At 39.1% G+C, this 72089-nt stretch overlaps 1 protein-coding gene across 1 annotated transcript; it reads right to left on the bottom strand.

Moving 5' to 3' along the window:
• Window positions 1-2351: 2351 nt before the first annotated feature.
• LOC128861562 (palmitoleoyl-protein carboxylesterase NOTUM) lies at window positions 2352-40886 on the bottom strand. The gene is made up of 4 exons (XM_054099793.1): window positions 40290-40886; window positions 6565-7171; window positions 5983-6486; window positions 2352-5912 (listed from the first exon to the last, which is right to left on the bottom strand). The coding sequence occupies exons 1-4, from the start codon at window positions 40410-40412 to the stop codon at window positions 4816-4818; spliced, it is 2331 nt and encodes a 776-aa protein (XP_053955768.1). The 5' UTR covers window positions 40413-40886; the 3' UTR covers window positions 2352-4815.
• Between the last annotated feature and the right edge of the window lie 31203 nt (window positions 40887-72089).

Raw genomic sequence — 72089 nt, forward strand, 5'->3', positions numbered from 1 at the left:
TTGTATGTTTTCGGCTCTTCCAATTTATATTTTCGTTTTCATTTATAGCGTAACAATAGATTTAAATAGTATTTAGCGTTAAGTGTTTAAGATTCTATTGAGGTATATTAGGTTTATGATCGAGCTTCAGTTGTTCTGGCAATGAAGTACTGCCAAAATTTGCGTACATTCGTACATTCGTACTTCCATGTATGGTGTGTTAATGGTATGTATGTATATTGTATTTATATTTTCATCTTATTTATCTTTGCGTATTTTTTGCAATTTTTTCTTTGTTTGTATTTTTTTTACAATAAAGTTAGCTAAACGATTTATTAATAGTAATAATTTAATTAATTAACAGTCTCATTGTTGCATTTTGTGTTGTGTTCCATACATTTGTTTCTTTCTATTTTTTAGTTTTCTTACTTCACTTATTTTTTGTTGTTGTTTTGAATAACGTAACTATGGTAGTATGTTGAGTGTTTTAAGTGGTGCTTATTTGGTGAGTTCGAGTCAGTAGTGAGTCAGTTTGTATGAGTAATTTTGACGGCATTTGACATGTGCGTGTTTGTGAGGGCAAATTTTCGGATAAGGAGCAACAATCACTTTATTTGGACAGAGATTCTAAGTTTGATTTTTTTTTTAGTAGTAGAAAATTATCTTAAAGTTTTCTTCATCTAACTAATAATCTCTACTGATTCTCACTGGTATCTACTAAATGCATTATTATAACTAAATTTTCTGAAAGTTAAAAATGCTGCAGAAAATAAATATTTTAATTTTATAGCAACAACAACTCATTTGAGAAAGAGCAAACCATAATATGGCCTCATGAGATGAAGAGTTGTTTCGACTGGGTGACAGGTGGCGGAAGGCTAATGAGCGATTCCATATGAAGTAATGCAAATATTTTGGACATTCGCGTCAATTCTACTAAAAATGTGTTTATTTATGGGATTGAGTATGAAAAGCAGTAAACTGAAAAAAATTTGTAAAAAATTAAAAATGTTGAGATTTTTTTTAATGCTGCAAATTGTAATGTAGAGTTTTTTGAAGTGAAATATCTTCGATTCTTTTCCTCAATTTTTTTTAGTATAAAATATATTCTTCAAAAAACTTTTTTTTAAAAAAGGAATTTTTTGTAATATACATTTTAAAAAACATATTTGAGAAAAAAAAAATTAATATTTTTTGTCGAAACATTTTTTTGTCATGTTTAAAATAACATAAACACGAAAAGTTATGGGAATCACATTATGAAATTTGCAAAGATTTATAAGCATAATTTGCGACACTATTAAAAAATAATAAAAAAAATGTTTTCATATATGACAAACAACATTTTGTTTTTGAAAATGTTAGAAGTGATGTTCTTCATACATGACGAAAATTTGTTGTTTTTTTTAATGGTAGAAGGGGTGTTTTTCAAATATGTCAAAAAACATTTTTTTCCCAAAATATTTCGTGAAAAATTTATTTCAATTATAAAAAAATATAAAAAATAAATTAGCTAAAACGAAATTTCTGTTGAAATGCACTTAAGCATAATTTTCGATGCTATTAAAAAAATAATGAAAAAAATGTTAGAAGGGGCGTTTTTCATACATGACCAAAAAATGTTTTTTTTTAAATGGCAGAAGGGGTGTTTTTTAATTTTTTCCCCAAAGCATTTAGAGAAAATATTATTTCAATTATAAGGAAAAAATAAAAAAAAACTTATTTAAAAAAAATTTTTTTTTTGTTGAAATGTACTTTAACATAATTTAAGACACTATTAAAAAAAATATGAAAAATGTATATGACAAACAATATTTTTTTCTTTTGAAATTGCGAGAAGGGGTGTTTTTCAAATATGTCAAAAAACATTTTTTCCCCGAAATTTTTAGAGAAAAGATTATGACAAAACAAAAAAATATTAAAAATATGATTTTTTGTTGAGATGTATTTTAGCATAACTTTCGATACAATTTAAAAAAATAATGAAAAAAATGTTAAAGGGGGCGTTTTTCATATATGCCAAATTTTTTTTTTTGAAAATGTGAGAAGGGGTATTTTTCAAATTTATTTTTTGTTTCTTCGAATATTTCTTTTATTCGAATTATAAGACAAAAATCTTTTTTTAATTTAAGAAACATCATTTGTCATATTTCGTTTCTTATTTTTTAAATAGTATCTTAAATTATGCTTAGTAAAATTTGTAATTTTCATAATGGGATTCCCAGAACTTTTCGAGTTATATTCAAATAGTTAATTTTTTCCAAAATTTTTAACAAAAAATAATATTTTTTTTTAAATAATTTAGTTTTTAAATATGTTTTATGTTAAAAAACGATTTTTATTTTGCAAAAATGTTAAAAGGAATCGGAGATTTCAAAAAACTCTATGAGTGAATTTTTCATTTTGAATAATCTTAAAATTACTAAACTTTTTCAACAAGTTTCTAGAAGCTAGAAGAATTGACCATAAGGTTCAAAATACTTGGATCTCTTGTCATGGAATTGGGCTAATGTTGGGTATAACTCTAATGTATAACAATTGAAAAAAATCTTGAAGTCACTTTTATTAAAAACCAAAATAATAAATAGTTTAACCTAGATTTGATGAGCTGTTCTTGAAAAAAGTTCAAGGTGGTTACAGAGGCTCCTACTTGAGGAGTGCCAGACCTACCACCTACCCATCTACCTACAGAGGCCCATTATGATACCCAAGAGTTATTATTCTGTCTCTATACTAATATTTCTCCAAATAATTCTGACCTTTTAGCGAATCTAAGTGGCCTCAACCATACTGTGTCTTATTATTAAAGATTATTCCTCGAAACGCGGCGAGTTCGCACGGGAAGTGCTGAGTGGAATCCACCTTTGCCTCATCTCTTTAGCTCACACAAATTTGTTATGCGTTCTCCATATCTGCTAGTCATATAGCTAAAACTTCAGTGTCACGTTAGTCTTTCTGTTGGAGAAAATGTTCTATTTTGAGACCTTCGGTAAGTTAATTCTTAACTCTTCGAATGAAAGTATTACTAGGCGTGCCCATCCTGAAAACAGAAAGCCCAGTAAATGCTTCAGCAGGGTTTACCGAATCTTGACTTGAATTATTTTTTTGCGTATTCTTCTATTTTCCCAATGCATTTTGCGAAACTCCATTATCTGCTGGTTACACAGTTGTTGTTGTTGTTTTAACAGTAATAGAAGCCCCGTCAGTGTGTAGTATATCACCGGTCGTCTTCGTCTGACTCACCTAAAGGTAGGCCCAGGAAACACGCTATTTCGACGGGTTGGGTCCAGAGGGAGAGGGGTGTTAGATGAGTAGGTTTTAGAAGGCATGTGAAACGGTGGTTAGTCTCGTGCGGGGTATCTTCACATGCCGGACATATGTTTGCTATGTCGGGGTCAATTCTGGATATGTAGGAGTTTAACCTGCTACAGTATCCAGAACGTAGTTGTGCTAGTGTTACGCGTGTCTCACGGGGAAGCTGGAGCTCTTCATCTGCAATAGGTGGTGGTTGGTCTCTGATCACGGCATTCACAGGACGGGAGCTGAAGAAGGTGGTGACGGTCTCCCGGTGAATGTCGTTTATGGACTGTCTAAATACTGTCTAGTCCAGTAGATTTCTGACAGTTTTGTCCTGGATCGCGTCGGCATAGTTTAATGGAATGACAGTATTTTGGCATGTCTGTAGCTTTATCCACTACGTGTCACTAGTTCCAGGCGACCAGACAGGCGCAGCATAGTTTAGAATCGGCCGACCAATTGCCTTAAATGTCGATAGCAACAGTGCTTTGTCTTTGCCCCAAGTGCTGCCGGCAAACGGCTTGAGGACCTTGTTGCGATTTTGGAGCTTAGTGACAATTGCGGTTGTATGCGCTGAGAAGAAGAGCAAACTGTCAAAGGTCACACCCAAAATTTTGGGATTGTTTACCGTCAGAATTTGTGTGTTATCGACTTGTACCTAAGGGACAGTTTGGATTTAGCGGGGGAAAGTTGGAGATTCCTTGCAGTGAAAAAGCGAGAAAGGTCGGTGAGATAGCTGTTGACTTTGGAGCACAGACCATTGATGTCGTTGCCCGACGCCATTATCGTGCAGTCGTCAGCGTATGAGACCAGGGAGACTCCCTCTGGTGGTTGGGGGAGCTTCGAGATGTTGAATTTGAACAGCAGGGGTGAAAGGAGACTACCCTGCGGAACACCTTGCTTAATCTTTCTCTGGTTACATAGTCACAGGCAGATACTATTGTACTTCCCATTTTTGCACTTTCTCTGGAGATTGGAATCCCGTTATGGCTTCGAATGTCTGTCGGAGAAGTTGTAAATGGAATGTAAAATAAAATTTGCTAAACTATGCTATGGAAGAATTTTTGTAAAATATTATATTAGCGCTACACATCAACTTTCTCAAACTCACAATTGTTAGGTGTTACTAATGATTTTGGCTTAAAAAGTATGTGATTAACTAGAATTAAACTAAAACCGTTATAAAAATAACCAATAAATTAGTTTTACCTAACAAATGGACTTAATAAAATATTTGTCTTCAAGTAACTTTTACAATACTTTACAACGCACTCTATGTTCCTGTTGTAGGTTCGTTCAATAACCGCTAATTTCCCTATGATTCTCAACATAGCCAATCTTTATCATTCTCTCTCTCTCGCCACACTCACACACATTCATAAATCTTACTGCATTAATTTGAACTTGTCTAGTTTCCTGCTTAAAAAACTAATATTTACAAATATTTTTTCTCATTTTTTTACATCCATTCCTACACATATACACACACACACATATACACCTTTCCTTCCAGGCAAGCAATATTATTTACACCGGCGATCAGCTCGACTGCTGCGTCAACAGATTAACCAGCTCGGCGCGGTCCATATTACTGAGTGTTTGCATGTCCATACCCAGCGCCGTTGCGACCGCTTCGATGTCAAGTCCGAAAGAGGTTAGCAGCTCAAGGAAACGCATTTCCTCGCCAGTGATTGGATTAGTGACCATCGGGCAAGAGTGATTGCACTGTGGCCAACTGCAACGTTCGAGCAATCGCAGTGCACATTTCTCGGGCACACGTGGCACGCGATTGCGTCGTGTTGCAGCGTCGTTGGCGTGCTTATTTTTTAATTCCAATTGGGTTATCGCCTCTATCGACTGTTCGCGCTGTTGTTGGAGCTCGAGTTTGCCGGTGTGCTGCACCTTCAGCTGCCGTTGCCGTTGCTCTTTCCGTTCCTTGTGCGACTTGTGTCCCGCCCGCCGCTGCTTGCGGTCGCTACCACTACCAGCATTGTGTTTGCTGGCGTGTTGCTTCTTGTTGGGATGTTGCTCATTTAACGTAGTGCCATTATCGTTGGGTGACAGATTATTATTACGCTTTTCCGCCTCATTGCGTCGCCGTTCGTGACGATTGCGGTGCTTCTTTTTATTTTGCTGATGTTGTTTTCGTAGTAGTTTTTGTTGGCGTTCATGGCGCAGACGTCGTCGTTCTTCACGCTCGGCTTTGCTCAAGTGTTGTTGCACGCCATTTTTCGGTTCATGGTTATTATGCTTTCTGTTCTTATATTGTGTTGGTCTTCGGTGCTTCTGCGGCGTTTGATGTTCGAGTTTATGATGCTTGTGCTCACGTAGCTCAACTTCATGGTGTTGTTTATTGTTGTGGCGTTTACGGCGTGGGCGTGTGGAGTGTTCCCAGCAACGTAGCGCAGATGGCAAAGAAATATCATCGATTTTGATGCTAACCCAATCCCGTCTAGAGAGCACAGCGTGTCCAATGCAGGAAGGTGCAAAAACGCCGGTCACATTGTCCAAGGAGGAACGTAAGGCACCGCCCATTTCGTGTATGTAATTCCATTGCTGTGGCGTGACTGGTGCACCTACATTGTCGGCACGCATTTGAGCTTCATCGAAGAGCCATTGGAAAACGAAGAGCGGTGCTGTGGATTGTAGAGAAGTTTTATTAAAGACTTGTGGTTTGAAAAAATAAAAATGTTTTTTTTCTTTTACCCTTTAGCGTTGGATACAGGCGGTAACCAAAGTAACAGCGCCAAGGTTCTGTTAAATATTGTTTAGTGCACGTTTCTGGTAGTATGCCTTGCCATATTTTCCAACCCTGCCGCACTGACTCGCTGGACCCCACCGTTGCTGGCGTGTAAGGCTCACGATCGAGAAACCAACCTGAGTCGCTCACACCACGCACGGTCACCATCAATTTACGTTCTTGTTGCAAATAGTTCGTAATACGATCTAAATTTAGCATAACGCCGAGCCCACCAGCTGATGAGCCCACCAATAATAATTCTGCACCGGGGACACGTCCCAGACCGAGTGGTATCAGTTCGGCAATGACTTGGCGTATAATCACAGCGCCCATGAAGCGCCACTCGGCTGTTTCATCGATTGTGGAACGTGTGCCCGACCACGAGTCACTGCTGCAATAAGGCACGAGCACATGATTGGCATTGTGCCAATAGGGGTTATCTTCTGGCAGCGGCGAGAGTATGCCACCAACTGCAAGGGAATACAAAATATACGTATGCATTATTATTCCATTCACCCAAATTTATTCCCAATCGATTAACTACTCACCGTCACGTGTTTCCGGCCACTGTGCCGATGTCATCAGGTGTCGCAGTCGCAACCAACGCGCACGACATGAGCGCGTATCGTAACAATGCCAGCCACCTTCCAGGAATACAATCCATTTTTTCGAACTTGGATTTTTGCGCAGATAGAAGCCAGCTCGTGAGCCATCGTTGCATACTACTGAGGCGTTGTTGAGGAACGCAAGTTTTAGCGCACGACGATTTTCCACAACGGGCGCTGGCCTTTGTGTGGCACTCATAGCGAGCGTGTTTCTTTCATGCTCAGTTGTTATTGATGTTGTGGAATTTAGTAGCGTAGCGGAAGAAGCGGCGTTGCCGAGTAGCGGTACAGCCATAGGCGATGCTGGCACTATGGCGGCTTTTGCTGATCGATGCGCCGATGTGGAACGTGCGAGTATTGGCTGCATTGCGGCGAAACAAAGCAATATGATCAAGCTATGCAAGGCAAGTGTTATGCTGTGATTACTAAGCGCCAAAAAGTAGGCAATACTGTGATGTTGTGCGCGATGAATTGTTGAGAACAATGGCTGATCACTTGGTCGCCTGCACCTAAAGCTGGCCTTACTTGGGCTGAATATTGCATTGTTTTGCTGCAAAAAAAGATAAATAAAAAGAAAAAGAAACAAGGTTAAATTGATAAGAATATTAAAGTAGGTAACACAACAAATATAATGAGAGAGATAGAGAGAGAGAGAAAGAGCGAGGGAGAGGCGTGTAAATGCAAATGAAATAAGAGTGAGATATAGTGAGCTAAGAGCGTGAGTATAAGCTTAAGAGCACATATCTAAAAAATTTGTGATGAATGAATCTGTTGTATACAAGTATTCATGCATACGCATGTATGTGCACATAGGTATGTAGAATCACGGTGTACAGAATACAGAAGGTGGCGCCCTACGAAAACTGCTACTTTATTTTGAGCGAGTTGGACAATTGAGTGATGCCGATACAGAAAATAAAAAAAAAACCTTTGTCTGCAAATGTATGTATGAGCGCACGATTTATTATATACATATTCCTCGCTTTCCACACACTTCCGCTTATTCTTCCCCTACTTTTTGTTTATTTATTTTCGGTACTGACGTCACGCGGCATGAGAGCGCGCATTTTTTTATTCTAGCATTCCTGGGTATGTAAATAAAATACGACAGACGCAGTCTACATTGTATACGGTTAGAGTTTATTTTTATATTGTCTTATTTTGCCTTGTAACCTCATATTTTGTGTCATGTTGCGCTTAGTTGCCTCTTAGCAATGGACATTTGCACACGTACATATATGTATGTGTGTATGTATGTATGCATGTATGCAAGTAAATACCTTCAATTAGTTTATTTTCGAATATTTTGCTTCTCTCTTCCACAAAAGTACAAATGTTTGTATGTACGTAGCCTTCATCTCGATCTTTTCTTTTTATTAGGTAATATTGTCTGCCTGATGTTGTTGTTTGTATTTTTTTATGTTTTTTAGGTTCCTAGTGCCTTCATATGATTATTTCTTGTACTATGTTTTTTTCCCTTCGCTCTGGTCGCTTTGGCGGAAAAACTTGCTTTGATCAAAAATGCGAGCAAGAAGCTCTGCGATAAGATCAAAGAGGTTTACCGCCTCCTTAAAGAGATACTCGTGCAAAGACAATATCAACAATAGCAACAACTACCAAAGCGATTACAACAAACAACAAACGAATTGTAATGAAAATAAAAACAATAGCGGTGAAATGCGGTTTTGTTTTTTCTGTAAGTAGTTGTTGTTGTGATATTTTGTTGCCACTTTACTGTTGCACGCCGGACAACAGCAATACAACGAACTCACCAACAACATCACCAAAAAACTGAACACTCCAACTGAAGATATTTGTTTACCCTGCAGGGAAAATTTGAACTAGAAAAGCAATTTACTGGTACGATTTTACAATAAGTAGATCTGTTCATGTAGAAATTATGTAGTAACTTAATTTCCGAGAAATCTCTCTCAAGAGACAAATAACAGAAAAAGTACATGAACTCAAAGCCAGTAACAATTTGGAAGTTTTACGAACAGCTGATTAAATTGTTGGCAAGAAAAATCACAAAAATTAAAAATTCTTTCACTTCAGCTACCTCGTATTAAATAAAAAAAAGTAAAGCAAGTAGAATGTAAAATAACGAGCTTCGGAATCGCATTATTTTGTCGACAATAATTTTTTTCATTTCATCATCGCTGTCAGATGAGGCACATTCCATTAGCAATTGCATTCTGCAAATTTCAATTCGTGTTTGTTTTTACTTTGCGATCAGTTGTTTTTCTCATTTCCAAAGTCTTACAAGTAAAAATTTGTCCAGTAAAAACTTGCAACTTCCCTCAAAATGAAATGCCATTATTTTCTCTCACTTTGCCCTACTTTGCAAGTCGTTTGGATACACGAACACCAAAACGTGATGATTTTTAACAATTTTTAGCAACTATTTGCTTCAGGAACAGATCTAACTTCCAACTGTTCCGCTATTTATGCTACGCTTGGATCAGTGACGATGCACTCGAAACTGGTCACGCAATGCCTGGCCTCACTTTCGACTGCGTGCGAATTCTTTGACATAAGCTTCATCTGGGTTCCTGGTCACAGCGACATTGCGGGAAACCTTGAGGCGGATGAGCAGACCAGACAAGGGACATGTGGGGAGATTTCCCCGCGAGGAGAGAGAATTGGGATTCCCCTGACTACCTGCAATCTGCTCCCGGAAAGATGGGCTTCGCGACAACTCAGCGAGCGTTGGGCAAGTACACAAACTTGTAAGGTTGAGAAATCTTTCCGGCCACGGGGCGCTCGGGCGAACTTCTGAGGTTAACAAAATATCAGCACTCGCATCCCGTGGGTTTTCTCACTGTACATTATGCGCGAGGAATGCATGCTGTGAGACTTGGAATTACCTTGAGTCCTTTTTGAGTCGGATGTATGGAGGATGAGGTCGAATCATGTCAGCACTTTCTTTTTAGCTACCTTGCACTGGCGGATCTAGGCATCTTGGCTCTTACTCCTTTGCTACGTCCGATGATATAGGTGGCGTTGACATTAAAAATCTGATGAATTTCATCAGCAGCACAAAGCGGTTGACGCAAACGCAGCACAGTCGTCGTTCATAATCCACACACTCTAAACCAATCCTTCTAACCATTTCAACACCAACTCTCCCCGTCCTCTGCTTTCATCCCATCGGCTTTCTCTTTCACCTCACCTCCTTCACAATGGTATCACAAAGGATGAATCCGTTTATCTTCGTCCAAGTGTGCTAATTCCTTGGGCAACCATTCCAACCTAACCTAACCTATCAAAATTTAACTGAATATTCACAATTCAAATGGGGCATCTGGACCTCAGAAAATATATCATTTGAATTCAAAGAAAGAGTTTTCACTCTTCTCCTGAAAAAGGAGTGCCAAAACTGAAGAGGTTTAACGTTGTTAATAAAATCATAGCCCATATAATAAGCCAGCTTACGCCAACGCCGCTCATGCGTCGATCACATAACCACCCTAAGAGTGCTAAGGGGGATCAGTCGGCTGAGTGGCGCACTCCTCCCTACAGGCCTGAAAATCAACATTGCCAAGACAAAGCTTAAAAGGGAATCAACACCATCAAAGCGCAAACTATTCACATTGCCAGATCCGCCTTAGTTGAAGGAGATGAGTTGTGCTATTTTGGCAGCATCATTATAAAACATGGCGGATCAGCAACAGGCATGCTGGATAAAGTTTGAAGATCGAAGTACAAGTCCAGACGTACGAAGTAAAGGATTTTCGATGCCAACGGGAAGTCAGTAGTACTATATGGTTGTAAAACGTGGAACCTGGGCATATTTGTGAGCTTTGAGAGAGAAAACTTGGACGGAGCATAGTAACTGACGCAAAATCGCTAAGTTAATTGAACTGTATGCAGACTTTTGTCATGCCACTTTTTAGGTATTTTTTTGTTTGTTATAAAGCAAGTGATATAATTAAATATTTATAAATTTATGAATAAATAAGAAGGCGTTCGCGTATTTTAGCTCCAACAAGATAATGATTCGAGTCGATGTTGGGCCCATGGATCGTTTGTAGATCTAAAACAGTAGAAGCGTGCTTTCGAACTATCGATATGGTTTCGTGATTTTCGATCAGAAGACAAACACGTAGCCTGCTGAATTTTTTTTAAGCAGGAATCTGGTGCTGAAGACTACCCAGTTTTGAGCTCCGGGGAAGTCGATCAATCTCTGTTCGCTACTGGATTTTCATTGAATTTTCCGACTGTGGGACCAAAAACTCCCTCCTTGTTCACCCTGATATTGAATTTGTCAAGCACGATTTTTGTGTCGTAGCGAGGACAGTGCTCATAAGAACGTTCCAGACGTTCATAGAATAAATCTTTGATCGCATCGTCCTTCTCTTCCGTCGGGACGTGGGCGCAAATGCGCGAGATGTTGAAAAATTTCGCTTTGATGCGGATTATTGTCAGACGCTCGTCCACCAGAGTGAGCTGAGCTTTTGAAGTGAATCAGTTCGGTACAAGTTAGTTTTCCTACTGGGTTATGTATTTACATACATGAATGTATCATATGTGGAAGTGCGTATCAACCTACCGAAAGGTATTTTCCAAAAAAAAGACAGCACCTGCTACAATAACTGTAATTCATTGAGACTCAATTCATTGCGAAGAATCGTCAATACATTGCAGTCGCTTGCGTGGAAAGTAAGTCTTCGTTGTCATTTGTTGAATGACAAGATCGCAAGATTGGGGGGATGAGACCGAGTGCTTTTGGCTTGTCTGGGTGATTTCAGCCTTTTGAATTTCTCATTTATTTTTACTTTTCATATGCTTTTAAAAGTAGGGATGTAATGTATCATACTTAAATTAGGATATGAACATTGTGAGAGTATGAACATACGCGTTGAATACTAAATTTTCCTGTCCGTTAGACAGCAACTTCCGCGTGACGTAGTTACGTTTTTATAGCTGTAAAATAGATGGCAGTTGGCAATTTATATTATAATTCTAGACTCGTAGCTTCATAAGTTTGAATATTTTTATTCGTATATAAAATGGAAACTATAGCAAGTGTCTTAATTACTGAGCTATTGCATTAAAGGTACATGTGGTTGTTGTTGTTGCTGTTGTTGTTGTAGCAGCATAAACATTTCCCGTGCATATATATAGTAATAATCGTCCGAATGAGTCGACAATTCAAAGGTTGTTGGGAAAATTTCAAGAAGCTGCAGAATATTCTGGCCAAAAACCATCAATAATGATGCATTGTAGAGATTAACGAACGAGTAACCCATCCTTAGGCGAATCAAATGCAGAAAGTGGCGATGAATAGCGAAAACCAGCCGACAGCCAAAAACCACTTGGAGAAGGTAGATGTTGCGCGAACTAGCAGATGCCGACATCTCATGAGACGGTGCAAAAACAACAGCACATAATCGTGTACGATGTAAGAGTCTTGTCGAGGCCCTATGCTCCCGAGAAGAGTGAACAAGGAAAAAAAAACGTCTGTCGAGGATAGAAAAAGGACTGGTAGACCAAACACTGGATGTTCTGTAGAGAATGTTTTTGCTGAAAATTATTCAAAGTCGTAAGTTCGACGTTTCCAACAATAAGACATTCATGAGTCGATTATTTGGCAGCTTTTACCTGTCGACGTACCCATGATGGACACTTAAATGGTTTTAATTTTTTTAACATAATATATAATTTTATATAATATTATAATTTTGAATAAAAAAAGTGAAACCTGAAAGAATTTTTACATGTTTTATTTAAAAAAAAAAAACGTCTAGGCGCGTCTTTTGAAATACCATTAACACAAAAATTTTAGCAATCGAATCCAAATAACCAGAAGTTGGTTTTGTAAGATAAGTTCAAGGAAACCGCCAATATCATCATTTTGATTCCGTTTGCAACATTTTTATGCATAGGTTATATTCCAAAACAAAAAATTTTTAAGAACTTATTTGATAAAAAAGAACTTGATTTTTGCACGAGCTTTCAAGTCGGTGCGGCTTACGTAAATTGAACGATTTAAAATATAATGCATTTCATATTTTTGTGATGAAAAATCAATACCAAATTTTTTTCTTGAATGCCGTTTATATATACATCTATACACACACATATGTTTTTATGTACAATTAATTTTCGTAGCGGCGCGCCTCAAAGCAAACAAAAAACCTCGTCGTTGCAACGGCAAAGGAAAATAAATCCAAAAACAAGCACTCAACATTGCATATTGGCGATGAGTGCGCAACAGAGTAATCTGCATTATCATTGCGCCGACACATCCAAGTTGAACGCGCTTTTTCGGCAAAAGGAAGGAGCCGAAATTGAAATTGAAATCGATTTGGACCAAAAACACGCTGTATTTGTTTTTCAGCTCATTCAGTGACCCAGACAACAAAGAAGCCAGCAGTCATTATAAATAACAATCGTGGCGTACAGGTGTGTGCGTGCGCGCATAAAATACAATAATAACGAGAAATGAGAGCACGCGCACGCACAAATAACGCGACCTATTGTGACCGAATCGCTTTGTCGGCATGGTAATTTATGTCCAATTGAGGTTATGCATACTGCGCGCCCGGGTGCAACACCAACGACGAACTACACGCAATCGACAACCCGCGCTGAGAGTCGCATTGCAGCGGTTAATGTGCGCAAGCGGGCCTTAGTCGCGTGCGGAATCGAACGTGTAACAAACGAAATCAATGCGGCGCACGCTGTGACTTGTTGCTGCTGGCTGCGCGCATGTCCGTTCGTTCGCCGAGAGCGAAGGTTAACAAAAAACGAAAATCCAGTACAGTGAGCAAAAAATCTCTGTTTGGCATATCAATCAACGCGCGTGTTTGACGTGCTACAAATTACCAGCAGTAGGCGCAGTCAAAGTCACAGGCACTCACACACACAGATGCATTGCCATACTGCTGTGGTGCAGTTGACACTGACACATCACTGCGCAATCACTTATCACGGCAACTGCAGAGTACAGCAGCAACAGATGCGAATACGAGTACGCAAACAACGTTCGCCAGTCAGCATCCAACCGTTGTCTGTCAGTCAATCAGTCTGTCTAACTGTCAGCTACTGGCTAAATGTATGAGTATTATGTATCTGTTCACAGCAGCACCAATGCAATAACTGTCATTGTGCGCCACTGCATTAAATTCCGAGTACTCCTACCGCTAGTCACTACTCACTATTGCGCTGAGTTGCGCGCGTTGCGCCTCGGCATGCGTCTCGCACGCGCATCCCATTTTTGTTTTACTGTCGTCGCAATTCGCGAAAGCTTCGGACAACGGGTGGCAGTATTAACAACAACAACAACAACAACAGCCGCAACAATCTACGTGACAGAACGTCGTCAGGCGGCGTGATGCTAGAATCAAAAGGCCGCTGTTTTTTTGCGCTGTTATCACAAGCCCACTGCCGAGAGGTTGGCTGGTCATGCGGCATGGAATGCACCCGATTATGCTCTCTACCTTTCGCCTTCCATACAACTGCACTTTCAGTGCGGCTTGTGTGTGATTGCTGCGCATGCCTTTGATCATAGCGATCATCAATAAATTACCGGATTCCTCAAAGTGTTTCGCCGACATGACAGTTGAGCTGCCTTGCCGCCAGTCAACTAACTAAAGTGCCAACGAAACGAGCAATCGACTAACCAGTTAACCAGGCTATACATACATGCATGCTGTTTTTATACACACACGCACAGACACACATAAATATGTTTATTGGGTATTTATGTGCGTCCGAAACTAGTTGTGTTGTTGGAGCAGTTACATATATGCAGCAGTGGTGGAGCCATTGATGCAACGGTTCGCGCGCAATCATGATGTAATTATTGTCAGTCAGTCAGCCACTGTCAGTCCGCCAAAGAGCAGCAGCTGCAGTAATCGTACAACTCATTCGCGTCGACAGCGCATCCTGGAGCTGCTACCGCGCCAGTGGCTGTCACAATGAGCAGCTGGTGGTGGTGCTGCTACTCCGACAGCCAACTGGCTTTCGGCTTACATTGAATGTTTGATTTGCACTTATTTTTTATTTTCATTTTTATTTTTCCATTCTTGCACAGCTTCGTCAGCAATTTAGCATAGTTTTGTTATACATTTTCATTTGTAAATGGAACAGAAATGCGACTGAGCGCCTTTTTCCATTTTCACTGCGTCGGCAAATAAATGCCACAATGCAATACTTCAAAGCTGAAAGCGTTAAATGTTGATGGCTGCTGACACCTGAATGCGGATGTTATTATTATTTTTCTGTAAGCGGTGGTGGCGACATTTCATTACAGCTGTTACGGAGCTATCACATCTTGGCCAGTACTCTTGGTATTAATTTGCCCACTTATTGATTATTATGATTTATATCTCTTGCCGTATTATATATCTGGAGGCTGGGATGCACGTCACCGTTTGTTGGTTGTTATGTTTGACCTTTAGTTATTCGTTTGACTTGAAAAAATTAAGATCTGTTTCTGTTCTTCATATGGATTGCAAAAGCATGGGCTAATTCCAGGCCCTTACAAAGTCAATGAAAGGGGAAACCTTATAAGAGCATTCTAGATCTCCATAACCATTTTTCCGACTAGAAGGCCAATATAATCAAGAAAACAATCATTGTTTCAAAACATTTTCATATAAAGGTATCGAACTAGCCCCCAAATCCCACGATACGTGAATCTACTCTTTTTCCGTCAGGACGACTCGTAAGTACAGCACTCAGACAACATTAAGTCGACAGAACAGCACTCGGGTTCCCTTTTCAATTTTCTTTAAAGCTACGCGACCTCTGTTGAAATCTGAGTAGATCGTGTTGTGCCAAGGAGCCAGGGCGGTTACTTCTTAACACATCAGTGCCAAAGACTTCAAGCCTGATTCCAGCGAAGGCCGGGCAGCTACTGGCTAAATGGTCCGCCGTCTCAGAAAATGGTCCGCCGTCTCATCCTCCTCTCCACATGCTGCGCAGAGTACACTGAGATGCCTACCTTTTCCATGTGCTTCGCTCATAGAAGCTGGCTCTTCGTCAGTCCAACCAGCTGCCTGCTATCCCTTCCGCTTAATGACAGGAGGATATGCGACGGACATGACAGGTAACATCAGTTTTGTCCATCTGCAGTCTTTCTCAGCCTGCCAAGTTCGCTTGTGGGTGGAAGTAATCCGTTTGATAACCGTGAGTATGTTGCAGAAGGCAAGTACAGACCGGCTCCGGGCCAAAGAATAAGAGATCTCGTTGTCCACGTGTCCCAGGATCCATGTTAGCGTCAGGATTTTGTATCTGCCGACATAGTCTAGCCTAGATTTACAGGAATCAACTACCCAAGAAGTGCTTGGAGGGCTGTCTAAGGCCACGAGGGCAGCTTTGCTGTCGCTGCAGACATATACAGACCTGCCTTACCACCTGTTTTCCACAGCAATCTACTCTAGTAGTTACACAAAAGGTGCAACGATATGGACATTTTTCCGGTAGGCAAATATTTGTAATGCTCTGCAGCCAAGAGTGTCCCAAGGCTTACGCTTACAACAGGTTGCGAACGATGGACTGATACCATACCAATATCTCAATAAGAAGAAACTGCGACTATTAAATATAGTTCTAAGCCACGACGATGCTCCAATATTCTGTCTAAGGCCACGAGGGCAGCTTTGCTGTCGCTGCAGACATATACAGACCTGCCTTACCACCTGTTTTCCACAGCAATCTACTCTAGTAGTTACACAAAAGGTGCAACGATATGGACATTTTTCCGGTAGGCAAATATTTGTAATGCTCTGCAGCCAAGAGTGTCCCAAGGCTTACGCTTACAACAGGTTGCGAACGATGGACTGATACCATACCAATATCTCAATAAGAAGAAACTGCGACTATTAAATATAGTTCTAAGCCACGACGATGCTCCAATATTCATAGCTGGTTCAATAATGGATAGCGAGACCGAATTGGTATTCTTCTCCCAGAAAATCTCATTAAGAGATGCTCGCCGACTGTTATACAGCGTTAAGGGTTTACTAAGTTCGATATTCATTTGAAAAGCAGATAAGGATTATGGACCGCACTGCTTCAAAACTGACTACCTTCGTAGCGAGTCAAGCTGTGATTTTGGTCTTGATATGTAGCTAACGATTAACGCCTAAATTCCCTTCGAAAGCACATCGCCACACCGCAATCGTCTTTCGGTAAATTAGGAAACAGACAAGTACATATATGAGGATTATACCCTTTCCAGGACCCTGGAAACGGGAACCAAGCATACAAACGTTGCTAGATTTCCTATTTTCACCACCTGAGGGGAAGTCTATAGAGAATATCTACTAACAATTTGGACACCTGCATATAAATTCACGCACTTTGACTAATCCGCGACGTGAGAAGACAACGGAATTTATTGAGTATCATAAAAACGAATGAATGACTAAGGAATATTGGTCACATGATTGCCAAATTTTTGGGGTCCGCATTCGGATTTCTTTATAAACTACAGGGAAGTGGAAGAGTTATAGTTTTGATTACTTTTAAATACTAGCTTGATTACTATTAAATACTAGCTTGAGTAGGGTAGAGACAATCAGAATTCTAAAAATCTATCGTTGGAGTTTGACAAAGTTTTTCCATAGCTATGCGGACCTATGTAGCGTATCAAATAATGGCCCATAGAGTGCAACATAATAATATGTCATTTTGACAGTGACAGTGGCGCTTTACTGCTGGAAATCTTTAGAGAAAGTAAGGATCTTAACTCCGCGAAACAAAACGAGTCGCTTTATGCTTGAACACCTTTGGGAAATTTTTTTAAATTTTTCTTTGCTGGTGATTTCGTGCTTTTCCTCTAAATTATATAACAAAAGTTTCGAGCATTAATTCTATGGAAGAAAATGGATAACACCGTCAAGCTACACTAAACTGGCAGTCGTACTAAAATTTAATGAGCAAGAAAACTGCATACCCAAACTTCTTCTGAAAATTTTAACTAAAATGCTTGAAAATTTGATAAACATTTTTTAATATTTTTAAAACTGTATACGAATTTTGAAACTTTGAGTTATATAAGGGTGGTTAAATTTCAAGGGCCGATGTTGAATGTGAACCACACCTAAACGCCAACGACACCGTTGGACTTCTTTCTTTGGGGTTATTTGAAAGAAAAGGTGTACGTCGATAAGCCAGCAACAATTCAAGAGCTAAAGGATGAAATAATTCGGCATATTAACGGCATAGAACCTCAATTATGCCTCAGCGTCATCGAAAATTTGGACCATCGGATGGAGGTGTGCCGCCGAAGCCGCGGCGACCATTTGGCCGATATTTTGTTTCATACAAAATTGATCCATACCCATATTATCATAATAAAGAGAAATGACAATAATTTAAACAAAAAAATTGTATTTTATTCAAAATCAACACCGGCCCTTGAAACTTAACCACCCTTATAAGAAGTAAATAAATAGTCAAAACTGTGCAATATGTCGCACTGCTATTAGTGTGCGCGCATGTGTACATAGGTTGTATATAATTTTGCTCATTGCTCCAGGTCTATAACTTTTTGTAACTAAACGAATTTCGAAGATTAGCTCTAACGTTGTCATTTTGCGTCGGAATGATGAGTAAATTTTTTCATACTTCAATATGCATTAAATAAACCTACCGAAAAGTAATCTTACTTTTTTCCATACCTACTGCCAACGTGCATCTATTAAAGGTGATATCAGTATCCGAGCTGATTTGTTTTTTTTTCGCCGTCTACATTCGGATGCCAGCACAAAATGAAATGCCGAAAAACCGCTCCATTCGCGTTACTGTTGCATGTTTCTAGTGCTTCTAGCTTCAAATGCATGCCGGCTATTCAGTGCCGTTCGTCCTTTTCCTTTTCTTTTCTATATTCTTTTTTCTTTCATTTTAATGCACAAAACGTAATTGTTGGTTTAGTGTCATAACCTTTAATGAGTGCGCCTTGCCTACTGCCAAAGTATATCGTGCAATTTGTGGCTTTATTTTTTCATCGCCAGAATGATGCTACCAATTAAATATTATTTGCCTTTCTTAAGCAGCATAAAATAAGCTGCTTCCATCTGTTGCGGGATAAACTTCTTGATATTCCGAAAGCAAACATAGACATTAGAGCTTCTAGCTCGAGAAATAATCTCTAAATTTGTTTTTGATTAAAAAATTACATTCGTCTTTTCGCTCTGCTCTAATGTGTATTTGTTTTTAAATCGTAAATATAAATGTGTTAGTGTCTTTTCTTGCACCTCTTACTTTCCTCCAGCTCTGTTCGTCGCTATCAACGTCACAGCGCAACATCGTCAGTTTTTGTTTTTTTTTTTACTTTGACTAATTCATTTAGCGGCGAGAATATAACCAGCGAAATCGTTTCAAATCTTCCATCGAATCAAGCAAGCTTTGATTGTGCCGCCACTTGACCGGTTGGATAGCCGATCAGACGACTAGCCGACAGTTTATAGGCCGCATGCGCCAAATTAATCTCGTCAGCAAAAACCAAACTAATAAAATAAGCAAATCAAAGCTCAAATAAAACGAAAAAAAAGGAAAAGGAAAAAAGGAAGGTATAGGCATAAAAAACAGTAAATGATAAATTTAAATAAAACTGCAATAAAAAGTTAAATGAAATGAATGCTTTCTGATTAAGTGATTAGACGACATTCAAGCAATTTACATAAATAAGATATAGTCTTTATGGCGCCATAGGTGCGCGCTTAGTTTGAATATTAAAAATGCTACCGAGTTAAGTTGAGCTGAGTTGAGTTTTTTTGAGAGCATTTCAGAAGAATTGAGTCCAATGGAGTAGAGTTGATTTGAGATGAGTCAAATAAAAGGGACGAATTTTTTAGGAGGGGCAATGAGAAGGAAACTTTGACGCACCCCGCAATGTAATGCTGTAAAAGAAGAAGTAGCTATAAACTATCCATGCGAGTATTAAATGGCAGATCGGCGGCTTCGTGTTTTATTTTGGCAGCACTGCAATACCTAGAAGGTACTCGACTATCATAGCTGTGTCTAATTTTATTGGGTATGGGAAGAAGTTTCCGTCCTTTCTTACCCAAAGTTACGAATTATTCAAACAATTAAATAATTCATGATATTATGTGAAGTATGTGCCATTGGAAGCTACAACTTTACTCCATCCTTCAGGCAGCATACGGATTTCTCTGATGACACATCCGAATTCTTTTGACTTGTTCCATGCATTGAGCCAGTTTGCGATACTCTCGTAAGAGCGCTGCTCTCCAATAAAGGTTGACTGCATTGATCGGAAGAGATGGTAAGCCGAAGGTGCAATGTCTCGGGAATACGGCAGGTGAGGCCAGATTTCCAATTCAGTCCCTCTAAATATTTCTGGATCTATTGAGCAACATGAGACCTGACGTTGTCGTGCAACAAAATCAGTTTGTCATATCTACCGTCCCATTCCAGCCGCTTTCCTTTGAGAGCTCGATTCAGACGCATTAGCGGTATTCGGAAATGATCGCCAGTGATTGCTTTAGATGGTTTAAGGAGTTCATAATATGACGGCCGTCTGATCCCTTCAGATGCACAACATAACCTTTGAAGCATGACTTCCAGCAAATATTTTTCTATGAGCCTGGACATTTTTGACGTCAGCTAAAACTGGATCTTTATGCTTCAAACGAATGTCAACTACTGCGATCGAAACCTCACATATACACCTTCAAATCACCAATATATTACTAGAGCAAACACAAAAATAGTAATATATCAGCAGCGACACCTCTTTTACGAGTGCGGAAACTTATTCCCATATCCAATATTCCGAGATTGCTGAGAGAGCGGCAGATATCTGCCACGTTAATCGATAACTGGCTTCCATATTGGCCCATCGCTCTTTTATGTTCAGACACATGGCATAGTCTCCTTTAGACTTCGCCCAACTCTGTTCTAGTTTGTTGACCTCTTCCGAATAATAGGATGTGTCCAAGTCTGAAAACTAGCCATTCGTTTCTGCAATCACCTCCTCGTTTGAATAAAATCCTTTTCCCGCCAGCCATTTCTTTAAATTGGGGAACAAATAGTAGTCCGAGCGATCCGAGGGAGTCAAGTCTGGGATATAGGGGCGATATGAAATTAGTTGAAACCCTATACCAATAAATTTTGCGACCGCAACTACTGAGACGTGCGTTTGTGTGTTGTCGTCATGAAAAGCAAAATCACTCGACTTTCTCGATTCAAACGCATGCCAAACACAAAGAAGTATGCCGATCTGAAGAAGAGAGGGAAATCTATTAACAGGGTGATGTCTAAAATAGTCTAATCAAAGTACTGGAGCACACAGGCAGAGGTTTTTTTGTAGTTGTTGCTTGAGAAATTGAAGTCTTATTGTTCCAAAATATGGACTGCCTCACGAATCGGCAAACATCAAGCGATTGTCAATGTAGTTTTTGAGATAAATGAAAGTCGCAAATTTTGAACAAGATTTATAAAAAAACGAAAAATTGCCATCAACATTTCAAACTTTTTAATCAGGGATAAAAAATATTGGGTATGCATTTTGAAGCGCATTAAATTTTAGTACAATAATTAAATGGTGGCCGCCATAGTCGGATGTGTGGGTGCGAGACTTCCATTTGGCAATGCACAGATTTGAAATTGCAGGCACAAAACATCAATTAATAGGCCATTTTTTTTCGAAACTGACAAACCTCCGAGTGTATTTATGCCATGGAAAAGCTGCTCATAACCGAAAGCTTCTCCATTTTGTGGCAATCATCAAGACGAACACCACAAATCGGAGGATTGTCACGACAATAAAGCTTAATCGTCTACGGTGGTCTCTACCGTCTAATGGGTGATGGTCACGTTATAAAGGCAGACGAAGCATACCTACCGAAGAAAATCCTACTGGGTACGTGCAGAAGAAATAGAGAAAAAGGAAGACCAAAACTCCAATGCTTAGATGGCGTAGATCGAGACGCTGATTGGTTGATTGGTTGGCATACTTATACGTTGCTGGAGAACTCAAAGGTGGGATAAGTCGAACAGGAGAAAAATGTTACAGCAAGCCAAGACCCGGACCGGGTTGTTGAGCTTACAATGGTGATGATGATGATATATTAAAATAGCTTAAGAAACTTGTTGATTTTGGAGTGGAATTGAGTTTTATGTAACACTTATTAACAATCGCAATTGTATTCTAAAAAGACAATTACAAAAAAAAAAAAAAAATAATAATTTTTCGAAGCATTTACCAAAACAATTCAGCGCACTTAAATTTCGCGTAAAAACCAAACATAACAATGAACTCTGCATCGATTGAAGTCATTTTCCCGGAAGGTCGTATTTTAACTTTTTTATCGAGTTTAGTAGCCTCAAACATGTTAACAAACTTTTAATATATTACATATAACCAGTATTTATATATAATTTGTAATATCAGTAGCCAGTTTCCCACTTCATTGCGATTCATTTATCATTCTGTCAGCGATTTCCTTACAAAGACGAGACTTCAATTTGTAAAATCCATTTAATACTCATATTGCAATTGCGGTGCAATAATATGCACTTGTATGAGTACTTCTACTGCCGCCGTCAATTGCTCAGAAGCAGCAGAGTAACAACAACGCAAATCAAAGTGCAGCGATTCAGCGATATTCAAGCGCCACAAAAACCAATCATCGAACACCGTCAACATTTTTCTCTTTATTGTAGACTATTCTAACATCATTATCATTGTTGTTGTTACTATGGGTAGCGTTGTTGTTGTTGTTAGCGTTATCGAGGGGAGCACCGTGACACCACTCAACACCACTCGTTACGAATGCTCTTTGAAGTTTGCCGCCATGCGCCACAGCGGCATGTTAGATATGCGGCATACCACTTGCATGTTTTCGATAATCAAAATTAAAGATCGCGATGTTGTTGTTCGCTGCCTCTACTATGGGGAAACGTAAACAAGCGCAAATCAATGCAAAAGCAGCACACGTATAAACATTGAATCGCACACACACACACGCACACACACTCTCTCCTTGTCGCTCTTTTGTTATGCTTTTACTCTCTCTCCAACTCTATCTTTCTCTCTCACTAGTTTTTCTAACTAAATAATCATTCTCTTTTTGTGTGGTGGTACAACACGGCGTATGAGCGGCGTCAAATGCATATTTGTTGTTTTTCAAGTTGACTTGCTAATTTGACTCATTCGTGAATTTGTACATTTACTCATTATTTTCTCGTTCGTTTAGTGTAGCTAATGCGTGTTAATTGCTTTAATGCACAGAGGCTGCACACAAAGTCAATAGTCGTTGCCGTCGGCATCGTCAGCAGCGGATGCGTTCAATAATAAACCAATTAGCGTTCAATTCGTCGAAACGTCTGTTAACATGAGGGTTTGAGGGAGTTTAGCTTAAGGCTCTTACCTTTGAAGAATGAATGACGTATGGTAAGTGGAATGTGGCATTTCTCTTCATTTGGATTGGTATTGATATAAGAAATTTGCACGCCAAGTGAACATTTAATATATTTGCATATATGAATGTAAGTAAATTGCTGGTTAAAAATTGATTAAGATGCCGACAAAAGTAGTCTGGATCAAATATAAAAAGAGGCTAGTGCAAGCACAAATATGTATGCAAATATCAGAATTAAAAAAAATGTATGTATTATGAATGCTTGAGACGACCATTAAGTTGATTTAAGTGAAAATTTATTTAATTTTCGAGTTGTTTTTGATTGCTTTATTAGCTTTATGAACACTATTTTTAACACCACGACACCACTAATATTAATAATAATATAAAAAAAAAATAAAAAATAAAAAGAAGATTTTGGTGAGGAATTCCCATTGAATTTATGAGTTATCATTGAAATTTGAAGTAAAAATGTAATACATTCTCTAACATGGGCCATATGAACCAAGCTTCAAAACATACTAAAGAATTCAGAAAATTTCATTTAATTTTCATGAAAATTACCAACTTTTTAAACAGAATTTTAAAAGTTTGATAACTTTTAGCACGTAGTTTTGTAGGCCATTAAATTTTGGTATAACAAAGTGAGTATTTGAAGTGCTTAAAAATTGCGTTGATTTAAAAAGCTTTTTTGTTGATGGGCCAAAAATATCGCTTTGCCTGGTGTTCTGAGGAGACACCTTTTCCCGAACTACTTTCTTTATTACTTCGGGAGGGTCCAGAACGGCATCCATAAAGGATCAATTCTATTCACCTATGTCTGGGTTCATCATATTTGTAGCCAACTTTCATGCTATAGGCTCGCCTTCTTTTGTCTCTATCTGTGCGGCTTCGCTTTGTTCCACTGTGTCGAGGTCGATCTTTTTATTCCGTAGTATGTTCTCGATGTATTTCCTTACCGTGTTGCAGCTGTCCTCGCGTTCGATCATTTTGCTGATTATCTTGTTCGGCACGATGTCACCAATCTGCTCTCTCGCAAAGCATTTCTTTCCGCTAGCCATCTGCTGAAAGCGATCATATAGACATATTGCTCCTTAGTGGTACCAGATGGAGCTAGAACTTTACATTTCTTTTCATTTCTCTATAGTAGACAACATGTCAGAAGTCTGCGTGTTTTGCAAATCTTAGTAAACTCTGAAGCTTTAACCCCGAGATCATTCCATTTTCTCACATTGCAAAGCTCCCATGCATTTCATTCGGGCTCTAACTAGTGCAAGGCAAGCGCATAGAAGGTGCGCTAAAGTTTCGCTCTGTCATTGTAAAATCATTGCAGTTGTCATTGCTTCCAATTCCTATCTTTCTATGTGTGTGTCACTCGCAAATTGTGGCCTGTCAGTATACCTACAATAGTTTTGTTTGCTTTTCTAGGCACAGCTAGTACGAATCTGGCGTATTAATATAGATAGATTTTTTATTTGGTTTGCACTTCGACCTCATGGACTTTGTGCCATCTACTCATTATTGTACCTCATCCAAGCCCACTTCCCCTATTAAACTCGGATTAGAGCTGGGTTGGATAGAGCGTATGTGCCTTTCTTCTGGCTGCAGTTGGTCAAGATATCTCAACCTTCTCCGCGCTATAGCGCTGCATTCCCGCGGAAGGTGCATAGGAGTCTCCTGAGATTGGTCGCCGAAACGACAAGTGTCCATAGACCAAATCCCGATCATGTGCAGATGATTTCGCAATCTGCATTGAGCTGTGAGGATACCCATTGAGCATTCTCAGATTTTCCTTGCGGAGGGTTATGAGTTTTTTAAACCTCTTTTGGTTGTACCTTCCCAGTAGGGATTTTGCATGGCGTAGCAACATAATTTGGTGCTAGCAAACCTTCCTTAGCCCTAACTCTTCACTCCTGAACTTCTCCCTGATGGTTGTTGTCCCATAGCAAGTAAGGGATCGGGTCTTATTAAAGGCGAGGCCGCAGCCTCTATCGCCAATGCGTTCGCTACTTCGTTCCCAGTTCGTACCCCTGTGTTCTGGGACCCAAATTAGTCGGATGCAATTCGTATATGGTGTATTTATCTGCATTCTGTGTACGTACAAATGATTTCCGTGATGCAAGTGGCTAGATTGTTCCACCTCCTGCCTATCCGTCCTTTCATGTCAAGTTTTTCTATGTCTCTTTCGAAACCCCCTGTGTGTTTTATTAAATCATATACATACTTACACACCTGCTATACATTCGATATAAGCGATATACATATATGTAAGTACATCTGTATGTACATATAAATAAAACAACTCAATTAATTTACATTTACTCAAAAGAGACGCCGCCACGACCAATAGTTTTTTCTAGTCATCCACTCATTGTCTACACAGTCGTACGTGTACGTATAGCTACACTAGCAAAACATGAATAACATCTGTATCTGACTGTCTCAAAAACATTTTTGCGGCTTACAGTGAACCAATCGAGGTCTCTCAACAACTTAGCGATCACTCAAACATATCAAATTGTCACTTAAAAAAAAAAAAAAAACCAAAGTTGAATACCAAAAATGGAGCTATAAAGCATTAATGCCGATGTAGTACAGGTGTAAAATGGCAATTAATAACCGAGGTGACAATTTAATGCTCATTGAACATAAAGACAAGCTGAAAAAGCATGACAAAAGTAAACACCGCAAGCTAAGAAAAAAGGTGACAAGATTAGGTAGGCTGACTGGTGAGTGAGTGAAAGAAAGCAGACATTGAATGGGTGGACAATAAAAGTGCCAGTGTCAGTGCCAGTGCCAGCAACAACATCAACAGCAACATCAACATCACCAGCAGCAACAGTAATAGCAACAAAAAGCATGCGCATTGATAATAAAAAACGTACGCATGAGAACATGTGTCGCTACAAGTACAACTAGTACAAAAATAGCAACGCAATACGTACTCACATACATAGATGCATACACTTACATAAAACACAAAAACAAATCACAGCACATAAAATCGCAAGCGATTGACATTTTAACTTGGCTTTAATGATTCAAGCAATAAATTGTTGAAAGACTTGTTGCTATTTGCATACACGCCATCTAAGTGCCGCTAATTGGAGGGCGGGGGTTGAAGGTTCGCGGTCTCTGAAGTGGGTAGTGCAGTGTGGTGGTGTTTGCGAGGAATGTGATTAGCGCCACATTCATAAGCATTTATTAATAAATGCGATGTGATGCAAATGAAGCAGCAATTAATTGCAACGAGCAAACACCGCCAGTTGAGCTGTGGGCTTGAGTGCGTGTGTGTGTGCGTTGAATTAATTGAATTAATAAGCGGTTTTCAATTTGTAATTTATTTTTAATTAATTTATTTGCTTTTTAAGTTGCTTGATTTCAAAATTACAGCTCGCAATGAATATTTTTTTATGGGCGCCATCGATTAAAAAATGTTTAAAAAAGGTCGCAATGTCTTTTCAAGCCTAATTTATGCTCTTTTATTTATTTAATTATTCATTTAGTAAATCTTGAAATACTAGACTAGACTATATAGAACAAACAGTAGCAATTATGTGCACATATTTTGAAATTATTTAAAAAACCCATTTAGTGATAATTTGAAAATATACTTAGGCAGCGATAACTCAAAAGCCAAAGTGCTTGAAGTCTAGTTAAATCATTCAATGTTCTAATCAAAGGTGCTTTCGAGGCATAAACGCTCTAGGAAGAATAAATTCTTACGCCGATGATTTTTTGAGGTATGTGAAAATGAATACGCTCAAAGAGCAAAGGCGAGTCAACTGTCTCATTCATAATAACGAAAGCAAAGCAGGGTGAAATTATAGGTAGGTAGGTGAAATGGTTGAAATACCTAAAGCGTCGTTTTGATACCATTGTGAGACCTCCAATAGGCGAATAGATGTCTGCAGCCAACCAGAGCTGTTGAGGTAGTCGAGAAGTTGGATTAGATTTGGGTTGGCGCACTGCCCCATTCTTTCGAAAAAAGGAGTACCCAGTGAGTACTTTTAGTCATCTAGCTGCCAAGTCCGCAAATTTACAGATAAAGTGTGAAAGTCCTGAAAGGGTCCCACAGCTCCGCAATGGCGGTTTAATAACAAACCTAGCTTTTCCGCGCTAACCGGCAACACAGCTACGAGTTTGTAAATTGCATGGCGTGGAGTGCACAGGACTTTCATGGGGTAAAAGTCTGCTTCTTCTACTTTGTAACGATTTTAAATTTAGTTATGTACATCTTGCATTGTATGAATGAATCGGTTCCAAGGAAGTTTAAAGATATAAGTGCAAATCGAAGAAATTTCTTTTGAATGCCTTGAAGTCTATTGGCGTGCCACCCCAGATAAAGACACCCCAAATAGCTTAGAACATTTGAGCCCAAAACAATTGTCTATGATTTTATGAAATTTTAAAATAACCCGTGTAAGTGGGTGAAGAAGCAGAATTGAAGACGGGAGACTCATTTTCAAAAAAACGATAACAGAGTAAAACGTAAGTACTTTTTGACAAAACAAAAAAGTGCGTGTAGCATAGTACTCAAAACAGAAGTGAAACTTTCTAGGTAGACAAAGAAAGAGGGAGAGACCCGAGAGAGAATGAGAAAAAGAGAGAGAAAAAGAATATATATCTAAATAAATTCACAACATTTATAGAGAATACAAATAGACAAAATTTACAAAAAAACGGAGAAGGGTCGACCGATGTAGGTAAACGCAAGGCAATACCAGTAAATCTGACGTCGGAATGGATATCACTCTATAGTATGCACAAGCACTAGCCAGGAAACGGAAATAAGCGCCAAAAAGTAGGCACAAAAAAACAAACGCCCAAAAGAATTGGGACCAAAACACGCCCCAAACAGTAGGCAACATGGATATACCTATAACGCTAAAAAGTAGGCATCAAAAATATGTTGCCTACAAGTTTGCCCCAACAAGCAAAAGCCAAAAAGTAGGCAGTGTTATTTCTCATTAGAAATCAGCAACCACGAGGAATAACTCAGGAAAATCAGCCTAAAGTGTATCTAAGATATATATAAGGTATAGCTCTCTCTCCTTTTCCTCTACGTTATATATTTTTTCTCTCTCGAGGAACGAAAATGCCCATCGACGCCTAAGAAGTTTCACTGCAAACAAATATTTTCATGGGGTCGATAATATAGATAATCTTCCCCGTAAAAAAACCAAAGTATACAACTTTTGCATTATTTTTATCTCTTATTGATAAATAAATAAAGGTATTGCTCCTTCATTATAATTATATTTTTTATTAAATTTCAGTTCAATTAAATTTTGCATAAGTAACTTTCGTTCCATGATTCTAAAGTCTGTTTTTTTATAGAAAATTAGCAATGCGGAACAATTAAGCGATGCATATTTTCGCAAAGCCTGTATTTTCAAGGTATTTTAGTCAAGGAAGAAACGATTATACATCTTCTATGCAACAGTCCTGCATTGTGCAATGACAAGTTTCGGTATCTGGGGTCCACTTTTCTGACCAACGTAAATCTAATGGTGGATGCCAACTTAAAATGGCTTATGCGATTCATATAGCAAATAATATTTTCCTTCATATTTCTCATAGCTCACAAATATGTGCACTTGACGTATGCATGAGAGACGAAAGCCATCTTCCTTTAACTATAGCTACATTTTTCTCCTTGCTCACTCCGCTCTGGAGCAGGGGGTCACAAGACACTTTCATTGTATACGGTTCTAGGCAATTGTTTTTGCGCCATCCCATGTGATTTCGGCATCTGCTACCTCGTGCAACATCGACCTTCTCCAAGTATTCTTTGCTCCCTTGCGGGATTCAGTCTAGTGCAATTTTTGGGATGCTATTTACTCGTTTTTTAAGTGCGTGCCCTATCCACCACCTTTTTCTGCGTTTTATTTACTATAGGATGGGCTCCTCATTCGTTGCTCTTCACAGTGTCACGTCGTTGCTATCAGTGTTCGGCCAGAATATTCTACAGATGATGCGAAGGCATCTGTTCGCGAAAGATTGTAGCCTCTGTGTGATGGTGTTGGAGACCAATCATAATTCACTTCCGTACAAAAAAAAAAAAACAGATTTCACACATGAATATTCGCCGTTTAGTGCGTCAGGTCCCAGTTTTGTTTAGTCTGCAGTTGACATTTTCATGTGCCCTGCCGGTTACCGTGCGTTATCACGAGTTAGCAGAACTTTTTCGACAAATTCCATCGGACACACGTCAACCATTATTCATATATCTATTGCGGTTGACTCTCATAGCCCTCGTCTTGGTGATGGTGACCTCCAGTCTGACAATGCGTGCCTGATTTTGCAAAATATGTTTCCTTAATTCAACTAGTACATTTTATTCTTTACTATAGCCTTCCCACTTCTAGAAAGAGAGACTGGCTCATGAGCAAGTTGAAGCTGTTCTCTACACATTTTTGGTAGCAGCTGTGCGCGAAGAAGTTTATTGCTGTCAGAACCTTTGTAGTTAAAGGCGAAGGTTTTTGTTTCTAATGCGTTACGAAATGTCTCGTGCAAATAGATTATTGGCGTCCCAAAGACTTCTTAAGTAAAGCTAACAATAACAATAAGAGTAAACTAGTTTCTTCCATTTTCACAAAATAGTTTACGCAACTTTCAAAAATAACCAAGACATGACTAAATCCACAGCGACCGCAGTAGCTAAATGAGATGATGTGTGACTTCCATTCGGGAGAGCCCATGTTCGAAATCTCGCGCTTGAAACATCAAATTGGGAGATTTTTTTTCTAATTTCGGTCACCCCACGGGAGGCAATGGCGAACCTCCGAGTGTATTTCTGCAATGAAAGAATTCCTCATAAAGAATGCGGCACAAAACTGTAAGCCCTTCCATTTGTGGAAAAACAGCAAGACGCACCTTCCAACAAGGGTTGTATGCGCCAATTACGATTATTATTATTGGTACATCGAATCATTCTTGTGAGTGTAAGACTTTTTTTCGGGTTCTTGGTAGACACTTTTCAATTTAAAACAAAGAAATCGAACATTGTGGAACTCTTCGTGACTTTAACTGAGTGTTTGCAAATGGCGGCTGCCCAAAACAGTGGCTTGCCGACACAAAAAAAAAGCCACTTAACTCAAAATAAGTGAACTCAATGGAATATCTCTTTCTTTTTTTTTAATTAATTTCCAAGCCCATTGCGAAGAAGTTGATGCCTCTTCCGCACCGACGCAGGTAATTTATCATCAGCACCGCCTACAAAGTACCATTCAGTGTAAATATGCAAATGCACTGTAAGTAATTTAAATGTTTTGCTAATAGTTTAATTAAGGCTTTAAGCGACCAATAGGTTATTATGGCCTCGCAAATAGCGTACTGCCGGCATTAAAGAGACAAGTGTCGGTTCGAACAAGAAAAAAAATTTAACAAATTACAAAGCGCACTACCTCGGGAGGTGGTACGCTAGGCTTTATGCGCACAGCTGAATGCGCATAAGTGCCCGTGTTGGTAAAACACGAGCAGCAATTTTTCAAAACAACAAGCGTGCGCATGGAAATTGCACCTGTTTGTTGTCTACTTTGTAGCGAAAAACAAGTTGCAATGCTGCTGCTGTTATTGTTGTTAGTTTGGCAATTATGCCGGCGCGTGTTGTGGTTGCAACAGCAGAAAAAAACGGCGATTGGCAGTTAAGAAGAAAAGTTGCACTTGAGCTCTGCTGATGCTGCCGCTTAATTTCATCGCGCAAAGCATAGAGGCAGCAGAAATGGGGTAAGCAAACACAAAGAGGAATTACCATACGACAACTGTGACGGCGGCGGCGACTACTGAACATGCAAAGATATTGTTGATATCGCCGTTATTGCTTATATGTAGGCGATGGTTGTTGATATGTTGCTAACATTGCGAACAATAGTGGCCAAATAAAATGAGTGGGTATGTATGTACCTACATAGTACGCGTAAATATGTATGACACTACATAGCGACATATGCACGTACTTTCAAAGCACAGGCGTGTGTGCCAGCATATAATTTGTAGTGTCGGCATGATTCCTCTAAAGAAAGATCCGAGCAAAACAAAATGTATAAAAAACGTGAAATAAAAGCGGCGCGTAGCCACACAAACATGCGGATGGTGGTATGAACATACGCACGGGAGTATGGATGGATGGCGACAGGTAATTCGGAAGCAGTTTTGCGTAAGTAGTAGATGAAGCACAGGCAATGCAGAGCAGACCAACTGAAGTGATGGTGGTGATAGCGGCGAGAAGTTCTACCGGCAGATCAATTGCGCTGCCTCCATGTGCGTGTGTTGTTGCTCTTCCTTGCTGCTACTCTTGTATTGCTGCTGTTACTGTTGATTGTTCATTCAATCGTCCGTTTGTCCATCAGCTGAATGCAACTGGTACAACCGGGCAAAGCAATTACCAAGTAGTCACCCAACTGCTTACTTTGTTCGCTTCAACGTTCGTCTACATACTCATTCGTCCATCCATTCTATTTGGTCCGCACATCCAACGTCTGTCCGCACATTCATTTGTTGTTTGAACTATCACTGCTGCGATTGCGGCTACGACTGTGGCACGATGCTCACCTCTGCTGAGCGCGCTAAGCCCGTGCCGATTTTGCTTTGATCTTTTGCCGACACTTGACGGCAACTGGCAAAGACAAACGTACGGGCGAACGGTCGACCGACCGGCAAAATAACGATTCAACAAACCTCACAGACCAACTCATTGGCTGCGGCGCTGACGTCGTGCTTTTCCTTTTTTTTTGGTTTTTTTTTTCTTTTTGTGGCCTCCAGTTTCTTTTAGTTTTAATTTGTTTTGTTGTTGGATTATTGTTTTTGTTGTTGCGCCTTGGTGTATACAGGTAGTAAGTGCCGTCCAAAAACCAATCCACGCCGAACCGCTGCGATCTGATCTGAACCAACTAGTCTCGGCTCACCTTTGTCATTGGCTTACTGGTTGCGGACAGTGTGTTTGGTTTGACTCAGCCATGCTCGACTTGGCTTTAGTTATGGTAGTTGTTATTACTGCTGCTATCTGCTGGCTTGTGGTGTTTCCCTTTCTGTTTCTGTGTGTCGGACGGTGTGTTGCTGCCGAGTGCTCTGCAATGTCTGGACACGGGTTATTTAGCTCAACTCTCAATAGATGCGGCGGCGGTGTTGTGCATTGATCTTAACTTTGAAAACAGTAGCAACTGCTGTGATGAGGATGATGACGATGTTGTTGCCGGTGCACTGCAGTTGCATTGTGGTTTGGTAATGATTTGAGTGGTGCTAAAATCTTACTGAAGCGGTGTGTTTTAAGAAATTTTTGCATTTGAAAATTTTCACGCTTGTTTTTAGTAACAGTTGGATTCACTTAGGTCTCAAAATAGACATGACAGTGGAGTTGACAAATGGGATCAACGAGCACCTTGTCTCAGTTTTCTACACATATTCGTTTTTTCTACTTAGTCTAGGTTAGTTCTCGCAATTACTGGCACATTTATTGCGCTAGGGGCTTAATGGGCGGCCGCCGTAGCCGAATGAGTTGGTGCGTGACTACCATTCGGGAGTGCGTAGGTTAGAATCGCCGTGCATGAAACACCAATTCGATAGAAACAGTTTTTTCTAATAGCGATCGCGCCTCGGCAGGCAATGGCAAACCTCCGAGTGTATTTCTGCCATGCAAATACCTGACATAAAAACCTTTTGCCGTTTGGAGTCAGCTTAAAATGTATAATTTGGGAGATGTTCTTGCGCTTAATGTAAGCTTTATGGCCGTGAAATGGTTTGTGCTATTTTTTGTGGTATTTTTAGATTTTTGTCCAAACTCCTGAAATAATTCCGAATTCATGTGCGAAAAAATTGGCTGAGTAAACTATTGCTTGTGCAGTTAATATTATATAAATTAACCACATTGTCTTAAATATTTCTCTATGTTTTTTTGTCAAATAGGTATCTGCGGCATTGTGTAGTAGATACAATTTTTGACGTCTAAACTACCACAAACTCACCGCGATTGATCTTTAAGTTTTCGTTAACATCCAAAACCATTTAAAGGACATGTAATAATTTTTTATTTCTGCAATAAAAAAGGTATTCCAATTGTGTGATATTTTTGAAGTCTACAATTATGAGGTGATATTGGATTACTGTTCGTTTGTCACGCGTTTTCGACCAAAGAATTTGTGCCGACCACAATCGAGCGAACGATTATATGCCAGGCTTTTATATACGGCACTCAACCGACACACTCAAACAAACAAAACCGATCAATGCACAGATATACCGATAAACACACGTACAAGTATCCACAAAGGCAAGCGGCGAATGTTACATTTTATGATCGCGCCGCCGCAAATGCCACATGCTGTCGCATCCCACTCGCTGGCGGTACAGTTTAAATTGATGAGGAACTGTCTTTTTTCGAGCACCATTGCGATATTTACGTCTAAACGACTTTTTTTGTTTTCTTTTTCTTTTTGTTTTTGTTTATGATTTTTCATTTTTGCTTTCGGCTAAGGTGGCGGCGGCTTATTGCCAAAGAGTTGGGCAACGCGCGTGCGTGCACTCTGACTTGCGCTACTTCTTCATTTGGCCCAAAGCCGCATGATTTGAATTTGAGCGTATTTTATTGTGAAGTTTCATGTAAATGGATGCCACAAGCATACGAAGATTTGTTTTCCAGAGAAAAATAATTTCCTCTTAACTTCATATGCTGCATACATACACACACACACTCATGTACATGTATTTACTTATGCATGCACAGGCATGCCTACATACGTCACTTTATTGATATGGAAATTTTTGTTGTTGGACAAGCGCTAAACTTGGCTTTCAATGCAAAGGAGGTAAATTTATTAATTTGACAAGTCAACAGCGGGTGTCAGAGATCAAACGCTGCCGTATTGCCAGATACGCTGTGTGTAGGTAAGCGCGCCCGTGTATTCGCTCCGGCTACTGTGAATGGACGTGTGTGAAGAGGTATGTAGAAATGATGGGCTCTGCTTTTTGTGCTTTTTCGGTGCAATGGAATGATTTATGTGTGGATTTTTGAATAGATGGCGGGCATTGGTGAAATGTATACAATTTTAGCGTTGATTAGAATGTTTGCCTTAATAGATTTGTTATGGATATTGCACATTTGTGATCGAAATTCTAATTTATGGCCCACAAAAAAAATAAATGTCGGATATATGGCTAGGAAAAAAAAGAGAAACGATAAGACGAGGTAAATGGGAATTAAGATTTCCCCTTGAAAATTTTGAAAGTTGTTTGTGAGAGAGACTTGTGTCTATATTTAGGGTTTTTATCAGTGCATTATTCAATAATTGATTCGATACAGATAAATAAAAATTAAATTTTATTTTATTGATACAAAATCTGCATACAAAAGGGTTTCCATATCAAAAAGTGTTTCTTATTTCAGTTCAGTGCAAGCTATTATCTCCACATCTTTAAAAAACGAAGTACTAAAATATGTTTGTATGCGAATAACTGTGCACAGCTTGCGCCGATTTGCACAGGGTTTTCTGTATTTTGCAGCTGCATTTCCTGTTGTTGTTGTTGTTGTAGCAGTAATAAAATCCCCATCAGTGTAGAGTAACTCCTTAAGGCTTTTGCTTTCATAATTGAAGCAACAACTTTGAAAACACCCATGTTTTGTATACCAAAATTTGTTAAAAAGTCATAAAATTAAATTCCAACTACGACAAATGAAAAATTACCGAACCAATGCGTGCAATATTTTTTTATTTTTTATTATAAAGTTGCACAAAGTCTTCCATGAAATCAATATATGAAATTCTTTCTAAATATATTGTACGTTGATGTTGTAGAAGAGTGGAAAAATTACGCTGCTACTAAAATATAAAATTTTCATTATTTCATAAATAAAAATGCTATTATGACGACAGCAGCAAATCCCACAGAATCCTCGTCTCCAAATCCTCCAAATCGGCATAAATAAATATACAAGTGGCTATGCAGCTGGTACTTGAACGACAATAAATCTTCACTTGTAATCTTTACCACAAGGCGAATCACCTGCCTACAAATCAACTTTAATCTTACCTTAATCCCGCAATGTGATATCCAGCTCAATACCTAAGCATTCATTTGGATAAACGGCTTAGGTGCAGAACGCATTTCTTTGGCAAAAGGAAAGCCCTAAGATTAATATTTCGAAACATGCCTCCGCTGTTAAACCGTAAATCCGCCTTTCAATGGACAACAAGTTTATTCTTTACATATCTGTGCCTAGTCTGTACTTATGGAATCCAAAAAAAATCGTTTAATAAAAGAGGAAATAAAAAAAAAGATCAGCAGCAAATACCGAGATCGCCTTCAATCACGCCCAAATGAACTGGCCTCTACTCTCAAGCGATGATTTCTTAAGTCATTTTAACAAAGCGCGCCAGTCGCTCCTTTTTCAAGTTAATTGGTGCCAGTTGGACACACCAAGTGATGCCAAATGCTTCTCCACCTGATCTTTCCAACGCAAAGAAGGCATTCCTCTTCATCTGCTACCACCAGCCAGTAGCCTGCTAAGATGTTAGAATCATGCTACCATGCGATATATTTTTTTAAGGGGGGAGCCTGCTCTAGAGGCTTCAAAAAATTGATTTTTTGTTTTTTGCATAAATGTCTTCCCAAACCATCCAAGAATGTGCCCTCAAAATTTCAGAAGCAAATTCAAAATAGTTTCGGTGTTACAGAAGAAATTGTGAGCAAGCGTCGAGCAGGTATACGAGCGGCCGGATCGCTCGAAGTCCGATTTCTCGGTTTTTTATTTTTGCGATTTTTCCTAATTGGCGGTAAAGATAGGGAAAAAGTTAAACGTCCTATCGAAAAGAGATAACATTGATTGTATTCGGAATTAAATACTCTTCTAGTTGAAACCTTAAGAAAGTTATGATTAACCCATTTTTAAATAATCTAAAGTGAGTTTGTTTTTCCAAAATAATTAATTTGTTTTTTTAATTAGCGAAAAATGTTGAATTTTTCACTTTTTGTTTAATTTTCTTGGTTTAACTAGAAGCTATACTATACCAAAATAAAAACTTTTTGGGTTTTTGGTTTCAGATGAAAATTGCGACCGCCGCACGACGAATGCACACTCGAGGCGCCTCGGCTTGTACCAGGCATAATATAACATATATTTTGATGAAAAAATTTGAGAAGACTGTTGAAATATATAACAATAAAACCTGAAAGTCTCGTTTCAATCGAATATTTTTTTCCTTCCCAAAAAATCCACGAAAAAATCGATTTTTTGAAGCCTCTAAAGCAGGCTGCCCCCTTAAAGCAACTAAAAACTTGTTTGTGGTACTAATTTTTTCTATAAATTTATTTTATGATGCCTCTTTAAAAACTTCATATGCAGTATGTTGCCAAGTTATGAGCTCCAGGCTAATTTAAATTTTTATCAAAAATAATGACTATTCTTTAAGTTTTTCTCTTATTTAATTTTAATTTTAAATTTATGAAACTACAAATTGTAGTTTACAATAACCATGCAATTACAGCTTCCAAACCTTGTGCAAAGTAAAAAAAGAAAATCGTTAGATTTCCATTAAAATTTCAAGCGATTTAGACCACATTTTTTGAAAAAATCCGTGTTTGCTATAAAATTGCCCATTGAACATTGGTAAAAGTAAGAAAAAGAATAAAGTAAAAAGTAAATGTGAAGTAGTTCCAAAAACGTGTTGATTTTTGACAAGTTTTTTTAGTGATAGTGTTAGGCGTTTTCTTCCATTTGAGAGAAAAATTCAATCGTACGTTACATGACCTTTAAAACTACGTACTCGAATTTTTTCCGTAAATACTGATTAATAAGTTTGAAACGATGATGTAAATTTTTCGACATTTTTTTTAACCTGCAAAAAGTTTGGAACTTGGAATCAGCACTAAGCATTTCAATTCTTTACCCACCAACTAAAGCAAGCGTTGTCGCTTATTGTTTCACTATGCCGTTGTATGAGTAAATTCAAAAAATCGTAAAAGTATCGATAAACACTCAAACCAGAAGAAAACGAAAATCTGCAACATTTGTTAAAAAATGTATGAAATTGTCCGCTTCGCTTTCACTCATGGGAGATTTTTTGTGTGTCAGTATCCATTTGTGAGAAAGTCCGTGTGTGGGAGAGAATTTTCTATAAAGCAAAAAAATGGTTCGTTCCCAGGAATGTTTCCGCTTATGGGATATGCTTATGTTTATTAAAGCCTCTGTCTACAGACGGTTTCTCTGTAGGTAGGTAGGTAAGATGGCAAGAGTACCCCAGGTACACTTCACTTACGTGCCGTTTTGATACCATAATTAGGGTCACTACCTGTGAAAAGAAAAATTTTGTGAAGATAAAACCTTTTACAGCCATCCAGTGCTGTTGATGTAGTGGAGGAGAGAAAAGGGATCTAGGCGGGAGAATTTCTTTAAGTCATCCCCAAAGGGCACGCTAAGGAATCTCAAGCGTCTAGCCGCCAGAGCCGTACATTTGCAGAGAAAGTCTTCAATAGTCTCTTTCTCTGCAGGATCCCCACAGCTTCTGCAATAGGGGTTGTAAAGAATTCCAAGCTTCTCCGCATGAGTACCGATCACCCAGTGACCAGTGAACACCGCAATGAGTTTGGAAATGGCGGGAGATTTCCATCACCTTAAGCGTTCTGTTTATATCGTATTGAGGCCATAGTGTTTTCGAAATAGCACACGATGAGACAGACCTCCATCTGACTTGCGCTGTTTTTTTAGAAAGAAATTGTGTAGTTTCCCTTTAACAAGGGTCAAGCGATCACCGATGTCTGAGAGAACCGAAACCGGTTCTGTCTACCCCTTCCTAGCAAGCTCGTCGCCAATTTCATTTCCCTCTATACTCCTGTGCCCGGGAACCCAGATAAGGGAAATGTTTCCTGCACGTTCGAGCGTTAGTATCCATTCGGACGACATGACCAGCCAGCGTAACCGCTGGATCTTTATTAGCTGCGCCTTATGTCTATTTCTTCGTAAAGCTCAAACAGCTCATCGTTTCATCGCCTGCGATATTCGCCGTTGCCAAAAACCTTGCGCAGAATCTTTCTCTCAAACACTCTAAGCGTCGCTTCATCGGACGTTGTCATCGTCCAAGCTTCTGCGCCATACGTTAGGACGGGCATTATGAGAGTCTTGTAGAGTGTTAGTTTTGTTCGTCGAGAGAGGACTTTACTGCTCAGTTGCCTACTTAGACCGAAATAGCACTTGTTGGCAAGAGAGATTCTACGTTGGATTTCCAGGCCGACATTGTCATAGGCGTTAATGCTGGTTCCTAAATAAACGAAGTCTTTTACAACCTCGAAATCATAAATGCTAACAGTGGCGTGGGTGCCGATACGCGAGAGCGTCGACTGTTTGTTTGATGACAGGAGGTATTACGTTTTGTCCTCGTTTACCAGCAAACGTATTCTAATTCTCTTACTGATTAACATCCCTACCAAAATATTATCACCATTGCTTGATATTTGTAAAAGTTACGCCGTCTTGAGTAAATCGGCCTCTGTACGTATTTTCGATTTTTTATAGTTTTAAAAATGGATTTGAATTTGCAACAACGAGTTTGTATTAAATTTCTCGTTAAAAATGAATTAAATAAAAGGAAATGTAGGAAAATAGTCTCAGAAATGAGTTTCTAAAGAAAACAACTATTTAGAAAGAAATCGAGAGTCCATCGAGGATGGCGAACGTAGCCATCGCCGTTGACATCGATAACTGATGAAATCAAGAAAGTGAAAGACAAGTTTATCAATAAACGCAAATCAACCATAAAAGAACTGGCAGAGGACTTGAACATTGCTTATGGATCCTTTCAGGGTATTTTAGTTAATGATTTGGGTTTGCGAGAGTCCATCGAGGATGACGAACGTAGCCATCGCCGTTGACATCGATAACTGATGAAATCAAGAAAGTGAAAGACAAGTTTATCAATAAACGCAAATGAACCATAAAAGAACTGGCAGAGGACTTGAATATTGCTTATGGATCCTTTCAGGGCATTTTAGTTAATGATTTGGGTTTGCGCCGCGTTGCTGTACAGTCGATCCCAAATAATCTGAATTTCATGCAAAAAAGGACATGATTTCCAAGGTTGAATCCGACCCAATATTCATAAAACGCATCCATTCATAAAGCACAAATCTGTAGACGTAGGTTTATGAGTACGTGACGCAATTCAGACATCAGGCAATTGAGTCGCGAGCGCCGAATGAACAGAGACCGTAAAAAATGCGTTGTTTCCAGTCAGAAAATAAAGCTATGCTCACTGATTTGTTGGATTATACGAATTTTTGTCAGACAGTTAATAAGGATTTTTATTTGGGCGTTAGAAGAAACGGTTGGGCGTGAAACGGTTCACAAAAAAAGAAAGGATTTGTAGGAAAGCAACTCGTGGGTTATTCACTGTGATAACGCACCGTCGCATAATGTCATCATTACCTGTGAATTTTTAACTAAGAGTCCTGTCATCCAGTAGCAATTGGATGCCCTGATATGGCTATCTGTGATTTTTTTGTTTGATCGTGTCAAAAAACCACTAGGGGGAAGGCGTTCTAACAGCCGGAAATAATCGAAGACAGAACTGATGCCTATACCGAAAATAGAGTTGCAGAAATGTTTCGGGAGCGGGATCAAAGACAATAATCAAAGACAAAATTTGAAGACAATAATATTAGTTTTGAGGAGTGAACTTGTATATTGCATTTTTTGAATATATTTCAGGAACTTTTTGATCAAAGTGGTTTTTTCGACCAATGAAAATTCATGTTGGGGGATAAAAATGCATTTCCCAGTTTTCTGTAACTTTTGGTGGTAATACCCCATCCACATTCGTAATTTAGGTTTTTTTCATATTGGCCTTATAAGTACTCTGTATGCAACGAATGCACCAGTCATGAGAATTCTGATCGAATTCAATACTATTTACAAATCTATCGGGCTTGACTTTGCCTCTACTAAACACTCTTTCATTAAACTTCTTTATTTATATATTGTAATTTTTTTAATAAAATTTATAATTTAATTTATATAATTTTTTTAATAAAATTTATGAATTAAAATTATTTTGATTTAGTAATTATGTTTTGTTATATTTTTTTCTTGCGGACTAGGATTATTAGGATTATTATTAGAACTTAGTTGCGCACCTAATATTTCGTTATTGGTTAAAGCATCTGTATTAGTCTGCCCGACAGTTTGTTTTTGCTTACCAAATTTAACTTAAATTTTTACAACAAAAAAATAAAATGTTTTGCTTACTAGTTTTTACTTCAAAAAATAGATAAATAAATATATTAAATAATTAAAAAAGAATAAAATAAATAAAAAGTAGCATTTTTCTGCTAACTCACCTTTATATAATTCCTTTGTTTGGCATTACTGCTTGATGACATTTTTTTAAATCTTGTTGTCGTTGTTGTTTTTGCAACTGTTGTTAACATTTGTTCATTACTGTTAAAACGTGACTGTGCCATACTCGCGGCAGTTTGCTGTGATTCAATGATTCCAATTGTTAAATAGAAATTACACTTTCCTTACACTTGACATTTTTTCTCTAATTTAATTAAAAATTTATGCGTATGTAGTTATATATATTTAGGTATGTATGTGTAATGATTAAATTTATGTGTATCGAAGAAAAAAAACACATACATTTGTTCACAGTGTCGTTATTAATTACGTTTCACACTTAGCTGCTAAACTTTTAACACAAATATATTTCTTCCAAAGTGACATTTATTTGTTTTGTTTTTTTAATTCGTCCACAAAATTAATTGGAAATATTTATTATTTATTTTTATAACATTATTTTAATGACATTTATGTATTTTTCTCTCGCAAGAGTAAAACAAATCGATTTTGTTTAAGCACTTGAATGCGTTTTACGTTCTCGTTTCAAAATCTTACAACAATTTGTGACAATTTTGTAACGCAGGAATACACGTCCGTTTGCATCGAGCGTTCGTCGCGGAATGCTGAAGGTGAACGCAGATACACGGCTATGAAATGTATCTGTATCTTGTAAAATTGCTTAGCCGTAGAGGAGTAGCAGCAGCAGCAGCAACAACAGCAGCAGGCGCAGTCGCTGTCTGTTTACTTCTTGTGCTAATCGAGTGATCTGACCGACAACTAACATTGTGAGCAACAACAAACAATAAGTCTATATATGTACCTATGTATGCACGTATTAGTAGGCCCAATTTTGTGGCGTCGACTTAGGCTTCTGCACAGCTGAGGATGCGACAAACAATACGAATATTCGTATGCTGGTTGTTAACTGCCTGTGCACGATTCGTCCATTTAGTTGAATTAATTCAGCAACACACACTCTCTTAGCTTTATTCCACGCTCTCTCTCTCTCTCTATCTCTCACTCTTTCTCTCTCACTTTTGACTCAGCACAGGTGCGCTCTCTTCAACAAACAACTTATTTGCAAGTGCGTGTCTTATCAGTTGATAGCATGGCAAGTAAGGAAGGCCGCATTTGGTATGCTCTATTCTTCTTATCGCATTTCAATTTATGTGTCCCTTGTATGTGTGTGTGTATGTGCGCGTGTATGTGCTTATGATTGCAGAGGTTTTTATTCTTATTGGCTCTTGCTCTTTTATTTACATTTGTTTGCGTAAAGTGTAAAGTGTATGCATGTATGTATGTACATACGTATGTGTGAGTATGTGTGTTTAAGTATGCTATCTGAATGGCAGCGGCGGCAATAAAGCGGCAATTTTGTTTAGAATATGGTAAACAATAACAAAACTAATAATGAGCCGTAAATGAGACAATGCGGCAAAATAATGAAAACTAAGGCCCTTTGCACATTTATCGGCTTTCTTGTTTCATCTGCAAAATTTCAATTCATTTCTGCTCACTGCTCGTTATCGGCTTTTCAAAGGATATTCTGATTGATATTTTTTCCAGGCAACAGAAAGAAATTAAAATAACTAAACAATTTTCGAAAAATAATATGCATATAATAGGACTATTTTTAAGTTCGTGCGGTTTTACAACAGATGGCGTAACTTGATTATTATTCCATCGATCCACATTTCCAAACATTCATTGGAGAGCTACTGTCGTAAGGCACAAACGTCAGTATAAGTTTTTTATTTGAAGCGTAAACAACAATATTTTTACCACACTTGAAAATGTCGAATTTCGTGCCAAATAATGTGTTTTTGCGGGGAATTCTTCTTCATTATTTTAATATGAAGAAAAAAGCAGCCGAAAGTCATCGTATCTTGGTGGAAGTTTATGGTGAGCATGCTCTATCTGAGCGAACGTGCCAGAAGTGGTTTGCACGCTTTAAAAGTGGTGATTTTGGCTTGGAAGACGAAGAACGCGAGGGTGCGCCGCCAAAGTTCATGGATACCGAATTGGAGGAATTGCTCGATCAAGATCCGGCTCAAACGCAAGAAGAGGTTGCAAAAACTTTGGGAGTTGATCAATCAACCATTTCCAAACGTTTAAAAGCCATGGGAATGATCCGAAAGGTAGGCCATTGGGTGCCGTATGAATTGAAGCCAAGAGACGTTGAACGCCGTTTTATGGCATGCGAACAACTGCTTCAACGGCACAAAAGAAAGGGTTTTTTGCATCGAATTGTGACTGGCGATGAAAAGTGGGTCCATTACGACAATCCAAAACGTCGGGCAACGTATGGATACCCTGGCCATGCTTCAACATCGACGTCGGCGCAGAATATTCATGGCCTGAAGGTTATGCTGTGTATCTGGTGGGACCAGCTGGGTGTTGTGTATTATGAGCTACTGAAACCGAATGAAACGATTACGGGGGATGTCTACCGACGACAATTGATGCGTTTGAGCCGAGCACTGCGAGAAAAACGGCCGCAATACGCCGATAGACACGACAAAGTTATTTTGCAACATGACAATGCTCGGCCACATGTTGCACAAGTGGTCAAAACATACTTAGAAACACTCAAATGGGATGTCCTACCCCACCCGCCGTATAGTCCAGACCTTGCGCCATCCGATTACTATCTCTTCCGATCGATGCAACATGGCCTGGCTGACCAGCACTTCCGTAATTACGATGAAGTCAAAAAATGGATCGATTCGTGGATTGCGGCAAAACCGACCGAATTTTTCACAAAGGGAATCCGTGAATTGCCAGAAAGATGGGAAAAAGTAGTAGTAAGCGATGGACAATATTTTGAATATTAAATTTGTAACCATTTTACGTCAATAAAGTTTCAAATTTCGAAAAAAACCGCACGAACTTATTCATAGTTTAATTTAATCATTAATTTTCGGCTTATAGCGCCAGAGATGACTAAGTTTTGCTTGGCATTTAAAACCCCAAGAGTTTGCATTAAATTTTGAAAAAAATATAAATAAAAAGATTAGAATATAAATACATTTGCGCAAAAAGCCGCTTAGCAGAGAAAAGCTAGCTACCGGCGAAATTTCTGATGTGGAAATGATGTACATGAGGGGGGTTTAATAAGTACCCGTGTTAGAAAAGAAGACACCATTTCTCCGGATGCATGTGCTGGTGCGTTATCGTGGTAAAACAGTAGCTTTTTTTTGGCAGTGTCTCCTTCAATTTTTTTATGAAAGCGGTTCAATTATTAACTGTAGTATTGTCCAGAGATCGTTGTTTCTTTTTCTAAAAAATCCATGGCTGACGCCGTTCGCATCCCAAGAAATCGTCGCCATGATCTTTCCGGCCATTCCAGTCGACACACATATGGTCGCTGTTACTTCGCGCACATTCGTTCGTCGATCAGCAATCGTGGACTTTTTGAATGATGCCGCGGTAACCACGTCTGCCGGTCGTCCTGGTCGCTCCCCAACAAAAACGGACGCCCGCCCAAGTTTAAATTCGTTGAACCAAAATCTAACTATGGTCATAGATTGCGAAGCGCCCCCTTAGACAGAATCCAGCACCAACTTCCTTCAAGAACGTCCTCTGTCATCTAACTCGGGTACTTATTGAACCTCCCTCGCACTAGGCTGTCAATACACTTGTTCCAACGAGCTTCCAATTTATGAGTTCCATCCCTGAAAAGAGAATACACAGCTGTTATGACCTCATCATTTGATGAAAAACGCATGAATTGTTTTAGGTCTGGAAACAGATGGAAGTCGCTAGGGGTTAAATCTGGTGAATTTTGTGGATGCTCCAACAATTCGAACTTTAATTCATGGATTTTAGCCATTGCCAAATACGGTGTCTTGTGCTGCTGAAAAAGTATTTTTTTCTTTTGCAAAATGTGTACTTTTTCACCACTTCTTTCCTTCATTTGGTTTAAAAGGGTACAGTAATATTCAGAACTTATTGTTCTACCAGTTTTCGAGTAATCCGTAAACAAAATCCTTTTCGCATCCTTAAAACTGATTCTAACAACTTCTTGGTCGATTTCTGAACACAAACTCGTTTCGAGCCGAAGAACCAAGTTCACACCACTCTTTAGCCTTCTGCTTTGATTCAGGATCATGGTGATAGATCCAAGTCTTATCCATAGTGATGAATAGATCCACAAAATTCACTTTATCCTTTCAAAAACACTCTAAATGTTGCTGAGAAAGTCGCATTCGAATGAGTTTTTGTTCCATTGTTAGCGAATGCGGCCTCCCATTTTGCACACAACTTTCTGAAACCCAATACTTCGGTCAACATATTACGTACACTGCCCAATGAGATGCCAAGCGCTTCTATCAAATCCGTTGCAGTCACTCGACGATTTTCCATTACGATATCCTGTATTTTTTTTACGATTTCTGGAGTTGTTACTAGACTTTTCTGACGTGCATCGCCTTCAAGTCTAGTATGACCACGTTTAAATTCAGCAACCCATCTTTCTATTCTACTAAGTGATGGCGAGCAATTATATACTTTCAATATTCGTTCAAAAATTGTCTCTGCTTTTACACCTTCCAAAAATAAAAAATCAATCACTGCCCGATACTTAATTTTTTCCAATGTAGAAAATACTCTGACACGCCGATAATAAACTGCTAGTAAACAAAGAATGAATTGACAGGTTGAAATGAAACTTCACATATGTTCATATGAAGAGTGTATCAACATAACAAATAAATTTAATTTAATATAAACCCGAACCAGATAAAACTTTGACGTGCTTCTCTATATTATAATTGATTAAAAAGAAATTTTGAATTGAAAATTAGGTGCCAACTCTGCCAAAATATTTCTGCAATACAGCTATCAAAAATATTTGTTATTTGTTACGAAAATGAGTTATACACTTCGACCCGATTTCCTTGGGTATCCTCTACTTATCACAGCTACTTATCCAAACTCAGCTCTCTCAATAAATCTAAGATGGAGCTGCTCTGGGTTATGCATATGCGCCCATCTTCTCGCCGCATCGACCCGAAATATCTAATCCTTCTTCCTGCTATATGCTAAACAATCGGGAGGAAGTTGTATAGAAGTTTCCGTGGATTGTTCACAGAAATGACAGGAGACAGTGAACGATATCACAAGTCTGGCCTGATGGCTGCGCAATTTACAATAACCTCTTTTAATTATACTATACCTAGTAAGAATTTCGTCCCATAGTTTGATGCTAGCTTCCGTCTCGTAGTCTTAGCTCTTTGCTTCTAAGCTCTTTCTTGATGGCTCTATAATAAATGCGATCAGGTAGCTGCATCCTTAACAATTCCATGTTCTTAGAAGGGATCACTTTTCCTTTAACAAAACTTGTTCTAGTCATATTAAACAGAGAGCGCTGGGCTGATTGCGAGGGCAGGTGCGTATCGCTCCCGTGTTGCACACCCATCCTAAGCGTTGAAGCTTAGTTAGTGTGGGCTGTACTGCCGAGAGGGCGACCCTCGATACCTATGCGACCACTCCATATGTTATCTTTGTTTTAATCATAATGGTGTACATGCATTTCCCGATTCTTGGACTACAGCCCCAGGATTTTCCAGCTAAACGTTTGCATGCCATGAAAGTCTCCATTCTCCTGCCGACCATTCCAATATTAATCTCGTCCATACAGGTTTTCCTCATTCCTGGTAGGAATGGTGTAAGCGCGAAATATATATTCGAATATATATGTATATATACATATACATATATGCAGACCCATCCCCAAAATCATCTCTTCGCAAGGTTGAAAGCTCTTCGCATTATGTCGCATAAAATTAGCCATCCGGGTATCCATGAGACCGGATGCCATTGCTTATCAGCATCTGAAGCAAGTTTTCAATGACTGGGCTTCACAGGAGGGCTGATAGGTGATAGCTTTGTAGAGCCCTAAATAAGAACGACACGAACGTCCAAAGCAGTTTCATTGGATATTATTATTAACCCTACTTCTGCACAATAGAGGTCATTCGAACCAGTATATCGCTGTTATACTTAGGCAGAACTTTTTTAGTACATATTTGAGCTCCCTCGAGGTTTTTGATTTTTGGCTGCGCTGTTCATGCCTCGCCGTAATGGACAGAATTTATTTTCTGTTCATTACCTATCCTTTGGACTCCATTGCTCTTACCGAAACAAATGTTAAATGGAAGGAATATATCCTCCGTAAGCGCAGTATGCCTTGGATGAGAGCGATCAAGCCATTTTTTTTAATCATGCGGAAATCGGTCCACTCTTTGAAACTTTTTGCAAAGCATCAAAATTTCAGTTTTTTTCTTTTTTTGGTTTTTTTTTTTGGCGGTCAGGGTGGGTTAAAAATGCCTTCACACCATATAGTAACCGTTGCTACTACGTGTGTGGTGATTCCACTAAAAATATTTCTCCACCCTGGGACTGCTTCCGCATTGCTTCGAAGTAGAGGGCGTAGACGGCGTCCAGGGTCGCCTCAGCATAACTTTCCATTTCACGCTTATTTTCTTGGATAATATGCTCCACGAAATTTGCGACGGCATTCATCATTTTCTCGATTATTTCTTCAGGTGTAAATACACCAATAGCTCGTTGCAGACCTGTTTTCTTTATCTCTCGCATTTAAAGAAGGTGTGCTCTGCATCATCATACTCAGTATCTCCATATATGCATTTTGGTAGGCTCACTTTTCTGTGTGGGGTAATAGTGAACCTCACCGTGCATTTCTTCTACCCACTTCTTTAGATCGAGTATAAGTCTCGCTGTCCATCTACCGTAGCTTTTGTACTCTGATATCGGAGAAGCGTGGCACTGGGATTCCTGAGATTTTTGCTTCCCATCTCCGTTTGCGCTCTTCTGCTAGAATTTCTATAGGGATGATTCCTCTGATAACTAAAACCGCTGCTTCAAATACTGTTCTGTATGAACAAGTCACTCTGAGAGCGCAGGTGCGTTGCACAGATTGCGGTAATTTCCGCCGATATTGCACCCTTAGCGAATCTGCCCTTATTTTGGATCCGTATAAAAGAATCGAGTTCGTCGTGCCCATTAAAAGTTTTCGCTTGTTCTGCGTAGGACCTCCAAGGTTTGTCATGAGCTTACTTAACATGCCGCTTACTTTGGCAGCTCTTGTGGCATCATGATTTATGTGCGCCCAGTAAGTTAGCCTTGTGTCTAATTGCATTCCTAGGTATTTGACCACTCTTTTTGTCGATAAAGTAGCATCGAGTACTTGTACATCTACTTCCAATGGGATATGACTGTACTTCTAATGGGAAACGTCTGTTCAAAGTTTCGACTAAAACTTCCTGGTGCGTTTTTTTGGCGGTAACATTTCTTCTTTCTTCAATTGTGGCAATTTCTCTCTTAAAGCTAGATTAGGACTCAATTTTTTTGATATTTTCTCATCTCGCTAGGCGTGTTGTATAATGATGCCATTTCATATTTGTAAGAAAGTTCGATGTCAATGACAATCAGGTTTAGGCATAGTGCACCGAATGATTAGTGCAATAAGCGGATTTATTTTAACGAGCTCTAAAAAATTAGTTAGTTAGGTTAGTGCAAAATGCCCAATCCTGTGCCAATACGAACAATTTGATAATACGTTTTTCGAATCGTTTGAAATTCTCATTCGAAATGGTCACCACAAGACTTCAAACGATTAGGCCATTCAGCTGTTGCAGCAGGTATGGTTTTCATGAATATTAACGTCGCTGGTTGAACCAAAAATTGTTCGAGGCTCTCCAACTTTCTTTAAAATCTTCAACAGGCTATGTTCTCCATTTCTGGCCACAAATTTGACTTCCAGATGGTAAATTTTCTGCGGGTATGAACTCAGGAATATGGCTTTTTAGCCCCTGCTGGGTGGTTTATGGCTTAGGGGCTCGAGCGGAATCTTCAACGCTCTCCATTGAAGAGAGCACTACTTAATTGCTGCACCACGTTCTCTAACACATCCTTCTGGTACACTTTGATCCCGGTCCTAACCTCCTTTTCGCAGAAGTTAAGAGATGTAACGCCTTTAAAAGACACTTCCCACCAAACCATTGCGGAGACTGGATGGTGGCCACGCTGAACCCTTAGAACAATAGTTTTTGCGTCTTTAGAAGTTTTAACATAGATGTTGTCGTTTTGCTTATTAAAAACTTCTTCAGCAGTGAAAATTGTCTCATCTGTGAAAATAATATTTTCATGTCCCTTTTTATGAGAAGATAATGCATACAAAAAAAAGGAAGAGTAAGGGAACTTTTTTTTCTGCGAATTTGTTCTCACCGTACGCATTCTAAAAGTTATCACAGAATTTATGTTCAAAACCAAGTATTTAAAAAATAAATATAAAAATATATTATATCTATTTGGCTATAATAATTTTGTGTAGAATAGTTTTGATGCAGAAGCTTTTTTCAATTCCCACGACCTTTCCCTTCTCCTTTCATTTGATACTCGTGTCATTATACTGTTTGAAGCTGAAGCCATGTTTTAAATTAAATTTACAAATCGAATTTCTCCAAAATTTGTCCCATCAATTCAGTAGGGTTGCACTTAAACGCCAGAGTTTATTAGAACGCTGAAACAAAAATTCCGTGTCAAAACTATTGGAGAATTATGTTATTAGGCAATGCACCGAAAGCACACTGAACTTCAGTCGACCTATGATTTGGGTAGCTACTCAGCAGCAACAAATGGCAGTCCGAATGGAATCGACGCAACCGTATCGAGCGTTTCATCGTTTCATTGTTTCGCGCTTTAACGAAAAACTACAAAGGCGGCAAGCGAAAAGCCAAAGATAAAATCGTGTTCTTAATAAATGTTATAATCCCGCTCTTTGGCTACTTGTTAATAACCGTATTACCGTTGTTATCTGCGCCGCTGATCTGCTTAATCGAATGCCGAAATTGCTTCTGGTTTTTAACCGATTAAGTTTTACCTTCATTATTGTTATTTGTTGCTTTGCCCTTTCGCCTTTTATTTATTTATTGTTTTTGCCTCATTTTCTTAATTTTTTTTACTCGCTGTATTTTGGTTTTAATTCCCTTGGCTTCTGACTGTTCCAACATTAATTTTTAGGATACTATAGCGCATTAACAGAAATCGAGTTGGTTGCTTAAGTCTTTTGTTATTTGTATGCACTCTTTTTTTATTTTTTATTTTTTATTTCTTTGAACAAGCCAAAGTCCCTATGCCAACGTACGTTATTTCTGCATTAATCCATTTTGGCTACAAAAGTGTTATTTCAGCACGTCGAGTGATATGCATGTTTGTATGTGTGTGTGTATGTGCATATGTGTTACTTTAAGTTTTATTTATTGTAATTACCAATACCGGCGCTGTTATTGCTTGACTGCTGGAGCTTGCATGGGTTGCTCGAATTCACCGCCAAAGGCTAATACAATGATTTGTTGTAATACTTCGCATACAAGCGACGAAAAATGTGACGCGAATTTTTGGCGAATATAAAATTTTTAAAATATTAAATAATTATTTCAGGATTTAAAAATTTCTTATATGCGTTACTTTTCGATCTTATGACGATTTGTGTGTGTGTTTGCAATGATATGAAAATTTTGAAATCTTCTTCAAGTCGGCAGATTTAATCTCAATTTAAAAATTTGTTGTCTCAATTTTCATTTTATTTGGGTACGAATGGCTTAGTGTGCTTGTGTTGGACCAAAAGGTTTACTACCTAAATTCTTCTCAGCGCACATATTTACCCTTCGGCCGTTAGTCTATCAGTTCAGGCATTTGATTTGCTCAACATTTTGCTTGTATCGTTACAGCTAATCACTGGGTGTTATAAAATTTGAAGTCAACTAATGACACTTTAATGTTTGCCGACAATGCTGCCGATTGCTTATTCAGAAAATATTCGTGCGCAAACACACCTAGGCTTTTTAAAAAGTTTTGCTTTAAACTCCGTGTCATCTCTTTTTATACCTCGCCCTTGTGCTCAAGAGTATTGTAATTTTGTTTACATAACGGTTGTAGATAACAGCATGAAGGAATCGACATATCTAAGCTGAAATTCTCAAAATGATAAGAGGAGTCGATTTAGCAATGTCTGTCGGTCCGTCCGTCCGTGCCTACGACAACTTGAGCAAAAAATTAATATATTTCAATGAAACTTGGCACTCAATACACTTTATCTAAGGTAGTGTGGTATCAAAAATAGGCGAAATGGGCGAAATCATCAATAACCACGCCGGTAGGTTAGATAAGATTAGGTAAAAATGGTTGGGCAAGATGTGACCACACTTGGACGAAGCATTTGAATGCATCCTAAGTCAACGCGAGTGCAACTCTGGAACACCTACTCTGTCACTGCCCTGCACTTAGCAAAACACGTAAACTGCATAATTTTCAACCATAAAAAGTGTGGTAGATCAAAAAATTAGCAGCCAACTTAAATTATTAAAAATGTGTATTAAAGACAAAATAAAAAGATATTAAATCTTCCATACAAACACTTGGTACCTAATGGATCGATTCTGGTCTATGTGCTATCTAGAGGATCAGCCAAGTCTAACCTAATCTAACCTAACCCAACCTAACCCTTAGATAGTTTATACCAGCCCATCGCGAGGTGGGGCTCAATACTCATGTGTGAGTATTTCATGCCACCTTCGTGCTCCAGCATTGAGAAATATGCAATAGAAGTAAGAGACAAAGTGAGCATTTTCAAAAATGACACTCTTTGGCATTAATACAATAATGAAACGGAGGAAAAAAACGACATAAGCTAGAAACTACTGCATCACGTCAAAAAGGCGGCAGAACACTCAAATTGTATGACGAGGCATACGAATAACACACTTTTGCTGCGCGTGCACAATGAATACCTGAATACACTCGGCATACTTACACGAGTATGTGCATGATGATCGGGTTGCACAAAATATGTATGTACAGGGTGACACTTTCGAGAAAAATTCTTCGTGTGTCGTAAATGAATTCGTTGAGAGCAGAGTGATTTGAATAGCGCACTTTTACAAACATAACTTTTTTTTTTAAGTAAGTAGCGACAAAGATTTATAACTTGGTATTCTGTGATATGTGAAAGAATAATATGACTTGGAGATTGATTTTGTAGCATAGTTTTGATAACAAAATAACGAAAATATTATAAAATTTATATGAATTTATGGAGAACAATTTTCAATAATGTATGCGAAAAAATTGTCATAAATCAAAGTGATTTTTGATTAACCTCAAACTTGCGCTCTACTGTACTAGAATTGTATGAGCTACAAAACTGCCATGCACCTTAAAAGTTTCTTGAAATGCTGATCTAACAAAGTTGAACAAAGTTTGAAACTTTCATATACACTTTTATATATTTTTATAAAAAATTAGCGAAAAAGATTTAGCATACCAAACGAGATTGTAACTTGGTTATGTTCCTTGCCAGCCTATCCGCAGCGCGGATTTCAGGCGGTTAGTGATTATTTTTTCGAACATTTGCGTTTAAAGCTCAGATGTACGAATATGTAGATTTAATTTTGCAGCCCGTAAAGACTTTTAGAATTCACGTCATATTGCAAGGACTCTAGAAAAAACAAACAGAGTTCATTCCATATTAAGGATACCCTATTCTATGCTTAAGCCAACTCAATCATCTCATTAGGCAAGACTGAAAAACATATGCAACAGTTTTCGACCACGCAAATACAGCGGGAAAAGCAAATTCAATAGAGAAATCCATCAAAAAATCGTTTTCGTTCTGGACGCAGTACATAAAATCTGGGTTACTACTGTTTTCGGCCATCATCCTCTGCGTTCGTGTGACTTTATAAACTCGCGTTACATTTCGCCCTGCGATTAAAACACTGAGCTCGTGTTTATACCGTACCGTCTTCTAATCGTATAGGGCCGAATATGCTTCTGAAAATTTTTCTGTCATTAACTTTAAGGAACCATGTTTCACAGCCGTAGGTGAGAACCGGACTTTCATGACTTGTGCAATATGGAGTCTGGCGTTGTCGTGAAGGAGTATGGTTTGACCTTGTCGATGAGGTCTTTTCAGTCGAATAGCCTCGTTCACGCGGTGTAGCTGGGCAATGTAGAGCTCCTTGTTGGCCGTGGCTTTTTTTTCGAGCATTTCCTAGTGCTTCAAGCCCGCCCAGTCCCACCAAACACATATCGTGACCTCTTTGGATGAAGATCCGGTTTGACTCCCAGCTTTGGCGTATCTTCTGGAGCCACCCACTCCTTTCTTTGCTTCGTATTATTGTATATGCACCATTTCTCATCTCTCATCTGATACTTCGGTTCAAATCGCGCTGTTTATGACCGCGTATTCCTCGATGGTGGCCGAGATGTTGAGAATCAATTTGTGGGCGACTTTCTTTGTTTTTGTTTGTTGAGCTCGTGAGGCACCAAGGCTCCCATTGTTGCGGTACATCGCATTGAATGAAGGTGATTGAGAATCATTTTATGTTCATTTTTTCCATCAGTTCACGATTGGTTTAGCGACCGTTCTTCTTCAAAAGTGGTTTGACACGTTCTTCATCGAATTCAAAAGGCCTTCCGTTGCGGGACGTCAAAATCGCCATTTTTGAGCCTTGTAAACCATTTCTGTGCTGTAGACTCGTCTATGACACCTCCTCGATACACGTCGCAAATGTCCCGGGTTGCTTCGGCAGCTTCACCTCGATGAAAAGCAAAGAAGAGCAGGTGTCGAAAATGTTGAATTTTGCCTCCAAAATCAAATCTAATAAAATATTAAATAACTCATAAGTACAAGTAACATAGTTTTGTAGAGTAGAAAGAACTCTATCGAATGAATACTTACACTTTGCCAAACAGCAAACAAATCGCTTTAAAATAAAAGAAAATATAAAAACACTATACACTTTTTCCCCAACCTAATAGTTTTTTACGTCTGGAGCTTTTGTTTCTTTGATGATGGTGACTTCATAAGTTTGATATGGTCAAAGTATGCTCTGTTAGCTGCCTGAATACGGTCTTGTTTTGATAAGGGCGGATCCTTAGTTATGCTGAGTACTACGCCTAAGTACTTAAACTCTTGCATGAGCTCAAAAATATAGCTGCGGATTCTGATGTGACTATCATGAAAGGATCGTGTCATATATTTAGTCTTTTCTTCATTTATTTTGAGGCGGTCCTTTTACTAGCCGCATAAGAACGTTCTGAGGAGCCTCCCTGTCTCAAGCAGGTATCACTATTTGGTCAGCGTGTGCGCATATTTGTGTCGATTTATAAAATATTATATTCATTATTCACAGTGAATCTCCTTGCGAATTCATTCAGAGAGAGTATAAGAGTCATATTGATCAAATTTTAGTATAATATTTTTATGGTATACCCAGTATTTTTAGGTGATAATCGACATATTTTCTGTTGAGTTTATTAAGCGCTTGTTTAAAGTCTATAAAGAGACAGTACAGATTAATGTTGAACTCTTAACACTGTTCGAATATCTGCGATATAATAAAGCATTGATCTGTTGTCGAGCGTACGATTCTAAAACCGCATTGATAATCTAATTTGGTAAATGCAAAAATAGATCGCTGCACTTTCTTAATACTAATCTCCAAATAGCAATCTCCAAATGAATAACCCATTATATGCGTGCGAGTACGGGCATACCTGTATGCCAGTGAGTGTGAGTAACAGAGAGTTGCGGCACGTAAACTCTATGCTTCCGTAAAGATTAAGTGATACGCTCCGTGGCAGTTGTGTGGAGAGAGATAGACTGCAAGAGTGCGGCAAGATGAAGGTTGGCGGCAGCACTTTGATGAGGCCAAGATCAAAGGTGCCGATTGTTTACATAATAGTGGCCTTTGAATCGGAACAATAGAATGCCAGGATCAAAGAAACCGCAATGGCGATGACGATGGTGATGGCGATGGCGATAGCGTTGATGATCAGCAGTTAACAGAGCAACGAAAGCAAATCTGAATGTAAAAACAAATGAGTAAATGAGAATGGTCACAGATGAACCCAACAAACCCCAAAAATATAATAATAGCAGAAGAAAAATAAATCAGCGACTAAGCGAAATGAAGCAAATCGTACATACGAAGAAACTCCCAATGCAAAACGGGTGTGGCAAGCCAGTTGGCGAGGTGTTAAGCCAAGCTTAACCTTCCTGTAAATGACACGGCACAACTAAAGTCATTGAGTGTAGCTGGTTATTGTAGTGCCTCTTTTTTTAACACTGTCACCGTACAATTTGCCACACTGTGCTGCATATTTGTCCATGTGCCCAGACCACTCCACGCCACACAACGATTTATCCAGCGCAGCAGATTTTATTATACTTTACGAGCAAGTTTTTTATGCTATTGATTGCGGTTATTATCATCACAGCTACTGTGCGGCGGTGCAATTTCGCTATGGCCGGGATGCACTGGCGCTTCTTTGACCGGCGCTGTAATGCCGCAAAGTGTGGTATTTCAGGGCGGGTAGAGAAAAGTGGGGTGGGCTAGAAGGTTAGCACTTGTTGTCGTGACCAGAGGTTCTAATAGGCCAGCGACCGCAAGCGTCTTTCCACCTTTGCACATATTGGTCACACTTGCTTTTATGTTTACGTCGTGTAACTCAGGTGGTAAATTCTACACCGCAGCATAGCAAAAGTGTACCGCAAAATGATGTCACAAAGTGGTATGCTTTTGCATTTTGCGTTTTGTTTTTGCTTCTTCATTATTTTAGTGAATGCGGCGGCTTTCTTGTGAGGTTCACCAATAGCATTAAATGCTCAAGGATGCGCGAAAGGCCTTGAACGTTTCACCTACCCCACTTCGCTTCAATTCATTGAGTTTCTATGTGCTAGCACATTTGCATGCTAATTTATATGTATATATGAAAGTATGTAGGTATACATGCATATATGTGCGTTTGTGTATGTACACACACACATACATACAGTATGCTGGGTACGTGGTACCATGACCAAAGCGTATGATGCTCGAGTATAATGAGTAGGTACTCCACCACCAAGCAACCAATTCAAGCTTCCTCTATTCCTTTAGTAGATTACCCGTAATAATCAGCGATCTGAATTATCTTCGTCTGTCCTAAACGACAAATCACAGCGCCGTAGAAGCGGCGCTGCGCAATTGAATAGCAAGCTGCTCTGCTGATGGCGGCGAGATGAAAGTCAAACGCAACAACGCTTCTGGCGCAGATTAGACGCTAAATTAGAAAGGGACGATGTGTACGCATGCGTGCACAGGTATACACTGGTTGGATTTATACGCTCATAAGTACTAGTACATGTCTACACACATATATGCAAAGAAGAAGAGAAAGAGAGATACACTGAGGGAAATTAAAACAAAACAGAATATTTACAATGTAAATTTTGTGGTTAAGCTGCTGATTGTGGTTGTGGGTAATCTTGTGAAGGAAGGATACAAAATCTAGCTTTGTTTTTGTAGTACACCTGGTTTTTATTGCTGTTATCGTTCCCTTATTTACCATTACCTATTACCTAGACTGTAAAATTAGATTAGATAATACTATATAAGTTGGGAAAGGCTTAAAATCGAAGACTTTCTTAAGGGGAGCTGCTCTTCCAGACAACAAGTTTTTCAATCATTTTTTTGCAAAAGACTTAGAGTATTTATTATCTTAAAATAAACTACACATTAATATTTATGCTTAAATGAATGTACAAAATTTTTTTTGAAATAAAAAAAATGGCGGCAATACAGCTGCTTAAACGTGGCTCCTTTAATTTCCGCCGTGGAATGTACAGCCTCTTGCAATCAACCGAAATCAACCAGACAAAAAATGTTCATTAAAATAAGTTTTTCCGTTTGCACTTACCAATTTTTAAAGAAAAAAAAATCGAAAAATGAAAATTTGAAGTGAAAAAATTACACTTTTTTATAAACAAATTCATCAAAGCCATATTTTTATTGACAATTAATATACAATTTGAGGTACATGCAAAGGCCAAAATATATCTTTGTAAAATTTTAGGTTGATATTTTGATTACTTTTTGAGTTATATTCTACAGTGCGGAAAAAACGTATTTAGAGACAAACCCGATTAAAGTTTTCGTTCTTATCATCTTTCGTTCGACGCTCACCGACGTTATGGACTTTTTAGACCTTTTATTAAGCTTAAAACATTCAAAAGATATTATTTAGATTTTACATGAATTTCTAAAGCAAAAAAAAAAGCAAAAAAATGGAAAATTTTAATGTGCGGAGGAGCTGCCACCCTTAAGCAGTACCACCGAAGAGTTTTGATATGAGTAAATTTCGTGAAAAATAAGGTTAAAAAACACAGGAGATCTGGTAGCATTACCAGAATTTTGCATGGACCTATTTGCTGCTCTTTGTGCATACACTAGAAACCAACGCCGTCAATGCATCTACATAGTTAAAGAGCTCAAATATATATAATTGGCGCATACACCCTTTTTGGGTGTTTGGCCGAGCTCCTCCTCCTAGGTGTGGCGTGCGTCTTGATGTTGTTCTGTAAATGGAGGGACTGGACTTACAGTTCAAGCCGACTCCGAACGGCAGATAGTTTTTATGAGGAGCTTTTTCATGGCAGAAATACACTCGGAGGTTTGCCAGTGCCTGTCGAGGAGGGACCGCTAATAGAAACTACTTTTTTTAATTTTGGTCTTTCACCGAGATTCGAACCTACGTTCTCTTGATACCGATTTCGTATCACTCGGGAAGTTTTGCAATGACAGAAAAAGGTGGTAATCGCATGGTGCCAAGTCCGGACTATATGGTGGATGCATTGGAACTTCCCGAGCAAGCTCCTAGTGTTTTTGGTGAGCCACTAGAGACGTGTGCTGCCTTGCGTTGTTCTGTTGATGGAACGCTACACCGGTTCTGTAGGCCAATTGTGGCCGTTTCTGGTCTATCGGCCCAGCTTCAAACGGTCCAGTTGTTTCCAGTTGATTACAGATCTGAATTTAGTGCTTGACCATACGAAAGCAACTCATAGTAAATGATTTCTTTCAAGTCCCAACAAATACACAGTAGAACCTTCTTGGTCATTAATCCTGGTTTGGCCACCGTTTGAGCGACTATATCAGGCTTAAACCATGCTCGTTTTCGCACAATATCGCCATTGTGACCCAATGTTGGTTTGTTTTTTGGTTTTAATTGGTATGCTACCCAAACACCGATTTTCTTATTGAATCCAGCTTTTCGCAAATAGTTTAAAACTGTTTTATGGTCGGTCTAAAGCTCCTGGGCGATGCTACGACTGCTAACATGCCGTTCAACTTCGATTATATCTGTGATTTATTAGACGGGCCTGCCTGTGCGAGGTGCATCTTTAATATCGAAAATGCCTTAACGGAACAGACGAATCCAAAATTGCACTGTTACAGTATCGACAGTACAAACAGCATTCACAGTTACAGCGACCTGGCATGCATTTTTGCCTTTATCGAAGAAAAACTGTAAAATGTACCGAATTTTCTTTTTGTATACTTCCATTGTTAGCTGAGTTACAGGGCTCACAATTGAATCGAACAAACATAAAATAGCAAACGAGCATAAACTTTTAATTGTTTGATCGATATGTTACGAGATGGCGATGACTACAACCATCTAGCGAAAAAATAATGGATTTCTCTTTTACTGGACCGTGAATCCAAATTATTTCCAGCGTATTACGCATATCTGAAGGGGAATCCAGGGAAACAGCCTTACATGAGGTGGTACGGACTGCGGAAAAGTATCTGGAGGACAAACAATTTACTTTGGTGGCTTTCATAGATATAGAGGGTGCTTTTTATAGAGACTATACTAGAGCGGAAAAGATCTATCTGTCTCTGGATCTCGTCCTTGCTAAGCTTTAGGAAAGTTAATGCGGTGGTAGTAGGAGCTAAACTACTAGACCAGGGGGACGCCGCTGGGTGGTATACTTTCGCCTCTTCTTTAGCTAGTGACTGACTTCTGAGAGCAAACGCCAACGACTTGATCCTAATAGTATCAGGACCGTTTTCCGCAGTCATGCCTGAGATCTTGGAAGGGTCATTATCTGTAGTCAACCATGACAAATCGAAGCTGATACTACTTACTTCCGCTTTCAAAATAAGTGGGAAGAATACCTGACTCCAAAATCCAATGAGAGTTACACATTGAAAATCGAGTAAAGAAGGCCAGCATAGCTTTCTACTCCTTCAAATCTATGTTCGGCAAAAAATAGGGATTCAAGCCACAAGTCGTTCTTTGGCTGAACCAAGTAGTGGGTTTGCCATCTTTAACGTACGGATGGCTGATTTGGTGAGAAGCTCTTAGACTTCGACGACTCACACGTTATTTCCATCGCTGCTCAAAGTGCAATCAGGTTAAAGGAGGTTGGTTTCAGTTAACACCATAGTTTTCTGAACTTAGTACAGATCTGTCTATGCGCAAACTGGAGTTTTAGGGTCGTGCCAGTGCAATCTTTCAAATAGGCAGGATTGGAATGAGGAGAAAATCTGTACGAAAACTGGCAGATCTTCGCTGACAGCTCCAAGAAGGAATCGGGAGTCGCTGGAGGGGGTTTCTCTAAATCAGTCATTTTATATATTTCCTTAAAATCGCCGAATACTACTAGTGGTTTTCAGGCAGAAATCTTTGCAATCCTGTAGGTGTGCATAATGCTTCGGTAACGTGGCAGCGAGGCTGATATTAACATTTTGCCGATAGTCAAGCTGCGATGAAGGCACTGCCATTGTCATGGTGCAGATCCAAACTGGTCAACTCCTTGGGTGTGCAGGTAATATTTCTCTGATCTGAGCTCTAGGACATAGTAACATAGAGTGAAATGAAATTGCTGATGAGCTTGCTAGAAAGGTGCCGACTGAACTGTTCTCAGAGATCTTCTACTCAGACATCGGCATCCACGTAACTGTTGTTAAAGAAGAAGTGCGCAACTTATTTCCCAGAAAAGCACAGAACAAATGGAGCTCCATTTCTTTGTGTGCTATTTCGATGACCCTTTGGTCTAGTACAATAGATAGAAGACGCAGAAAGATCTGGGGACTCCTTGCTATTTAATTTCCGAACTGGTACCTGTGTTTATCGGCCATTGGACGATCATCATAATCCCCATTGCAGAAGCTGGGGGGACCTTTCAGAGAAGGAGACTGTTGAGTACTTTTTCTGTAAATAATCGGGGTTGGCAGGCAAACGATTAAGGTCACTGGGTGCTTCTTTCATCGACAGTGCGCCAACCTAAGTCCCATCAACTTTTTCCACTACACCAACAGCTCTGGTTGGCTGTAGATGTAGAGGTCTCAAACTGCGTTTTAGTGCTACTTGGGGAGTACGGGGGCAGGTACTCCAACCATTTCACCTACCTACCTACAGGACCTTAAGCCGTGCCCTGCTCTTTGAAAATCGTACTTCAAATTTCGCTAGGCACCACAATAGGCCACTTTGACCTCCGTGGGTATGCGTTTTAAGAATAGTCTAACTAAACTAACCTAGGCTAAGCAGAAGAAGAAGTCGTTCAGGTTAACGGAGGCAAATATCAGAACTTTTGAATTGTTAAGAAGTAAATAATGAAAACACCAACCTGTTTTGGCTTTATTGTTTGTTAAAAAGAAATTTGGGAAAAAGTGTATTTGCCGTTTGTGTGTACTTACTCGTATGTTACTTTGTTCAAGTATCTGCGCTACAAATTAACAAAACTTCTTAACAAGCGCCTTTTGTCGGCGACTTTTTGCTCTGTAGCAGTTGTGTGTGTTTTTGATCAATATTTATGCATAGGACACACGCAAAATTGTTTACAGCTGATTACAAGAGCGAAAGCTTTTGGGTTAAGCCGCCACTGTCGCCTCACGCGACGTAACCAACTGTTGGGTAATACTGAATATCAACGAGTATGTTTGTGCAGAAGGCACCCACGGGAGTTGGAATCTCCACACCGGAGAGTACATACTTATATGAAGCATGCATGATAAACAGTGCAGCACAGTGGTGTACATTGCTTGGTGTTGTCAACAATGTTGTTGCATTCTCTTTGTGTCTATGATGGTAGCTAAGCTTATTATGGAAACTCGTTGCTTCTGCTGATTGCCGCCCAGCTAACAAAGTATGTATATATAAGCAGCTGTTAAGGCGGCAATAACGTTTTAAGTTCAACATGCACAACAATTAGCTCAGCCGCAGGCCAAAAAATACAACAGAAGCAGCAGCAACAAGAAGAGAATAGCAATAATAAAAACTATTCGAATCACGACAACCTCTGGAGAAGTTATTATTTGAATTGCAGCAGCACCGGAAAAATCGAAGTAAATTTGTGTACCTGTTTAAATATTAACTGATAACTGCGTTTACTTTGTGGGCTAGCGTTAGAGGTTGAACGCTCCCATTTTTCCATCTATTTACCGATATCATCAGGTTGTACAGTGAAACCTCGGTATACCGAGATGAGTGGGTTGGATAAATGCTTCGTTATTTCTATAGTTTCGTTATCTTTATGGAATATCACAAACTCCATACAATGAAAATGAAAAAAATCGTTATACCACACTCAGATCAAAAAGTACCGGGAATCTTTAATTTAAACGAACCGCGTACGTGAGAACCGGTACATATTTTTTTCTTACGCTGGTAGGACTGTAAGACACATATCTGTCACTTTTTAGCGCCATCGGATCATTTGACAGATGATGTACGTCGCAAACGTCCTGAAATGTGGGCAAACAATTCTTGGATTTTGCGCCATCGCACCGAGCCCAAAATTGTGCAGAATTATTTGACCAAATACCAAGTAAATACCATCGTGCAAGCACCGTATTCACGTGATATGGCCCCGTGCGACTTCTTTTTGTTTCCCAAGTTGAAGTTACTACTTTGTGGAAGGAGATTTCAGTCGATTGAGGAGATCAAAGAAAATGCGACGAAGGAGCTGAAGGCCATGCCTTCGTCGACTTACCAGAGGAGCATGGAGGACTGGTTAAACCTTGGCCCGTGTGTCTTGCATCAGATGGGTCATATTTTGAAGGAGATAAAATAAATTTGCCTGAACTTTAACTACGTTTTGTTTTATTTAAACATTCCCGGTACTTTCTAATCATAGGTATAGCTTTATTTTTTTATAAGTTTTTTATCTTCAGTTTAAACAATATACCTAACTTGGATTCAGATCTGGTCTTTCAGTCGGCTCATCTTCTGCGGCCTTGAACCCGGGAATATTGTGATTTCGCCACGGCTGGGTGGTTTTTGCCTTATGGGAGGATCTAACGCCCGCCATTGAAGAGGTACTACTCAACTGCTTCACCACGTCTTCTAAGACATACTCCTGGTACACTTTTACCGCGGTCCATTTTGCTAACAATTAAATTGAGGCTGACTGATGAGCACTTAATGCACTACTTTTCGCTATGTAGAGGCTAAAGGAACTTTAACCGCTAACATCCATTTATAGAGCATTTTTGTGCGGTAAATTTTGCTATAACGAGGTTTTTCCAGGGCACTCAGAAACAACTTTGTTAGTTGAGTTTTTCATTTCATAAAGGTTCGTTATATTGAGGTTTCACTGCTTATTAGTTTGCTTTCCGCCTTCAGACTTATAATGCACTGCATTCGTTTGTGCAAATAAGCGCATGCGTAACTGAGTTGCTGCCTATATGTTACTTTCATCGGTACATGCAAGGGTTGCTATTTATATTCCGGGCCTTACAATGGAAAAATGAACATTGGCAGTTGAAAACGGTTTTCTTGTTTTTACAAAATATTCTCGATGCTGGTCAATACACTTTTGAATTCGTTTGAACCAATTTTCGAAGAACTTTGTCTAGTTGCGTTTCCAAGGCATTTTTCGACTTTGTGTGGGAGTCACACCTTTTTACCATACTGTGATCATGATCCTATTGATGCTAGTTATACTATTGTTCAAGTAAGCCTCAATCTCACGACTCACATGACGATCTTGCGCAATAATTTCGTGCACACCATCAATATTTTCTGGCGAAACAACTGGCATTGGACGAACTTATTGGAATTCAACGTGATCGAGAGAAAATTTGTTGTACCGCTTTTCTATGGTGCTAACGGAATTAGTCTGGTGTCTGGTTGGTGCCGCATAATGAGTTTAGTTCAGTGATGCATTTTTGTCTTGTTAATCCACTTGGGAAATTTTGAAAATAATCGCAGGAAAATGTTCTCGGTTTAATTTCTAAAACCAATAAAAATAACGCCGTAGTCGAATGTGTTTGTGCGTGACTACCATCCGGAAGCGTATAGGTTCGAAGCTTCGGGCTCGAAATATCAATTCATAGAAAAAGCCGTTTCTAAAATCGGTCGCTCCTATTTAGGCAATGGTAAACCTGCGGGAATATACCTGGCATTTCTGTATTTTTTGAAAAAATCTCCTCATAAAAGACCATCGGAGGCGGCATAACACTGTAGGCCGCACCGTTTATAAACTTGCCAATGGAAACGTCAGATGGCGCTTAACAACAGAGAAGTGTTCAAAGTCAGGAAAATAAATATCAGCCCTCGTATATGTAAGAAAATACATACACACAAATCTACTTGTTTAAGCTGTTACTGAAGATTTTTTCCTTTTCCTTTTTGGCGCTTTTAATTTTGTTTGAGTTTATCCGCTAGCGTTTAAACGAAGATTTCTTGTGTTTACCTTCAGTAAATACAAACTTGCGGCCAGCGCCGCCTAAAGGAAACTTGGGCCCATATACACAAATTTGGTTAAATTAGAAGCATGTGATCAAATAAATGTTTTGCATTCTCGGCTTCGTTATAGAGACAGAAGCAATCATCATCAAGCGAAATAAATGGTGATCAGACTGAGGAATTTATCTCTCGTATCAGGCTAGTGGATTGGCCACCAAGATCGTGTGACATCACACATTTGGACTTTTATTTGTGGGGGTATGCAAAGTCTAAATGCTTTGTGGGTACCTCAGCTTCGATTGAGGCATTGGAAGCCAACATTAGTAAAACTATTCACGAGATACCGACCGAAGACCTCCAGCTAGTCATTCAAAATTGGTGTTTACGGATTTTTTTTACTTTAATCGTTTTGTTTGAAACTTATAGATTAGATAAGATTAGATTTGTGGGGTGTTGGCAAAGTCCAAGCACCCAGTCAAGGATACCAACCGGATAAGAGTATGAGCTGTGTAGATAATTAGTACATCTCAACGCCGGGCAGCTACAAAGAAAACACTGTGGCCTCATTATCAAGACAGGATAGGCCTATTAGGTCGGCAATGATTCCTGTGGTATCCATATGCTCACCACAGGCGTTGTACTCTGTGATTACATCCACCCGTACTCTCAGGTTCTTCCTACTAAATTTTTGGAGAAAGGTTGCTAATTGTTCTTTCACAAACCACTTGGCTAATCTGTAGGAGCCCAACTCAGACTAACGTTTTTTATGGATAGACCTCATGACCTCAATCCGTAGTAGAATCGGTGCAGAATTGACACCTAGAAAGGGTTCAGATACCACTTGGCCCTGTGCAGAGTCTTCATTAGCCAGTTTATCAGGCAGCTGGTTCCCTGTGATACCATGGGAAAGCCTGTAATAATGTTCAGACCCCAAATAAGACAACGTTTTTTTGTGTTTTGCGACACTGTTCGGTTTTTTCTTACATTCACTGACTAATTTCGAAGAGCAGCGTTGGTTAGCGAGGACTCTTAGAGCAGCTTGACTATCACTACAAATTGCAATACTCCGCCACTTTTTCTTAATTAGCCAGTATGATACATTCAAGTTGGCATAGACATAAATTTGTTTTGTTTCTATTTTGCCCGAAAATGCACCTGTTAGTTTCTTCGGCACCATATGTTGTCTTATAGAGGGTTTTCCAATAAGAGGTGTTATTTTATTCAAAGAAAAATGCTATTTTTTAATATAAATGAGCGGATGTTTATTTCATTATAAAGAGGAAGGTATGCCGCTAATAGTGGAAAATAACATCAGGCAAATGACCACCACGACCACGCTTACATGACAATATCCTTTTCATGAAATTTTCCATAACCGAATTGCAAAGTGGCTGCCCTATGTTCTCGATAGCCTCACGAATTCCATCTTTGAGGTCTTGAATCGACCGATGGCTGTTGGCGTAGACCTTCTCTTTCACGTGGCTCCAAAGAAAAAAGTCGCAAGGTGTTGAATCACAAGATCTCGGTGGCCAATTGTGATCATCTCTTCGAGAGATAACTCGGTCCGGAAACTTTTCCCGTAAAAGACCAATGGTTTCGTTGCTTGTGTGGCACGTAGCGCCGTCTTGTTGAAAATAAACGTTGTTCAGATCAATACCACCCGATTTCGGCCATAAAAATTGGTTAATCATCTCTCGATAGCGCAATTCTTCACCTGTTATTGGAAAACCCTTTATTTTGACCGGTAGTGATGCTTAAATAAAATATTGTTGCAACCAATTCTCTCTTCAATAAGCAATTGATTAGTAAAGTCCTCGCTCGACGAACAAAACTAACACTCTATAAGTCTTCATCGTGCCTGTCTTATCGAACGGCTTAGAAGCTTGGGCGATGAGAATATCCGATGAGGCGTCCCTTGGAGTGTGAGAGAGAAAGATTCTGCATCAGATTTTTGGACCTGCCACCTTTGCACGTTGGCAATGGCAAATATCGCAGGCGATGGAACGACGAGCTGTATGAGCTTTACGACGACATAGACATAGCGCAGCGAATAAAGATCCAGCAGCCACCCTGGCTGGGTCATATCGTCCGAATGGATACAAACGCTCCGCCTCTCAAAGTATTTGATTTGGTATCAGTTGGAGGTATCAGGTGGAGAAGGACTAGGCTTGGTGTGTCCAACTGGCGCTGGTTTAGCACGAGAAAGAAACGACTGGCGGGCTTTGTTAAACTCGACCAAAATCGCTCAAGCGGTTAGCGGGTCAATGAAGAAGAAGAAGAAAAAAAGGAAGTTAATTGTTAATTTTAATTGCTTCATTATTATTATTATTACTAGAAGGCCATTACGCACTGCGACCAGAGCTGATCTATTGCGAAAGGCCTATTTTTGTAACCCTAGAGTTTTAGGCTTTTTTAAAATTTTAGCACAATTTTGGGTTGGTTGTTCCAAAGATTGCATGGAGATACTACGATACCACCAAGGTGATGAAGTCTCTGTCTACCCAACGCAGGACATTCACAAAGCACATGTTCTGAGCTTTCTATGTCCATTTCGTAAAAGCGGCAGACAATGGCCTCATATAGACTAATATTATTTAGATGATACCTCAGGCTGCAGTGACCTGTAAGATATCCTGTTAAAAGACGCAGATCTACTCTGCTGAGTGAGAGAAGCTTGTCAGATATTCCTTTGTTGGGATTTAGGAATAGTTTGGCTTGACACTGACCGGCACAGTTTAGCCAGTGTGCAGCAAATTTTCTTTCTTCCCATTTCCTAAGGAATTCATTAATGTGGCCTTTTGTGAGTCCACAGAAAGGCTCAGGACCAGTAAGCTGCATATTTGCTTCTTGTTTTGCGAGATCATCAGCCATTTCATTTCCCTCATGACGTTAATGTCCCGGAATCCAGCCTAGTGTTACTATGTTGAGGTTTCCTAACGTGTTGAGAAGGTTTAGGCAATCATTTACCAATTTAGAGGTGATAATTGTTGATAGAAGGGCTTTTAGAGCCGCTTGGCTATCTGAAAGTATGTAGATGTGCGTACCCCTCATTTTCCTGCTAAGACATTCTCTCACACATATTTCAATGGCATGAATTTCTGCCTGGAATATTGTTGGGTAAAGTCCTATCGGGATCGATTTTTTTAATTTAGGCCCATTGACTCCTGCCTCTGTTCTACCATTTTCCAATTTGGACTCATCAGTAAGCCATAACTGAGGGCCAGGTTTGAAAGTGATATAATTAGTTCTCCAGTCTGAGCGTTCATTAATTATAACGTGGAAGTTCCCGAAGAATATTGGTTTGGGTGATAGTATATCATCCCTATGAAGAATGGGACTATGTAGGAAGTCTTTTAAGATCTTTAAATGTACTTTCATTTCCCCACTTTTAAGTCAGATATATCTTTTAATCTTAAGGCACTCGAGCGAGCTTCCCTTTCAATCAAGATTGGAAGCGGTGGTATGTTCAGGAGCACACCCAATGCATCCGTGGGACATGTTTTCATAGCCCTTGTAATACCAACACATATCAGCCGATGCAGTTTGTTTAATTCGTTTACTGCTTTTCTTTGCTTGACCTTGGGCCACCATGCTAAGGATGCATAAGTGACTATGGGTTTCACAACTGTGGTGAATGTCCGGAAGGTCATTCTAGGGTTTAGTCCCTATGTCTTACCAAAAAGTCTTGTGCAGGCAAAGAAAGCCTTTGTGGCTTTTGAAGTAACTCGCTCAATATGGGAATTCCATGTAAGCACTTTGTCTAGATAGTTCGCTTCTGTTGAGAGTTGAAGTGTTGTTCCATTGAGGGTCGAACATTTGAGATTTATGTTCCTTCTCCTAGTAAACGGTACAAGTGCTGTTTTGGATGGGTTAATGGAAAGCCCTTTTTCCGTACACCATTTGTTTATTATTGTAAGGGCTTGCTGCATGCGATCCGAAATGGTTTCCGCATGCCAGCCTAATACATATTATATGTATACTACTAGGTCATCAGCGTAACCCTGAGTGTGAAAAAATTGCTTCATAGAACAATTAAAAAATGTTATATTAGTTGAAATAAGAGTTAAATAAAAATAAAAATAATAAACTCTAGTTTAATTGAAGTCAATTCAATTGCAATTACAATACTTTTTCAATGAATTAACAAGTCAATTGAAAAATGTATTGATGAACTCCCTGCATTAGTTAGAATATGCACTTTAAGGTGCCAGAGTCTACGCATCTACATATTTACATATACACTTGACATAAGTATTCATACGAAGGCATGAGTTGCTGGAGCTCAAAGGAACCGCAAGGATAAGCATACCACAGGATTACACATAATTTACCTTAACTACGCCTTCGATCTGCTCGGCATTTTTGAGCTTCCCTTCACTGAGTGCAAATGAATTCGTTAACGCTGCAGTGTGGGAAAATCAACAGGTGCTAAATGAACGCAACTTGGTACTCGTACAACAAAGACGTCAGCTGGAATGAATAAGAGAAAGACGTCGAGAGGGGGACGTCGTCTTTGGGCATGTGAAACACACGAATTATTTAGTTGCGAGCTTCAGTTTGATATGTAGAATTCGGAGGCTTTATTTGTGTGTATGTAAAAACAGTAAATGAATTAGAAAAGTTAAAAATATAATATTTGAGAGATAAAGGAAAAAAGTAACTAATAAGAGAAGCCAAATTAGCTAAGACTTATCATAGAGAAAATAATTCATGCCACTTGTATTGCTTTTCACTTGCGTGCCACCTTCTTTTTTATCATTCTCCAATAATTTGTTTACCTCACTGCTGAATTATTACTGAAACAACAACAACAAAAAACGCATATTATTTATTACAGCGGTTATGCTCTTGTTGTGTTGCATGTTTATGTATTTATTTAGTATTGCATGCACGCTAAGCTTCCCTTCGGCGTCGTTGATTTCGCCGTCGCTGACGGCATTGGTGACGGCAATGATGACGATCGGTGTGCCAGTGTGTAATCAAACAGTAATCTCGGCAGTAAGCGGCACACGCCATTTACAACATCAAAGTGTGCCGACAAATTTTCTGCGGTTACGCCAAAAGACGTTAAAGATTTGCCGCCAAGAACATCGGCGGACGCTATTCCGTTGACTTCGTTGTTGTTGGTACGCTGCTCTATGTACATCCATTGAAGAAGACAATAGACGAACGTGCATGCACAGACGAAAGTAAAAAGCTTGGCAGTTACGGTTGCATACAAGCCATGAAAAGAGAATAAATACATACTTACATGTGTGGTAATAAGACAAATTACTGAGAGTGCGAGAGTTGAAATGCAAATGATTGCAACGCATGTTGAAAAGATTTAAAATGTGAGCTCTTTAGCAGACTGTTACTCGGCTCTTAACGAATTTGACAGAATCAGCTGCTGTGCTAACGTCACTTGAGGTATGTTTACAAAAAAAAAAAAAGACCAAGATTGTGTTGCTCATATACGAAAACAAAAACCAAGCAATGACACTTCGTTGCCGGCCGAACAACGACTGATTGGATGAGTGTGTGAAACGGTGGTGCAGAATTCGACTGGCTAATCCGCAACTGGCGTGGCAGCTAAAAATCCCCCCACAATTTTCTAAAAATATAGGAATAGTAAACCTAAATCGCTAAATAGCAAATCGAGTAATCTATCATCCTTGTTTGGAAGCTATGTGGTGACCAAATTGAATTTCTCTCACGAAAGCGGCAAACTATTGTTAACATATGGGCTGAGAAGTGCCGGGCCTGACTAAGAAAACACGTTTTTTTCTGCTCAAAATTAGCTTTATTCCTCAACGTAATTTCCATCAACAACACCGCAATCATTGCAACGCCGCTCTAACATTTCAAAACCACTTTTGCAGAACGATTTATCTTTTGCCACAAATAGGCCTCAAATCCCTTTTCACAAGAAATAATAATTTTTTGATTTTCCAAAAAAGAGGAAAAGAGGTTGAATCCATTTGTTAATATAACGAAAGTAAATCCACAATAGTCAGTAAGTATTTATATGCAAAAAATTAGTATTAGAAATAAAAAAAAAACAAGCAGCAATAAAAGAACTCTTTTGAAAACGTCCCACAATTGTATCTAATATTGACCATAATTCTTTGTTCGAACTTCTAAACAACCTGAGTTCATCAATTTCAACATCGATTTCGACTTCAGTGCTATCTAGGAACTCAAACGAGTTTGTCATAACGTGCGCCTGAATTTCAAAATATAAAAATTCTCCTTCGGAATGGGCTTTTTGGGTTGCCAGAAGGCTCTTTGCGAAAAAAGGCAAACCTTCAACACCAAATCTTTTCAAAGTGTGCAAAATATCAGTTACCATCATTTGTGGCATGCTATTATGGGTGGCCAATGTCTTAATCTCACACACTTTACCATTAGCTATGGGTCCACTTGCACTACTATATTCAAATCAATGTTATTTAAAATGTTGCGTAAAATTTTTGCGCAAATGGATTAAAACTGTTTTATGGTTGATCTTTAGCTTCTGCGCGGTGCTACGACTACTAATAATCCATATTTAAAATCGTATTGGTATGCTACTTCTGTATAAAGCTTCGCAAATCTCAAATTTTTTATTGGAACTCTACGTATAGCCAGAATAATAAAAAAAAGTCCATATTTCCTATACCTCTGTGTGCATATATTTGAATATCTTGATACACATAAACATTCATACGAGTTTCGCTAAATATTCAATGGACCCATAAATATTTTGCAGTTAATATATTTTATTTCAATACAATTAGCTACCTGAATTTCGTATCAATAATAAAACAACAAAATAGCAAAACAAAAACATTTCATAGAAAATTTATGCATGCCTGTTATGCCGACGGTTAGATACGAGCGTTTTGCGAGTTATCTTCACAAACACATTTGGTAGGTTGTTGGTAGCCAAGTTGGTTAGATATCCATAATAAAATATGAATATTTATGTTCAAGTGTCACGTTCTACGCTCCAAGCTTAAACTGCCTTACATCAAATGATTGCCGAACACCGCCTATAAATATAATATGTATATATATGCAAGATGTTTATACATCCCCTGCAGGGAAATCCGCAATACGGAATTGGTTTGCTTTGGATAAAATTGCCGCTCTTACTGAATTCGTAGTCTTTTAGAAAATGTTGAATGTTACACTGCGTTGTTGTAAGAAGTGTCAAGCGTTGGCAGCTGCATACTTTTGCTGGCTGCCCGGAACCAGTGAGAGATATGAGATAAAATCAATTATATAATCGTCCTACTTGGAGACGATTTCAACCATTTCTTAGGGCTTTCTGTTCAAATCACGAAGGAGCTTTTCTGGTTCCAACTCACTTCAAGGGGCACTATGGCCTTTCCATCCACGGTTAGCAAATGGGTTACTACAACCCACAAGCTAGCTTGGCAGGCTGAGAGAGGGTGCAGATGGACTAAATTGATGTTACCTGTTATGTCTGACCGATTGTCGCAAATCTTCCTGTCATGCCGTCTACACTCCGGCTGGTTGGACTGATAACGCGCCACTTTCTGTGGGCGAAACACATGAAAAGGTATGCATCTCAGACAGTGTACTGTGCCCAGATTGTGAAGAGGAGGATGAGACGGCGGACCACTTCCTATGCGCTTGCCCTGCTTTCGCTCGAATCAGGTTTGATGTGTTAAGAAGTGACCACCTTCGCTCCTTGGCCCCACAAGATCTACTCAGATTTCTTCGGAGGTCGGGTAGATTTAAAGAAAATTAAAAGGGATTCCGAGTGCAGTACAATGGACTTAATTTTGTCTGAGTGCTGTACTTGCTAGTTCTCCCGACAAAAAAAAAAAATATATTTTCATAATGAAAACTAATTAACCAGCTTCAAATCAAAAAATTCGAGCTGTCTTTCTGTCTGTCGTTCGGTTAGATCTAGCAAGGAGCTAGCAAACCCAGCAGTGCTTGCATAGTCTGTTGGTAAGCCAAGACTTTGTTTGAGCAGTACCCTTCTTGTTGTTCATGATAACATGAAAAAACTGAAATATTTCGTATGCCTGAGTTCAAGCGCAATGCGGCATGAAGGACATAATCTGGTGAACTGGCTCATTGTGGCCATATCTTATTCGGTAATGGCAATAGTAATAACCCAGGCATGTATGGAGTATGGATAAAGCTCATACTCTTCCTCTTCTGGATCTCTGAACATTCATAAATGACCTCAAACTAGTTTTTTCTTCTTATCCCACACATTTTATCCTTCCTATCTATCTATTCCTTCTACTAAAATCTAACCGGGTGTAGTACAATGGTCTCCTGACTGAGTGCTTGGATTTGTCCAACCACCCACAAATCCAATCTAGTCTTATCTAACCCCAGGCATTCTCAATTCAGCAAGTTGCTCGCTAATTTTTGTCCACAAGTGTTAATAAGTGTTCAACGCATACATTTTCTCTATGGACGGGACATCCGTCTACGAATCATTGCCCCTTGCTGTACTTTCATTGATTGCCATATACGAGAAGTAAATCTGTAATTTGTCCACGTAATTGTGGCTGCCACATTTTTAGGGTAAAATAAAAAATAATAGAACCTATATTTTGAATTCTTTGGACGTACAGCAGAGCTATATAGTATTGCTACTACGTTGAAGGGCGTATCCCTCATGCAACAAAATGCCGATTTTTCCCTTTTCACACAGATGTCGTTATTCGCAGCACTAGTAGCGAAGTGGTATGGAAAAGGCGGATTCGCGCTTGAACCAGACGTTTTATGTCAGGCTTTTCCTGCAGGCTGTGAAGTGTGGCGACTACCATTGAACACAGTTGGCGAATGTCCCAGAAGTAAAGCGTGTAAAATAAAGTTAAAACTATTTGATAGTTGCGCAGGGGAAATATTGTACAAATTTAAGCAAAAGTATGAAAATTATAAAACAAAAGCAAAAATAAGAAAAATAAAGAGTTGAAAACATAAAAAGCTGAAAACGAAAAAAGTTGTTTATCAAAAAAAAAAAAAAAAAATAAGTGCATTTCTAAATCCAATTTATAAGAGCATGCAGAGCGGCTTCAAAGATGCCGAATGTGCGCATGATTCGCTTTGAAACTGAAACGCGTACCGTTGCCGACAAGTTTCGTTGCCACAACTTTGGATTGCTGCCACAAATACAATATATTATTGTAACGTACAGCACACACATACACAGATTCATATGTATGTACACTTATACCGGTGCTTTCTATTAATGACTTCGGCTTAATAACGCAGCACTGCATATACAATTTGGCTTAACT

Source organism: Anastrepha ludens, chromosome 4 (genome assembly GCF_028408465.1).
Source record: "Anastrepha ludens isolate Willacy chromosome 4, idAnaLude1.1, whole genome shotgun sequence".
NCBI lineage: Eukaryota > Metazoa > Arthropoda > Insecta > Diptera > Tephritidae > Anastrepha > Anastrepha ludens.

What these genes read in the sequence shown, in the direction of transcription:
- LOC128861562 (XM_054099793.1), bottom strand. Translation starts at nt 40,412, where the DNA reads ATGGCACAGTCACGTTTTAACAGTAATGAACAAATGTTAACAACAGTT. An exon ending in GTGGCCGGAAACACGTGACG is followed by an intron (nt 6,487 to 6,564) that starts GTGAGTAGTTAA and finishes ATTCCCTTGCAG; the next exon opens with TTGGTGGCATACTCTCGCCG. An exon ending in CCTGTATCCAACGCTAAAGG is followed by an intron (nt 5,913 to 5,982) that starts GTAAAAGAAAAA and finishes TACAATCCACAG; the next exon opens with CACCGCTCTTCGTTTTCCAA.